The sequence below is a fragment of the Onychomys torridus genome, chromosome 4 (genome assembly GCF_903995425.1).
Source record: "Onychomys torridus chromosome 4, mOncTor1.1, whole genome shotgun sequence".
Classification (NCBI taxonomy): domain Eukaryota; kingdom Metazoa; phylum Chordata; class Mammalia; order Rodentia; family Cricetidae; genus Onychomys; species Onychomys torridus.
Genome location: NC_050446.1, coordinates 53,388,844 through 53,460,932, shown reverse-complemented (window position 1 = coordinate 53,460,932; position 72,089 = coordinate 53,388,844). Strand labels below are relative to the sequence as shown.

Below are 72,089 nucleotides of genomic sequence, written 5' to 3'. Positions count from 1 at the left end.
ATACGCATATAATAACAATTATTAAAAAAAGGCCATAAATTTAAGGAAGAGTGGAAACAGGTGTTTTGTTTTTTGTTTGTTTGTTTGTTTGTTTTTGAAAGGGTATTGATGGAAAAAGGGAAAGGAGAAATGTAATTACTATAATCTCAAACAAACAGAAAGTCCCAGAGCTAGTGGTGTAGTGCAGTGATGGAGTGTATGCCTAGCTTGTGTTAGAGCCACGGGCTTGAGCCCTAGCTTTATTTTTGTTTATATTTTTATAGAATAAGGTTAAGGCAGGGTCTTATGCTTCAGCCCATGTTGTCCTGGAATTCACTTTGTAGTCCAGGCTGGCCTTGAATTCTTGGGGATCCTCCTGCCTCAAGCCCCTGAGCAATGGAATTACACCTAGGTTTAATTTTTATTCTAGAATCAGGTAACACTTCCTTTTATAAAATAGAATAAATGTCCAATTTTAAAATAGAAATATAAATGCAATATTTAAAAGAACTAAGGCTAACCCGTGTTTGAAACCCTAACTTTAGAGCAGCTTGAGGGGTCTGTGATTGGATGAAATTTGTCCTGGTGACAGAAATCACAGCACACTATAGTACCTAACACGGGGGAGCCATTCCCCTGCACAGCACACTGTGACACTTAGGCTGGTGGAACATTTCCCCATCACCTTGACATGGTGTCAAAATGACATGTAATGGACCAACTTATAGTTTATCTCAATAGGAAAATTAAGAGGAGTATTTATATGGTAAGACTGCCCACATATTTATGTAACCAAAATAGCATACCAGTAAGTAATATCATACATTACATAACTTGAAAGAGGTTGTTAAAATCTTTAATCATCTCCAGAACTACTTAGTTAGGCAGAACTTTAAATCTCACATTGCTACTGCTACAATTTCCTTAACCCAAAACAGTGAATTTTCATTGCCCATGATCTGCTAAAAATAGATGCCAGCAAGTACGACAGAGCTAACATATGTCATTAAGAATTAGACCTCATTGTTTCTGCAAAAAAATGATTGAATCTGCTAGTGCAGGATTTACAGCCATTTTTTCAAATAGGAATGGATCCAAAGACTAGCTTTTCTCAAGATATTTCCCCAAGGACATATAATAAAAGAACTCCCAGCGATGTATAAACAAAGAAGAGGATTGCTTACATGGATAATTCAGTGGGGTAGCAAAAGCTACCCCATCTTACTGATGCCAACAAATTCATTATTTTCCTTCCATCATTCTTTGGGAGTGTTGTGAGCAGAGGAAGCCTTGAAAAATAGTTTCTTCCTGTTTTAAGCTTTTTAAAGGACAGTGATGTATTAAGTCCTATTAAAATGCATTAAATTGAAATATTCTTATTGTCCTTCAAGAAGCCAATTTTTGTAATACATTAAATTTAGGCACATTTTAGTACCATGAGATATAAAACATTTTATTTAAAAAATGACAGGAAATAAGACATCTTCCACAAATGATTTGACTTTGAGTCACACTGTTAAGTTCTTAGCTCAAAGGTATGCCCATCCCAAAAGAATGGCTATGATATATATTATATTAAAGTAAAACATACCAAATAAAAACATAAGGGGTATGGCTGTATTCAATAAGACAAACTTTTCTGAGAGCCAGGAACAGAAAATGCATCGAATAATAGTTCTTGTCCTTGCTTTCTATTGCTGTGATAAACACTCTGACCACAGGTAGTTCAGGGAAGAGAGGGTTGACTAGGACCACATCATTTAAGGCCATCAGGGCAGGAACTATAGCAGGAGCAGAGGCAGGAACCATGGAAGATGGCTGCTCACTGGATTGTTCTTCATGGCTCACTCATCCTGCTTTCTTATACAACCCATGACCACCTGCCCAAAGGTGGCACCATCCACAGTGAACTGGACCCTCTCCACATCAATCATTAAATCAAGACAATGCCCCCATAGACTTGCCTACAGGCCAATCTGAGGGTGGCATTTTCTCAGTTGAGGTTCTTCTCTTTTCCCAGATGACTCCAGCTTGTATCATGCTGACAATAAACCACCAGGACAGGCCTGCTGGACTCTTTGGAGAGCATGGAAGCCCCGGATTGTTGCTGCTGCTGATCACTTGGCACTACAGCATCATGGGAAGTTGCAAGCCTCAGAAGAGAGGACAGAATCACCTGGCAACCAATATACCACACATTCCTGGAGAGCATGTAATAAATGGCTGGCCAACATTCTTCTCACATCCCTGTACTCATATCATTTACCATTGTAATTTTAACATTCTTCCCACAAAAGGTAGTAAACTTTTTCGGCCAGTCTTTGGGTCCAGCTGTGGGGCATGCTTTTACCAATGGGATGGATATGCATAGACACGTTTAAAGATGTGCTCGTATAAGGGGAATGCCCTCTAGTGTTTGCCATCACAGTGAGACTTGCCCTCTGACGGTTCTCTTCCTGTTCTGGGCCCTGCAGTGAACAGGTTGAGAATCACTCTCTATATTAGCCATTTTTCCTATTAGCGTGATAAAAGCAATTGAAGGGAAGGCTTATTTTAGCTTACAATTTGAGGTTAGAACGTCATGGTGGAGAAGTTGCCAAGAGCTTGAGGCAACTGGTCACATTATAGCCACAGTTCGAAGAGAGTGACGAATGCTTTGCCCAGCTCACTTTTTTCCTTTTTACGAAAACCAGGAGTTGGTTTGTACACATACACAAACCAGGGAGTGGCGCCACCCACCATGGGTGGGTCTTCCTACAACAGTGAACCTGATTAAGATACTCTCCTCCAGGCAAGCCCAAAGTCCTCCATCTCTCAGATGATTTTAAATCTCTTCATTGACAATTGGGATTAACCATCACTTCTTCCCGGACCTCATCCTTCCTCGTGGCTGGTGGCACCCCATGTGGTGTGGTCTAGGGGTGCCCTGGCGCTGTCTGTTCACTTACCTTTCCTCTCAGGCATATGGGTTCCCTGTCTTTAAACCCTCTCACTCTGTGGACTGTGGACGGGTACACTTTCCTCCACTTCTCTGCCAAGCTGGGTACTTCTCCTCACTGGCATGACTGCCCCCTCCTGAGAGCTGCAGGTCACCCTGAGCCTCAGAACGAACCCGTGGAACAGACCTGCTTTGCCAATAGGCTTGTGATGCAAAGCAGTGTGGCTTCAGGGACTGTGGCTGGCTGCTGCCTTCGATGCCCTTCAGATCCCAGAGAATGAAAAGCTCACTAAGGAAAGCGAAAACTTGCCAACCACAGAGATTTTGTGATTGTTGCCGGGAATCTGAAATCAGGTTCTGACATTTGTATGTCAGCCACTTTATTAACTGAGCCACTTTCCCAGACCCGAGAAAAGTGAATACCCCTTATTGTCACCCTAGTTTGTCCTCACCAATTCTCTTCTCACAGTTGTAAGGACTTGTGTGATCTGCCACCACAGACTATTTGATGCGTCTCCGCTTGCGTCACAAGCAAAGCATAGTTCTTTTCAAACATGTGATATAGTGAACAGTCTCAAAGACAGCGGCCCCCTCTGGAGCAAAAGTCTGATTGGTTGTCTGACATAGGAAAGATAATTTATCCTTTCAGGGAAGAAAGGACAAGGCAAGTCACTGCCTTTATAAAGATTTTGGGCCCCTCAACCCATTCCCCTCAGTTTTGACACAAGTTTGCAATGCGCATGGTCTGTACCTGGCCTTCTTTTTGTCACCCTAGGAGTGAGAGGACAAGAGAACCCTGTGCAGAAACATGAAGCTATGCTAAGGGCACTGTGGATGATTACAACACTCTGACACAGGAGTCTCCGGTCTTCAGCTGCTTAAGCAGCAGACTAACTTGTCACTTACCAGGGGATAAACTCTTGAGATTTTTTTTTATAGTTCTTTTAAAATTAAAAACATTGAAGTGTGCGTGTGTGTGTGTGTGTGTGTATGTGTGTGTGTGTGTATGTGTGTGTGTGAGATGTGCCCTGACGTGTGTGAGGAGAGCACAGCACTGTCTGGAACTAGCTCTCTCACACACTGGAAAATCGAACTCAGCTGCTTTTATGTGTGGCGCCCTCCTGCCTGCCCTTTCGGTTCTTGTTGACTACACTCTGATTTTCGGTCTTTCTAATGGGGCTGTAAGTTCTCCCTCGACACGTTTCCTTTTCTAGAATAGCACGTGTGTGGAGTGTGTGTGTGCATGTGGTCTTGCTATACGGTCCTGGCTGGCTCAGAACTCACTTTGCAGGCCACAGAATGGTCTGTGATTAGCACCACTAGGCCCAGCTTGGGTCATACCTGGATCATCAGCACCTTTCTTTCCCTAAAACTAATAGTGGGCGTGGTGGCGGCGGCGCCTAATCACTCAGACATCGGGTAGGCTGGGGCTAAGGGCAGTCTGGTCTGTTCTAGTGAGACTATATAGGTAGACCTCAGACATCTGGTAATTTAGTATCTTCGGTGGGAGTATCTACTAATCAGAGAATAGATCTGTAATAGCGTTCCCAGCCGTACCTTTCCTCTTACCGCTGAGGGTGTTTTTTGTTGTTTTTTTTTCTACCATAGCCCAGACTGACCTCAAACTTGCTAGCCTCTGGTGCTGGGATGACATGCTTGCTGTCCTCCCTAGTGGCTGGATACACGGAAGCACCATGGACCTGGGGTGCTTTATTTTATTTTTCCCAGTGACTTTGGAAGGTTATTACGCACCATCTACTGATAAAGGTGGCTCTGATGGGTGACGCCCGCCTCCATCCTCTCTTGGGACTTACCAGAACTCCACAGGATTCCGAAAGGCAATTTGCTATTATTATTTCTAACTTCTTTTTGAAATCCTCGAGGTTGATTTATGGTCCCACATATCAGACAAGTGCTCTAGAACCCCAGCCCCTGAAAAGGACTTCATGGTCTCCATTCTTGATGGACTTGGTTCTCCGGTTATGGCTTCACTCTTCTGGTCCTATATTTTAAACATCTCCCTTTCTCCTCCTCCTCGTATGTTGTCCACTTTCTCATCATAGGGCCTTCCTGCCCACAGTGGGGGCCAAAGCAGACCATTTCTACTTTTTACTACACATGAATTGTAGAAGGAAAGAAAGTGGGTGATGAAGAAATAGCTCAGGGCCTTAAGACTGCTTGTTGCCCTTGCCGAGGACCAGAGCTCACTTCCCAGCACTGACATCTGGAAGCTCACAACTGCCTGCAACCCCAGTTCCAGTGGATCTGACGTCCTTTTCAGGCCCCTGTGCACACATGGCATACATAAGTGGCATGTGCACACACTCCACATGGGGAGAGCCCCGTCTTCCAAGTTTTGGGGTGTCGTCCTCACACTGCAGGGCTGTTTGATCCGGTAGTACTCTGCTGAGTTCACTTTACTCAGTAAGAAAAAGAAACTTGCCGGGTGGTGGTAGCACACGCCTTTAATCCCAGCACTGGGGAGGCAGAGACAGGCAGATCTTTGAGTTCAAGGCCAGCCAGGTCTACAAAGCAAGTTCCAGGACAGCCAGGGATACACAGGGAAACCCTGTTTTGAAAACAAAACAAAAACAGACAAACAAACCAAGTAACTTCAGACTGGTGAGGTGGTACACAGGCAGAGGCAGGGAGATCTCTGTGACTGGAGGCCAGCCCCTGGTTGACTTTACCGGGGATACATAGTGAAACCCTGGCTCAAAACAAACAAACAAATCAGCAACTTCAATGGAAGTATATGATTAATATAAATATAAATATTATTTAATATATTTATATAAATATAATATAAATAATAGACTGTGGATAATAATAAAAAAAATTATTACAAAGTCATCACCACCACGGTCCAAAAGACAAGAGCACTACCGCATCCCAAGTTTCCTTTGTATCCTTTCCCATTCCATTGTGTTAGTCTTCGAACCCTCCCAGTGAGAATTACTTAGTACATTCTCTTTCGTTGGTTTGTGAGATTTACTAAAATTGTCACATGGAACATGTCTGCTCATTCCCTTGTTATTACACATTCTATTCATTTTACACTTCTGTTGATAGACACTGGAATCATTTCCAACTTGAAACTAGTGTTACCAATGCTAAGGACATTTTTGCGTGTCTTTTGATAACACACACATGTATGAGTTGGGTATATAGTGGGCAATGGAACTGCTTTATTCGGGGTGCTGCGTAGTTATCTTAAACAGATACTGGCAAATATTTTATAAAGTGGTTGAGCCAGTTTGCAATCTCACCAGCAGTTCTTACGGCTCTCCCTCTCATGAACACTTAGTACAGTCGGTATGAAATACTAGTTCCAAATCTCGCCTTTCACTCACCTCTCACTGGTGACTTAGATTTACCTAGGCCTCCTTCAGGGGAACGGCCAGACTCGGGATTGCTTTTAGTTGTTTCCCAGCTGACTCAAGTGCTGAAGTAACTCCCAGAGAGTGGCAAGAAATATGAGACCCGTTTCATGAAGGAAACCTGAAGAGGTCTATTATGTAGAAAAGGGACTTCCTTGTAATAAGATCAAATTCCTAGGGAAGGGAAACAGAATCCACCTCCTTTACACTAACGCTGTGTTAGAAGGCAGCAGGTGTCCAAAAGCGAAGGTCTTTCTGTGGCAATGCTTGCTTTCTCCGCTCAGCGTTACTCTTGGATCAGGGATGGGATCGTCTACGACTGTCCCCACTCCACAATCAAGGTGAATGCCAGCTCTGGTTCTTTCTCTTAATTAAGGCAAGTCTCCAAGACGGCACAGCTTCTGGGTGACTAGTTCTGGAATCCAGAAAGGACACTACTTTGACGGAACTCTCAACAGGTATCCCGATGGACTAGCATGGCCTTCTTATACACAGTGTGTAACACAGCGCTGACATGCTGCTTCCATGTTTATTCTGACTGGGTCACTTTCCCATCTCACCCTTCTCTGCCCTGTGGAAGAGATTTCTTCTGGCTTCCTCTACCACTCAACTGTCTCTCTGCTTGACAGGAATTTGTTTGGGTTTGTTTTTACTGAGTGTTTTGTGGCCCACTGAGAGTGTAGGATTGCAGGTGCTTGAGTCTACATCGCTAATTATTATCTATTTTTAAAAGATGAGAAAACAGGACCCAGAAGATGCCGTGGTACTGTCTGTGAAACCTGCTCTTGGGAGAGCTGGAAGCCTCTTCCACCAGCCAGCTCTAAGAGACTGAAGCTGTTGGACTGAGGCCGGGCACTGAGGGGACACCGCACATCTCAGGATGGCAGGGCAGCAGCAGCTCTTACCCTTTGTTGTGAGGGACTTCTTTTGAGCTACTACAGGGAAGCTCATGTTGGGTGAAAAAAATCCAAACATCTCATACAGAACCCTTATTGCCTATAATTCCTGAGTTATTGCTAGAAGTCGTGAGGCAAGGACCATTAAGGACTTCCAATGGAGACTTAGACCAAGATGGTGGATGAGCCCTCAGTAGGCGTTTGTAACGACAGAACAGGGGGTGCTCCTAGTGCTCCGAGCACTGTTTGTTCCACGCTGGTTGAAGCTTGTTGCTTGCCAAAGCAGGTCACCTTCCCAGTGCGCTCACCCACTACCTTAGACTCTTCCTGAAGTCAATCCTATAAGCCAGAAATTGTGGTTTATTTTTCTTCTACCTTCCTCCAAATGCCACACTGGCACCTCTATTCTTTAGTGCAGTTTACTTTGTGGTAGAGAAGAAGTTTTTTTCTGATCAATAGTAAGAATGTAAACACTATTTCCTGGGGCCACAACTGAACACAATAGAATTTATTTTTTTAAAAAATATATTTTGATATATCACATCTTTTGAATAATTGTAAATGACACTGAAGTAGACAACTTTATTTTTACAGCATTAAAAAAATAAATAAAAACAATAGAACAAATACTCCTAACAGTCTGACCTAGCTGCTATGCCCTATGCACCACAGGTTGGAACATAACATTACTAGGCTATGCTCTATGCACCACAGGTTGGAACATAACGTTACTAGGCTATGCCCTATGCACTACAGGTTGGAACATAACATTACTAGGCTATGCCCTATGCACCACAGGTTGGAACATAACATTACTAGGCTATGCCCTAGGCACCATGGGTTGGAACATAACATTACTAGGCTATGCCCTAGGCACCACGGGTTTGAACATAACATTACTAGGTTATGCCCTATGCACTACAGGTTGGAACATAACATTACTAGGCTATGCCCTATACACCACAGGTTGGAACATAACATTACTCTCTGCATAAGAAAATCAGTTGGTTGCGCACTGCTTACAAATGGCAGAGAATTCACGAAACAGACTCTGAAGAGCAGCTGTGGCTCTTCCACTGTCTGACTGCGCTCAGTATTTTCTCAGCTTTTGTGGGAAACAGTACTTACCTTGCACAGAGTTTCGTATCTCAAATACAACCATTTTCTTAAAATAGCCCCCTGAGGTCTTCCTTCTCCCGCATCTGCAATGGTCTGGTCAGGTAGGCGGTTTTTACAGATGCTGCCGTGATTGTGGCCTCGGTCAACCTGTATCTTTGCTAGGTCACATAGACCTTGACATGCAGGCCTCAATTCCCAATGCATAACCTCAGACTTCCCTCTTCTGGGGCAGTCACTCAGGTGGACTGGCAGGGACAGGTGCATTTTCTCCAAGCATGCTCTTTTCTCATCCTCAGGAGCAAATGCAGCCATCAATCACATTTGCTCAGCTCAAAGTACGAGCCCTGCAGTGAGGGTACTACAGCTTCCCATCTAACCCCACATTTCTGTCACTCTATCCATACCATACCTTTAGTTCCCAGGGTCCACGTGCTCTTGAGTACTGTCTCTAGAAAAGGAAATGATACAATCCACTCATTAGACTTCCGGATACTACAATGGAACTTGTTATTAGATGATGAACATTATCTTTCACCTCTTTACTAAAATCCTGTAAAATAATTCTAAGTTTCTTTTTCTGATGCTGAAATGGGGTGAACCTGCTAAGATTTCTAATAGAGCTGAATATCCACATATATAAGGAATCATGCCTGAGTGAGGCTATACCACTATGTAAAACTTCTTATATTTATCATCTATCATTTTCTTATTGCAATTCATATTTACTGACACTAAGCTGAGGAAAAGGAGATACTTAATTTTCAGTGTAGGAAAACATATATACAACTTCCTAGTGTTCTTCAGCAAGCTAAGCCAAAGTCTAACATATGGAAACTGTTTAGAACAGAATATTGCAAACTGAAAAACCAAAGGGAAGTTGTTGAAAAATCTCTGTCCACCACACTGCAAACTGGTGCAGCCACTCTGGCAATCAGTGTGGAGAATTCTCAAAAAGCTAAAAATAAATATCCTTTATGACCAAGCTATAGCTTTCCTTGGCATGTGCCCAAAGAACTCAGTATTCTATTCCAGATAACACTTAGCCAAGTTCATCGCTGTTCTGTCCACAATAGCTTGGAAATGGAAACAACCTAAATGTACTCCAGCTGACAAATGGACAGTAAAAATGTGGTGCACCTGCACTGTGGAATATTAGTCAGCTGTAAAGAAAGAGGAAATCGAGAAACTTGCAGGTAAATGGATGGAACCAGAAAGCACTATACTAAATGAGGTAACCCAGACCCAGAAAGACAAATGCCCATGTTCTTGCTCATCTGAGGTTCCTAGCTCCAAATATTCACATATGAGTTATCTGGAGTAACCATCATCACTTCCAACCCCGCATACACAATGCCTAGTCTCAGTGGCTGAAGTACAGAGGAGGAATCCATGACCCACTGTCTTGCTTCTTTCTTGTCTCCAAAACTCATACCTTGTCAAGTTTGACTGAGAACCTGGGGTGGGCCCTGACCTCTTCTGGCCACAGCTGCAGCAGCTTTTGTGAGAGGGTGAAAACTTCTCTACTTTCTTGCCTTCTATGAGCAGCAAAACTTTGAATGGCACCACTCCCAAACACAATCGGCGCATTAGCTGGTGGAGTCTTGCCCTCAGCGCATCTTTCCTGTTATTTTACAGAGTCATGGGCGTCTCTTTAATGGTGTCAACTCTTTTAACAGTTACAGCCTTTTTTTAGCGCAAGACCTGGCTGCAATCTTAAGCCTTTTAGTGCTCTTTCCCATTCCAAACTAAGATTTTTCCCCTGCCCCACTTGTTGCTCGTCATTACAGATTTTCAGAAGAGTCATTGCTAATAATTATTACACAGAGTTTGATGTTACGATGTCTTGAAATTTCCGCCACCAAAATTAGCCCATTACTTTTAAATTCAGCTTCATGCAAAGTCTCAAATGCAGGTGGAATGTAGTCAGTTTCTTTTCCAAATTACCATAGGAATCGTCTCTAGCCCAGCGGCTACCTGGAGTCCTTGTTCTCCCCAGGAGCTAGGCTGCTGCTGTCTGCATTTATTTTGTCATTCTTGGAGTTTATTCCAGTCTTTGGGACAGGGTCTCACTATGTAGCCTTGGCTGGCCTGGAACTCACTAGACCAGAATGACCTCGAACTCCATAGAGATCCACCTGCCTCTGCTTCCCCAAGTGCCAGGATTAAAGTTATGCAACTTCTCTCCTCTTATCTTCCAAGCTCCTACTAGAACAACCTGTTAGGCTCTGCTTCTAACATTGATGACTTTTCAAGAAAGTTCCAAAATCTTCCAAACAATGCCATCATGTGTTCAACTCCATGAGCCTATGGGAGACATTTCTGTTCAAACGACCACATCGCTTACACAGAACTGAGTGCTGGCTCGGAGAGAGCACTGGAAAACTGGAGGGCAGGAAGGCATATGACAGCCATGGAGAAGAATCAGCTTCTATGTGGGCTGATGAGAAGCATGAAGAACAGCAGATGAAAACTGTAAGATGGTGGGATTTGTCTCTAACTATGAGGATTAGCCAAAAGTATTAGGCATTCTGGGAAGACACAGGAAGCTTCCTTTGTTTAAAAATGTGCTATTTTTACACAGTATAAACAACTGGACAGGAATATTTTTGAAGGAATTCAAACATAATTGGAGTGTTAAAGCCAAATAGTTTGTAAATAATTTAATTGCAACCCATGAAAAGTGAACTGCGTATAGGAAATAAGTTTTGGAGGAATGAATCTGCTGGTAACGAATCTTCAGTTTTCTTTACCTTAGGTCTTCATTTCCTCTGGAGCATGGCCTCTTATCAAAGCATGGCTCCTGGCTCAGAAAAATACTGGCTCAGTTTTTGCCTGGAAAGATCAGTTGAGATTTTATTTTCTAAATTTCTAAAAAACTGATTCAAAGAAAGGATTTTCATTTTCACTAGAGAAATGTCCAGGTTTGAAATACTCCATTATGCTCCCTGTGTTTGAGCGTTCCCTAGCTGTGGTTTAACTCAGGATATGACAGGCACAATGAGGAGGTGATTAAGCAATGTTTCAACAACTATAAATCATTATACCTTCTATTAAGTTGCTAAGTTCTTGATTTATTCTTTTTAAGAGCTGATAAAATTTTAGTTCTTGAATTTTCAAAATACAAAAGATTTTTTAATAATTTTTTTCTCGTTTTGTTTGACAGGATCTCAACCCTAGGCTGGTTTCAAATGCACAGCAATGCTCCTGCCTTAGCCTCCTAAGTGTTGGGATTGCAGATATGATACACCATGCCTGATAGGTTCAATCTTCTATCATAGTCTGTTGTGATAATTGCTTGCATATCATATTTGGGGGCTGGCCATTATGTTTCTGTATTTACAATGAAGAAAATGTCCATTCTCTCAAAGCCACTGTTACTTAAGTTAGGTGTGACGGCCCAGACCTACAGTCTTGAAAGGGAGAGCAGGGGGTTCCAAGTCAGTCCATTACTACATGACAAATGACAAACAACCCCTCTAAATTTCTAAATCATTGACACTTTTCATCCTAAGAAATGCACACAAAATTGTCAACAAATTTTGGTCTAGCAGTAAGTGCACAGCTCTCCACTCTTCCTGGTGAAATGTCTTGTGCCTGTGCCACAGCACAGTCGACAGTGAGTGTGGACTGAGTGTGGAACTTGTTCCACTGCTCACTCTGAGATGCAAGTGGCTAAAAGAAACACCTTTATTTCATGTCTCACTGGGAAGAGACTGCCAATCCCACTGTTTCATATACCTGACATGTTTCCACTTTCACAGATATTAAAGTGTGAAAATACACATCTCAAAATCAATGAAAAATGCCACTTACTTACATTCTAAACACCTCCTATTACTATTTTTTCATTCTTGTCTTTCACATAAATAAGTCATGACTTAGTTATCCAAAGCAAACTTTATTTCTGCTATACATGACAACATATTTCTCTATGGAAGCTTTATTTCTGCTATTTACAACATTTTCTTCTAGGAAACAACTACTATATTAGTTTAACCATTAAAGTCAGACAAAAAGACAAGTCGGAAATCCCAGGCAAGCAATATTGTGTAGACTATCAGATATGTGAAAAAAGAAAAAAAAAGCTGTCAACTGTCCACAGGGAGTTTGTCCAGTCCCGTTTTTCAGTCAGTCAGCTGAGGATTATGTCATTAGTTAGTCTTTGTTCTGTAGAAAGAACACAATACAAGGATGAAAATCATCACCTGAAAGGGAATAGCTGCTGTGTTTAGTATTCCCAAACTGTCAGGAATTCTTTAACTTCTACGTAGCCAGTCTGATCTGCTCAATCATAAATGCCACCAAGGAAACAAAACCAAACTTACTCAGAAGGTCGATGCCAGCAGGTACTGGATTTCTAGAAGGAAATTCTGTGAATTACCTTAAAACCAGATGCTCTGAAATATTAAAATTTCTATTTTCCTCAAATAGAAAAAGAAATACATTATAAACACAAGACTCATCTGGAAACAGGGCTCAACTACTTTCAACATTGACTCTCACCCAGTTTGTACTTTTTAGGTGTGGCTCATCTGTTCCCAGGCTTACTCCTCAGAAACAAAAGCAACCAGCTTTCAGGAGCCACTGTACCAACCACACCAAAGAAATGACTGCTATACGCATGTAAGATGTGGGAGTCTATCATACTCTTTGTTGAACCTTAAAAAAAGACCATTCAGTTACTAAAACAGGGTCTCACTATGTCTTCCAGGCTGGCCTTAAGCTCTTGAATTTATATGATTCTTCTGCCTCAGTCTTCCAAGAACTGTGACTATAGGTTCAGGCTACCAAACTTGGCCAATATAATTACTTAATGCACCTCAAAAGGTAGAAAATCCCACTATGACATCCCAGGTAAACAGAGGATGTGCAGAAAAAATAAATGCCATGGTGCAATTAGAAGACATCCAAGTTCTAGCTATTTCTATCCTAACCAAGTCACTATCTTCCAAGTTATAAGACTCCTTTTGATCTCTGCCCTGAATATGTATCCAAATTCAATAACGGGAAAGGGACAGACTCCTACTTTGATGGCTAGCCATGCTGGAAACTGCAGTTCCTTTCATTAGGAAGCAGATGGATGCACATCACTATGAGGGCGAAGTTGCTGTATTTGAAAACTTGGTTCTCACGGCAGCAGCTGACAGGTAGTTGTATGCCACCCAGCCTTTACTTTCTGATCACTGGATGAGATAACATGGGAAAGGCTCCAGTAAAGCCATAAATGTAAGAGTTTTAGCTCACATTTACAAAGCTTTTCTTTCATTTATCATTTTTATTTTCTATCGTTTTATCAGAATTCTGCTGTCTCCATTACTCACAACAAACCTCACAAAAAAACCAGGCCTCCAAAAAAAAAAGTGAATGGATCTATATAGATGTAAGCATTAGAGGTGGGTCTACTCCAAATCTTCAGCTGCATGTTTTCACACTCTCTCTAAAGCTCTCTCTACATATCCACATTAATCTCAGTCAGTATTCCTGCTCTAGTCTGCTGAGGGCTGAGATTACAAGCCAATAATTCCCTGAACAATGTAAATTATCATTAGGAAAGGCTCAACCATGAGAGTACTTTGTACATTTTCCTGTACTAGGATATTATTGCCCCTTTAAAGGGCAAAGATTCCCTGAATAAAGCAGTAATTGTCAGTTATATGCTAAAATATTTAGACAAAGGGTTAAGTGTAATTTTTGCAGAATATTTTAAAGGACTGTTCACTTAAACAGAATTAAATTAATAACATTTTATTAGTAAGCAAGAAAATTTGCTTGCTAATTTTCTTTCATTGGTAACTAAACACTTTTAGAGCTAACTGCCATATTTAGTATAATGAATGTAGATTCTGTCATTAAATTAAGACATTAAAAGCATTTTTAAAGTAGGATTATTCTATGGGCCCCAGTGGGCATTTTTCACCGCAAATGAAGGAGGACCTACCAACTTGCTTTGCTTTACAAAAGAACAGTCTTCAGTGATGAGGCCTATGATGACTAATTCTGACAGTCCCTAGCTCAGAGCAATGGTCAGAACTGGATGCACCTGACATGTAGCAGGGCTGGAAGGATGATGAGTGTAGGAAGCAGATTGTCCCTGAAACTTAGAATTCTTCAGAGTAAAACAATCTAAAGATGATGTCTCCCTTAAGTCATAGATAAAACCCACCACTGAAAAAGAAGATTGAGTTTTGAAAACTAATCAACAGAAAAATGAATTCATATGTTGTGTCAATATTCATAAGAAAAGAGGAGTTAGCAAATGGTCAGAGTCCTTTAAAAACACATAGGTGCACATGGAAATATTTTCTGAATGTATACTTTTAAAGAGCAAACTTGTAAGTTTAAGTTCAGAAAGACACCAAGACTTAGGTTTAAAAGATCCAAAAATATGTACTATTTCATACTGTTTTTCAATAGTAAGAAGTCAAAAGATTACTTTTTTTTTTTTTTTTTTTTTGGTTTTTTGAAACAGAGTTTCTCTGTGTAGCTTTGAGTCTGTCCTGGAACTCACTCTGTAGCCCAGGCTGGCCTCGAACTCACAGAGATCTGACTGGCTCTGCCTCTCAAGTGCTGGGATTACAGGTGTGCGCCACCACCGCCCGGCAAAAGATTACTTTTTAAAAAGACCGATTTTATTATTTATGTGTATGTATTTATGTGTCTGTCTGCGGGTATGTGTTCAGACGAGGGCACTGGATTGTCCTAGAGCTTTCGGTACACACAGGTGTTATAAGCAGCCTGATGTGGGTCTTCTGGAAGAGCAGCAAGCACCCTTGGCTGCTAGTCCATCTTTCCAGCCCTGAGTTTAAACAACTTTTTACATTTAAAAAGCATATTGCAAAAAGAACTTGGCTTTATTAATAGGGTTTAAGCCAACATGGTTTCAACTAGCTTCTAAGATCCCGAAGGAAAAGCTCACAAGTAAAGGACTTACAGACACTCCTGTTACACACCTTCGTTCGTGGGCAAGGAACACTTACCAAGGCTCAGTAAGTTCTCTGCCTCTTTTTGGATTCTTCTCTTGGGGAGTCCGCCAGCATGACCTTCAGTCTGACCCCGTTCAGAATCTTTCCATGCAGAGTCGTGATTGCGTCGGTGGCGCTTACCCTATCTGCGTACTTGACGTAGCCCACGTTCTTTCCTGACACAAGGTAAACTTCGATCAGGTTACCAAAACGACTGAAACAAAGTGGAAGACCAAAGTATCAGGAAGAGATGGACGCTCTCAGTAAGTTCTAACGCGGGTCTTGCCTGTTTCCCAACGTCTACCTACGGCCAGCATCCGACGGCTGCCAGACACTCGCCCGCAGCTCCTTCCTCAGCAATTCTTAGTGCGGAAGCCTCCTTCCTCACCAACAGCATCTTTATTTTTCCTCACTCTAACGTTCTCTTCACGCCGCTCCTTGCCCCATGGCTGCCCCTCTCCAATTTATTCTCTCCTCTGTCTTCTGACTTTTTCCCTAGAAATGTCAACAGTTCCACCACGCCTTCCAGGTGAGGATGAACTTAGCTTTCAGGGTACTCATTGGCTTCTCCAGCTTTGAATCCCCCACAATCTCTCAAAGTCTGTGTTCAAATGACTTCTTTTTATTCTTTTTGGCAGGAAACCAAACAAAACCCAGACAACACCCCCAACCTCCTCCTCCAGCAAAACTAGGTTTATCCTGCAGGTCACACACCTTGCTTAAAAGAGAAACCTCAGCATTTCTGTGCTCCCTACCTCTGCAGTTCTGTATAATTAATGTCTTGTTAATATAATAAAATGTTTTGTTTACACCACATTTAGCACCCCAGCCCAGTGGCTGCCTGGCACAGGACGTGGCTCCAAACAAAACAAAACAAAAACTAAATTAATCAGTTACATAAATGCCAACATATCATCACCACATGGCTGGTAGTTTGTGTGGATCTTTAACATGCTTCCTATTTGCTTAACTCACTAATATTCTTAGAAGACAAAAGGAAAATGTCTTTTAAAAAAAAGAAGGGAAAAAAGCTATGGTAGATATAAAGTTATAGTAAAATACAAAAATAGGTATTTTTCTCCCCTTTCCTTTACATTTATTATATACTATCCCCTATATTCAAGTGATTTGCTCTACATGACATAATACTCAGGATTCAACCAACTGTTGGCCAAATGTAAGTTATTTAGTCAACTGTTGGACTGAATTACAGGAAGGAAATGGAATAGGAAGACAGGTCTATGCAAATGCATCCTCTCCCAAGAGACAAGAGATTGTCCAGTCTACACCTGCAGCTTTAAAAACCATCCTCATGTCTTACATCTTAAAAACAACTCCACCAACAAAAATCCCAGGGAATTCTGTGTAGAGGTTAGGATATGTGCCTGGCAAAGGAAATGATCCTAAATTGAAAAGACCAATAAGGAGTCTTTGAATCCTCTGAACAGGCCGTCTCTCAGTTGTAGGATCATGAGAATGGTGGGTACTTGCTTATACGCACTGAACATACTTGTTTATAACTACCAATGTGTAGCTTTCTAGAAGTGATTCTTACCAAAATATATCCTCCAACACGTCTAACGGTAAAGGATGAGGATTAAACACGATAAAAAGTCTTTCTTTAACAGGCGTTTCGGGAGGGGCTTTCTTTTTGCATGATGGAAGAACAACATCTGTCTGGATTTGAGGCACCTGTGACCCGGAACTTCCTCCAAATTGCTGTGGAAGAGTCAGGCACAAAGGGAGAGAAGTAAGACTGCTCTTCGGGATTTGGGGCCAAGAGCGAAAGATGCACCATGCGGTCTTTTACAACAGCGCTGAAGATGCTCTTGCTTCAGTAATAAACAAATGTCATACTATCTGCTGACTGCATTACAGAGTCACACCTACTTACCAGAAATTGCTGCTGACCTGGGTCACTCCACACCATTGATGCCAGCTGTGACGTCACCATCTGTGTGGCCATTTTTCTGATGAGACTGGAAACAACAACCGACATTTGACAGAAAACTACAACTATTCAAGCATGTTACCAGTGACGTGGTGCGACGTCCTCACCTGAGGTCCACTGTGTATTTACATTCTTCAAGCCACAGTCACGTCTACCCACAGCTTGGCTAGGATGTTCCTGGAATGGTACTTACTCTGCCGGGTTACTTCCGTCATCCAGGAAGGAAACACCTATCCGATTCCCGGGGGGGGTACTGGAACCCATGCAGTTTGTATTTTGCGTAAATAGCAGACGCTGCGTTAAAATACTGAACCACACCATGACCTAAAATAGAGAATATACAGAAACAGAAAAGGCAGCTGATGGTGGGCAGCCTTAAGGCCCCAGTTACAATGAACTTGAAGACAAAAAATACAGAACTTTGATTATTATCACACTAATAGTAAACACAAAATCAGAGAAAACAGAGAACAAAGCTCCGTTAAACACATCTGCAAGATTATTTGTAGGCAGTGAAGTTAGAGTCAGTTTGGCAAAACAGAAACAGAGTATTTTAAGAAAGTATCAGCATATATTCCATCTAATGAGTTGAATTTTAAGACCCTCCCCCACTCTGTTTTTTTCTCAGCCAGTTCTCAGGAACTGGCGATGTAGACCATGCCATTGGCCTTTAACTTGCAATCCCCCTGCCTGTGTCCCAGTGAGGACTGGCACTACAGGCACTCTCCACCAGGCCCAGCTTAAATTTTCTTACAGACTATCAATATACATAAAAACCAAACTTCAATTCTTTGAAATGAGTTTTTCTTGTTATCCTGTGTACTCAGCTAGTGGAAACAGAGGAGGAAGGCAGTACGTATGAAAAACAGCAGGGGGATGACAGAGTCTTGAGGCTACAAGTTGCCTAGTTCACATTCCTTTGATGGGATTTCAGCTCTGGGGATAGGATTTAATTAAGAGGGCATCACTGAAGGGAGGGAAAGATTTATCCTCGAGCCCAGGAGCCTGTGACACAACCAAAAGGTTTTCATGACCTATCTGTAAGATAACCCATTTTGGGGAAAAACACAGTATCATATTCCTTTGTAGATCAAATGTACTGATTAGATTTTAAGGTCAACTTGACACAACCTAGAGCCACTTGGAGAGGGACCTCAGCTAAAGTACTTTGTGGATCAGAACATCTGTTGATATGCCTGTGGGGAATGCCTTGGTTGTAACTAACACACCTTGTTTCTACTGCAAATCTAGGAATGTACAGAGAGATGCACTGCACTTAGGATGCAGGAGAGCTTAAGAAAAAGAGACTTGGAGATTGTTGTGAAATATTATTTTAAGATGTGTTACATTTGTTTATACTGTGGAACATTTGTTTAATAATGTGAAGATGTGTTGCATTCTTTTATGCTGCATTTGTTTAACTCTGTGAAGCTGGGTTACTGTGCCTGTCTAAAATACCTGATGGTCTAATAAAGAGCTGAATGCCAATAGCGAGGCAGGAGAAAGGATAGGTGGGACTGGGAGGAAGAGAGCATAGGCAGAAGGAGAAATCTGGGAGAGGAGAAAAGAAAGAGAACAAGGAGAGGAGGATGCTGGGGGCCAGCCAGCCCAGCCAGCCAGCCATGGAGCCAAAGTAAGACATATAGAAGAAAGAAAAGGAAAAAGTCCAGTGGCAATATGTAGATGTGACAATTTAAAATTAAGAAAAGCTGGCAGAAACAAGACAAGCTAAGGCCGGACATTTATAAGTAAGAATATTTATAAATGTGTGATTTATTTGGTAGTTGTCTCCCAGAAGAACAAAGAGTAAAAAAAACCAAAAACCCAACAACAGAGATTCATGAGGAGGAAACTAAGCATTTTATAACTCTGCTAGCATCAATCCAAAGGGTAAAAACAGACCCTAGCCTGAGGCACTATTGTTGTACAATGGGATATAGATAATCCTTTATTCTGAGTTAAAATATTTTTACGGTGAATGACTTTTATAAAGAAGATACAGTCTCGGATATTTACTTATTAAGATATCCTTGGATTTTAACTATCAAGTAGGAAAAAGAACAGGGGAGGGTAATGGGTAGTAATGAGATTCAAGTATGTGATCTACCTGAGCGAAAATGTCATTGTGAAAATAACCATTGTACAATAGACGTATGTATGTTAACCAAAGAATTAAAAAACAAACTAGAAAAATACAAACTTTCTGTAACATAAACAGTATAAAGATGTGTTGTGGATAAAAACCACTTTAACAAACCAGTCATTTTACCATAATTTGAATAAGGATCTCGCTGAACCTCACAATACTCCAGTCCTGGGACTATGTCAAAAATGCTGAAGAGCTGTTCTTCTGTGAAGGGGATTCTTGACACAACTGATAGGCGTTTAGAGATTGCTTCCTGGCCTCTGCTCTCATTCTTGTCAAAGCTCGGAAATTCAGATTGCTGTTCTCCAACTATAAACACACATGTAAAAGTAAATCATTACATTTCTATACGTAAAAAATCCATGCAACCATTTTGTACGAGGATATTTGAACAAAGACACTGTATTTTAGAGTATTGTTTTTAAAAGTACATGTTGAATTCATTCTTTGAGAATTTCATACATGCATACAATGCATTTTGATTACATCTCTCCCCTTACTTTGTAGTATTGTAGTAGTCTACAACCATAAAGAACCCATCACAAGAAAACAGGCAACTTCACCCACTTCCTTACCAACTTCAACCACAGAACAACTACAGGAATGTCTAGTTAAACACCACAGGAAGGAATTGAGTATATAAAACTGTAAGATATGGCAAGAATTCTACCTGAAAAGTTATGCCCGCAGCACCCAGGGACCTTGATTTCCTCATTCCCCCTCACCCTTTTCTAGCCTCTACTTTGGCTATTCTCCTTTCTGGAAACCAAACTTTAAGGTAGCATACTTAGGGCTATTTGTAAAATTTTCATACTTTTGGTTGGCTGTACAAAAGCAGAATTCACACACACACACACACACACACACACACACACACACGTAGTAGTGACACAGGTTAGTATGTATATAGTGTGTAGCTAGCCAGAGAAATCTATATTGGAAATAAGTTAAACAAAATAAGGGTTAAGTATTAAGGCCATTAGGAGGACTGACCAACTTCTCAGGAAAAACAATACAAAACTCCATATAAGATTTTCATTCACTAGGTAGTGAATTTTCAGGTTACTGACAAAAGAATGGCTTGAAAATAAAATTTGATCACATGTCCTGACTATGCTACTAACGTAAAGATGGAGGCAGTCCACTCACCGAAGGGAAACAGATTGACTCTAGGTTCATGCCCCAAAGTCTCCTGCCGCATGCTGCTGTAATAATCTTGTTCTGGGGACTCGGACACTTTATTTTTAGGTTCAGCCAAGAGTGCTCTGAAACCTGAAAATGAGAATCCATGAATTTTCAAGCCTCATAGCAAATTTAACACATTTAGTTTTGAGGGTCTGACCTAGTTTTAGAAATATAACTATAAAAAACAATCTACATGGTGGCCATTTCCATCAGACCTACTTCTTTGTTTTATGGAAAAGGACAAAAAGTAAATGAGAAAATAAAAAACAAAAACAACAAAAACAAACCAAGAACCTCCAAGTAAAGGTCAATCAATACAGATAAAAAAGGTCAGCAATGCTATGCCACCCTCCTAGAAGATGGTATCATCCACTTGCCCAGTTCCCTTAGCATCAAAACCCTGCTGGACACCTTTACATTTAAGCTTTTACCAACCTGCTTCCTTTACATGTACTTTGCACTCTAACTTCTCTGCCTGTTTTTAAGTTACAACTTCAGTTCAGGACAGCTCCGTAACTGGTCCCCTTCTTCTAGACCAAGAGCTCTTACTTGGGGTCTAAGGATTAACTCCAAAAAGTAAAAGAGGACGAGGGAGAGACAGTTCAGTGAGTCAAGTGCTCATCATGCAAGCATGGGTATCTGAATATAGCTTGCCAACACCCACATAGCAAGCCGTGAGCCAGACATGCCTGTAATTCCAGCACTGGGGAGGTGGAGACAGGACACCAAGCTAGCCAACTGGTGAGCTCCAGGTTTAGAGAGAACCCTCTCAAAACAAAACAAAACAAAACAAACAAAACAAAACAAAACACAAGGTGGATAAGCCAGTACCTGACCCCCACACGCACCTTTCCCAAACCCCTACACCAAATGGGGCAGTTCCACAAACCCTCTACACAAAATGCTTATTTATATTATGTATATGTAGGTATATTTCAAGGGTTCATAGCATTCATATTATTCAATGACTGCAAACATGATAAATTAGCTGCCTTGAGCTCATTCAATATTTATAGAGGAGCTGTGACTATGAGGGATTTGGAGGTGATGGAAAACAAGATATACTTCTGGTTTTCAGCCTTTAAAAATATTCATCTATTCTTTATTTTCTAGGACTTAGAAAGTTGATATAGATATAAAACTTTTAAATGCCAGGGTTCCCAGGTATTTCATTTATATCTTCCTCTTAGCATGCTGAGGAACATACCATAGGGAGTCAATTAAGACTGACTAAGAAATCTAGAAGGACCTAAGAAGAAAATTGTGGTGTGGACTTTAGAAGCACCTAAGAATTCTACTAATCAACAGCAACTCTTCCTGTATATACGGATTTTTATAATAGTCTAAGCCCAATAATTTATTACACTTATTTCTCAAAGTCAACTTTATGTATAACATCAAAGTGTCCAATAATTTGTCATTATAGCTTCAAATTAATTACCTGTGATAGCAAATCTCACCAACCTTACCCTTAATTTGTATGTTTATAAGTATATTAAATCCTGATTAGGGCTTTGGCCAAACAGGAACAAATACAAAGAATAAGATTTGCTGGGCAAGGGCTGGAGAGATGGCTCAGAGGTTAAGAACACTGGCTGCTCTTCCAGAGGTCCTAAGTTCAATTCCCAGCAACCACATGGTGGCTCACAACCATCTGTAATGAGATCTGGTGCCCTCTTCTGGCCTGTAGGGACACATGCAGGCAGAATACTATATACATAATTAATAAAAATTAAAAAAAAAGGATTTGCTGGGCATGGTGGCATATGCCTATAAAGGGAGCACTTAGGAGGCTGATGCAGAAGGATTACAAGTTCAAGGCCAAGCTGGCTATACAGCAAGACTTTTTTTTTTTTTTTAAAAAAAAGAAAAATATTTTTAAAACTCTAAAAGGGTAAATCAATTTTTAGTATTTTAAATTACCAAATGCTTTTTGAAGCCCCAAACCTATCCAAATAACAAGGCAGGTGCGCTCTGTGCTTACATCTTGACAACACAGTCACCAAGACAGCTTCAGCACATGATTGATTCAAAGTCCAAATTGTGTTCATCCTTGAGTCGGATGCTTATGATTCAAATACCATATATTAACTACTTATTTAACTTTAGCAAGAATCGAGGAGTAGACGTTGTTATTTATAGTAGTGGGATTCTTTTTTAAAAGGCCTTTTAGCAAGGTTAAGAAACAAACATATCTGGAGCTGGAAGGATGGCACAGTGGTTAGGAGCACGTGTTGCTCTTCCCTAGGACCTGGATGCTGTTCCCAACACCTACCTACACAGAGGCTCACAACCACCAGGAACTCCAGTTCTGAGAGATCTGATGCCCTCTTCTGGCCTCTGTGGGCACTGCATCCGTGTGGCACACAGATGTACATTCAGCACAACCACCACACACGTAAAACAAAACTGTAAAGAAAGCCATGCTTACTTTTATCACAGTTTTCTATGGCTTGGGCGGCTTGTGATGGTTTCAGGTATCGCACGTAACCCAGGCCTTTACTCTCTCCAGTGACTTTATTCTTGATGATGCTGCAATACTCGATATCGCCATACACCTATGAAAGTGAAAAGAAATGGCCCCAGGAGACTCAAAACTAGTAACCGAAAAGATAAACTTCGAAATTTAAATGTATACTTAGTTGTGTCTCACGCATGCAAACAGAGATCCTTCAAGACTACACAGACATTCTACACTGCCGATTCTGCAGACGATGAAAATCACGTGCCTTGCCTACACCACGGAGAAACGAAGCCAGAAGAGAAAGACCTTGTCCACATGGCCTTGCTCAGCAGAGGGGTGCGAGGGCTGTGTAACTGGGACTCTGCGATGTAAATCTTAACTCAGCCGCTTAGTGACTAGGCAGGTATCTCACCTTCTCTGCGCCAGGGTCTTCAGCTGACCACACTGGACTGCCAAAGGTTAAATGGACTAATCTACGTTAAATGCTTACATGCCTGGGAAACACCCAACACGCAGCAAGGCTAGCTGAAATCGTGTAGGTGTCTCTAACAGTATCACAAGTGGCTGGATGCTCTTTTGAGGAACAGTTCAAAGCGAAACACAACGGTTTAGTCAGAAAATTAGTACTTTGTGAGAAACACACAGTAATGTTTAGTGTTGACACGGGATTCTAAACTCACTGTATGTCATTTAGTTTGTTTTTACTAAATTCTCTTGTAAACAACTTTATTATTATTATTATTATTATTATTATTATTATTATATTATTATTATTAATCTTTTAGGGCTTTATTGGGAGGGAGGGAAAGAGGGAGGGAGGGAGGGAGAGAGAGAGAGACAGAGAGAGAGAGAGAGAGAGAGAGAGAGAGAGAGAGAGAGACAGAGAGACGACGTGGAGGGAAGAGAGCGGAAAGAGAAAAGGGTAAATGATGATTTTTTCAACTTTATTGTATGCTTAGAGTACAATGTTTACTTTTTCTCTTAGAAAAAGACAGGTAAACATTTTCTTACTACTGGACGAAGTATGGAACATACATTTTTGGAATCTGTTATTCTTAAAAATCAACTTTCAACAGTAGGGCAAAAGACATATGGAAATTAATTTTTCCTGCTAGCTTTTTCTTCTTACTTATTACCCACTCCCAACTCAGTGTTAAAAGGTTAAACAGAAGAAAACACCACACACACATGCACAACACAAAAACCACCTTAAAACATTGTTGAGTACCTTCTGTGAAAGCCTACATACAGTCATTGCAACAGGCACTAAGTTAAAAATTATCTTCAAAAATCATTTCCTCTGATCAGTACTCAGAGCCATATTGTCTTCCCTTAAATATGACCCACATAGAAGTGAAATTTCAGGACAAAACCACTTGAAGGAATACCTTTTCTGTAAATGAGTACAATGTCAACAAAGCACAGGCTGTGAGAAGAATTACCCAACAGCTCACATGCCTGGGCCTGACTCAGGCCTGCGACTCACTCTACAGAGAGGCAAGAGAGGTGAGAACCAAGAGGTGCTTTGAAACGTTAAAGTCTAAGAGCAGTCTCTGGGAGCAGAGTGGGTTTAAACCCTGGCGCCCCCAACCTAGTAGCTGTGTAGTTTAATGAAAACGCTAGCTTTTCACTTCATTTTCTCAGCCTATACTTCATGATGACGTCTGGGCTCTCACCATTACTGTCCAGTTGTTGGGAACTGTACAATGCTGAAAATGGAGTTATGTATGATAAGAACACATAAAGACCTTGAATTTCTCCCGAAGGTCTTCTTCTGTATAGGACTTTGGTATCATAACGAAGATTCTTGTGAGTTCTTCATCTTCCACATCTCTGTGACTTCCTGATGATCGGGACTGAGCAATGAAAACCTAAGGGACATACAAAGCCCTCAGAATAATGTTAACTGTATTCCTATTCCTTAAGCCTACTTACTTTATAATACAGGTATACAACTCAGATTAAAATACAATGTGGTAGGGTCTTATAATTTTCCTTTATTGCAGTGATTAAACAATTATAATACCAATCTTCACACTGTTCTTTCTAAACACATTTTGACTTTTGTACTTTTTTTAAAATCTTGTTTTGAGACAGTGTCTCACCATGTAACCCTGGCTATGGGAAAACCCTGTATATAGGCCAGGCTGGCGTTGAATTCAAAGAGATCCATAGGCCTCTGCCTCCCCGAGCACCTATTTTTGCATTTTTGACTATCAAGAACAGATCATTTGTTTGAAAAAAAAAAAAAGAGCAAACTTTGTAGTTCGACACAGTGTTGACTAAAGGTCCATTATATTCTTGATATAAAAATGTGACATGTCTTTCCTTGCCAACTTGTTTGGTCAGATGCTGGACATAAATCAGATTACCATTCATCTTTCTCCTAGTCCTAGCAATGACACTCCAGACTGAGGATGCAGCTCAGTGGTAGAGTGCTTGCCTAGTGTTTATGAAGCTAGGGGTCTGATTCCCAGAGCCCCCACTTCCCACCCCAAAATGTTGCATCTATTTCAAAGCTCTGTTACAGTTGTGTAAGCACATGGGATTGCTATATGTTCATCTTTATGAAATTATCTATTAATATTCTACAGACTGAAATCTATCTTCACTGATAGGAGCTTTTAAAAAAATTTCTACCTCACAGTATCTTTATCTTTAAAGCATTTTTCTTGTAAACATCACTTAGTTATGTTATGGTTTGTTCTTGTTTTTGTTTTACAGAATCTTCTTTTGGGAGGAATGGGGTCTTCCCATGTAGCCTAGGTTGGCTTTGAACTCAGGATCTGCTTGCCTGAGCTTCCTGAGTGCAGGGAGAACAGTCATGTGCCAACATGCCTGGCGATGAGCTCCTCCTTGAGGTGTTTAGGTCATTTATATTTAAGGCAATCATTCACACAGTTGGGGTTAAGGCTAGACATTCTAACTGCTTTCTAACACTAATTTGTTAGAAAAGGGTAGCATAATCAAACTGATCTGTCTCCATGAATATCCAAATGCTTTCTTTCACACACAGCTGGAAAATTCACAGGAGGCTCTATTGTTCTAATATTGGTAGTTTAATTTTTATTAGAGCATTATCAGGGAGGAGAATCTGAATCTAATTGCTTTGTAGTACAATATTTGTTTCTCAATTTGTCTTCGTTATTTTTCCGTAAGTATGTTCAAATCTGTGACTAAGGCTGTAGACTTGTTTGTACAGTTATAACCATAATACTCTTAATAGATAATGTCACTGTTTATAATTTGAAATGACATAGATAACCTTATACACAAGGACCCATGAGGTTTTATGCATGTATATATGTGTGTGTTTCCTTTAAGGAGGGCAGCACATCACTGAAGTATGAAAACCATGGACAATGAATTCTTCAGGAGGCAGAAACTTAACTGAGTAAGAAAAAAAAAAAAGTGGCATTGCACACTTTTGTTGAAGAAAGAGAACACTGGGTCCAGAGACACAAAAGTTGTTACTTTTGCTCAGAAGACAGCTTGTTATAGAGGCAAAGCCCTACTTATAAGATAGAGCTAGGTAATCTGTTTTCAGTCATTTCTTCAATAATTCCCACCTTATGCCAAGAACTACTGAGGTATTAGTAGAAATGGCTATTCTGAGTTAATCTAATCAACATATCAGTAATGAAGAATCCAAAGAAAGATACAAGAGAACCTCCAAGAAAATGTAAATAGAGAAAAAAGGGACCTCAGGCAAAATGAGATCAGAGGTGCAATCAGATCACAAATTTCTAAATTTTAGAGCCTAAAGTGTTTACAATCTCTGACAAAGGACTGTATCTGCACAGGACAAGAATCACCTAGTGCACACCTTGTCCTCCCAGTTTAACCCCTTCCCTCTCTGATACACAGCACCCCGGTGCAGCAGTGGCAGCAGAGACTCCATCCCACAGTGCATGAACACTCATAAATGGTATTCTTATAAAACCAGAGCCAGAACTCCCCCAACCCCTGCAACGTCTTCTAGGTTGGCCCCTCTCTAGTATGTAGCACAGCTTGTCACAAAATAATTTTATTTTGATAATCTTGTGGCTATAGGCTGGCACTGTAACATCCCTTGAACTTTGTAAAAATTAAATATTTGAGAAAAAAAAAACTAAAACGAAATTATCTACTTAGCAAAAGGTTAGTCAAAGTGTCCGAGAGCGGTGGGTCAGAAAAGTCCTCGCAATGGACAGGGAGAGGGGAAGCAGCAGGTCGAGTGAGTTATGGTAAGTGACAACCACGGCTGCGCAGTCCTTGGCTGCGGCTACCCAATCGGTTCCCAGGGGAGGATGCTCCTTTGGCCAGCGGGCGGGGTTCCTCTCCTCCAAACCATCCCTGACCCAAGTTAAGTCGGTTCCTGGGAGCAGAGCAGCCGCTTTCCTACCTGATGATACACATCACGCCCGGTGCAGCAGAGGGGCGCGAGAGAGACCCCAACCCACACCGCCGCTGCCGCTGGCAACCCCCGTCCCAACCCCGGGCGGGCATCCCTACCCCAGACACCCTGACCCGGCCACCTCAACCTGAGACACCCCAACTAGGCACCCTTCTCCCAGACACCCCAAACCGGGCATCTCTACCCCGCACACCCTACCCGAGGCACCCGGGTGCCGCACCTTGATGGGCTTGGTGTCGTTGGGGCCAAGGCACTGTCCGTGCATCTCCTCCATAGCCCGGCAGGCCTGTGAGCTGCGGGCGAACTTGACGAAGGCGACGCCCTTGGACTCCTTGGTGTGTTTGTCGCGCACCACCCAGATGTCCTGGATGTCTCCGAAGGGCGAGAAGCGCTCCCTCAGCACCGATTCGGACGTGTACTTGCTGATCACTAGGAAGATGCGGCTGTTGGGCGGCTCGTCCAGGCTGTCCACACCCGGGCGGAAGCCTCCGTTGCCCGCGGAGCTGCTGGCGTCGTCCATGGTGCCCTACTTCGGGGAGGGAGCCCAGCGCGGCGCCCAGCCGGCTCAGTCCGACCCGCCAGTCTGCAGCTCCGCTTCCGGAAGAGCCCGGAGCGCGGAGGCAGGTGCCGTCCCACAGTGAGCGAGTCCGGCTTCCGAGAGCATTCTGCAGCGCCCCCTGGCGCCACGGTGGACTCTAAACGGCCCCAAATCAGTCCCGCGGAAACCAAGAATCAGCTTGTGCAAAACCGAGTTGCCCTGTGGCCAAAAAGACCCACCTGCCCCGTGCTGAAGCCTTCCCAAACTGGCTTCTGGCTTCATCTCAGCCAAACATGTGTTGTTACAAAAAGATTACTTTTTGCCCTCTTAAGAGATAGACTGGATGTGGCGACACATGCCTGTAATCCTAGTCTTTTAGGCAGAATCCAGATTGCTATGTTTGAGGCCTCATGGGCTACATTGAGGCCAGTATCTGGGCAACACTCTGTCTCAAAAAAGAAAACAAACAACAACAAAACCATCAAGCCCCCAAAATAGGCATCTATGAAGTCAAACATGTCCATATTTATTGTGCGTCAACTGTGTGCCTGGAGCCAGACACTCAATGGCAGAACAAGAACCATCTTGTCACTGGATCCCGTAAACTTCTTGTATAGCTCCAGCTCCAGACTTTTCAGCTGTAGAGTAGAAATATTGCTCTATGGAGTAGTTGTCAGACATAATTAGTGAAGTTACTCATTCATTCAATTAGCTTTTTTTCTAAAGATGCTTATTTATCTTTTTAAGTATATGAGTGTTTTTCCTGAATGTATGTCTGTGTGCCACATATACAATACCCATGGAGGTCAGAAAAGGGCATTGGATTCCCAGGAACTGAATTTACAGACGTTTGTGAGCTGCCATGTGTGTGTGTGTGTGTGTGTGTGTGTGTGATGAATCGAACCTCAGTCCTCTGGAAGAGCAACCAGTGCTCTTGACGGCTGAGCCATCTTTCTAGCCCCTTGCCATTATTTTGACACAGGGTGTCACCATCTAGCACAAGCTGGCCTTGAACTTTGAGTCTCTGCCTCAGCTTCCCAAATGCTTGGATTGTAGATGTATACTACAACACTTGGAAATTAATGTTTTTGACTTTTAAGTATGTGTTGAATACTGTGCTAGACCCAAGAGACAAAGTAGCAAACAAAAGGGCCATCCTTTCCTCTCCAGGAAGTTAACAGTTTAGACTTGTGTAATGATTAGATAAAGCTAATAATTCGGGGGGCCAAATGAACTGACATGTGAACAAAGACACAGGAGATGTGAATTTTCTAGTTCCCTTTGACTACAGTGCTCACACCAACTTCTCTATGGCATAACTGATGGTCCCTAAGAGTCAGGAGTTATGGGCTAACTGTTACAATGAATTTGACACAGGGTTACAATCATTTCTCCTTACATTATACCCTGTATCTGCAAAGGGAGTGCTCTGTTTACCAGCAGCTTAGAAAGAACAGGAAGTAACTTGTCATATCTTTCCACTTTGCCTTGTCCTAGGCGAGCGAAAAGAATGGAATCACTTTATTTGAGGAAGTGCAAAGATTATCAATAAGACAATTTGCACACCAGTGCCATCTAGTGGGAAAGTTTTCTTAAACTGCTATGGCTGTAAAAGAAGAATATTGGTTCTTACCCTGACATTTTAAAGCTTGTATTATTCCCTTAAAGAAAAGCACTGGAAAATTATAGGAAAGACATTTTTCCTTATCACCCAAACATGAAATATCATAAGTTTGGGGAAAGTTAGAAGCATATATTTACATTACTAAAATAGAAGCATGTTTCTTTCCTGTGATTTATTTATTTTAAACAAATTTATTGAGCTGTGATCCTAAACTCACTCATTTGAAAGGTTCTGTTAGATCTGTTTTAGTATATTCATCACATTTTTTCCTTTTTTTTCTCCTAAAGAGGATTGTTTTTCCTTCTTTGAATTGTGGAGCCAATAACAAGACTGAGCACCAGTTGAGCAAGGAAGGAAAAACTTTTCTTACCTGACATTTAAGAAGTAGAGAGCAGGCGTGTGTATGAACCTTTGAACCCCTGGGGATCAGGGGATGGTAGAGATGGAGGAAAAGATGTGGGGGAGGAATAGGCTTTTGTTTTTGTTTTTATTTTCTTCCTCAGTACTGGGGATTGAATGTAGGGCCTGTTCATTCTAGGCTTCACCACAGAGATGTATCTTCATTTTATACTTTTTTTTTTTTTTTTTTGAGACACAGTCTCAACTAGGTATCCCAGGCAAGCCTTACACTCACTTTGAAGTCTGAACATCATGAGTAATTATGATAACAGGCCTGCAATCCCCAGGCCTAGATGAAGGTTAAGCTCATAAATGGGAGGAATAGCCATGTCTTCTCTGGGAATAAATGGAGGTTTTCTTTCTTTTACCATCTTGTGTCAGATGCCAACTGCCACAGCACTGGGGTGGTTCACTGAGCATGGAGGTGGCTTTAAGATGAAGTTAGAAATTGTCTGATACTCCTTCACCCATCTCAGAGCTGAACAGTTTCTTCTAGCTCCCTGAAGAGGGAATTCTAGCCCTATCTTGTCCTTGAAGACAAGGTTCAAGTGAGGTAGAAAATTCAGGTAGTTCATCTGGGGAGACTCGGATGACGTAAGTGTCATCAATGACATCAATTCAGAGCACGTCACCTATCAGTAATGGCATAATAACAGATTTATCTTATATTTGCAGGGAGAAAAGATTCATTCTAACACACTTTAGAGGTTTCAACCCCTAGTACTCAGTTTTGCTGATTTGGGGATCGTGTAAGGCACAACAACACACAAGACAGGAGGAACCCTTGTCAGAGGCTTCTCCCGTCTTTGAAGCAGGGAAAAGGGACCCGGGCACCAGGCATACTCTTGAAAGGCATGTCCTTAATGATCTACTCCCCAGCCAGGCTCTGCTTCCCAAAGTGTCCTCCCAGATAGTGACAAGCCTGATGACATCACACATTCAAAACACGGCATCCCCCTCCTTGTCCCCAAAGGCTCATGGGCATCATAATGCAAAACACATGAGTTCATGTTCAGTTGTCTCTGACGTTCCTGTCTAAGAGTCACTTCACAGTTCTAACACTGTCCAAATTCAAAGCTGCCTCTACAGTATGCACCTGTAATCCCAGCACCTGCGAGACGGAGGCAGGAAGATCGAAAGTTCAAGGCCAGCAAGGATACACAGTGAGACTTAGGCGCAGAAGAAATATAGAATACTTTTTAAAAAATCAAGGAAAAATGAACTCTTAGTTGCAAACACCTATAAAATAAAATAAAAATAGATACTTTAAATATATAATGGCATGGAATAAACATTTACATCATAGAAAGGAGTGGGATATAGGAAGGGGGGATGGGGCTAAAACATGACCTAAAGCAGAGGGACAGATGTTAAAGACTGTGTAAGACGAGCCCCTGAGGTCTTAGTCACCCCTGTTATTTGTAACCTACACGGCTTCTCTTGGGCTGGCTCTGTTCACAACATGCAGCTTGTCTTGGCAAATGCCTGGTTTTCCTGGCATCTGTCTTGGGATTTTCATTGTCTTTTCAGCCTCTCCCTCTCAGATCTTCCTGGTTGGAAGCCTCCGACATCACACAAACTTTAATATGTTGCATCTTGAGAAAAAAAGCACTATGTGGCTGGTGCTGAGGTTGGCCCTCAGCTGACGTGGTAGTTAGCTCTTCATATACTGCAGCTGGAGTGGCCCTCAGTGCCTGGAAGAGCAGCCAGGGCTCTTAACCACTGAGCTATTGCTCCACACTCCTAGGCCATTGCTTTGAAATTCAGCCTCTCCCAGAGTCTAGGGAAGTGGACAATAAGTAGACAAACCATTTGTCAGAAGGTGATGTGAATGGCTTATATTACATTCGCAACAGAAACCTCATTCCCACCTGAAATCTTTAGAACATAGTTTTTACCGTCCACATTTCTACCGTCACATTGGCCTTCTGGTCTTCCGAACTTCCACAAGACTCCCCTTTAAGTTCTGCTTACAGAATTCTAGGGTTTCTCTAGCCTTTTTCATAGTTCTTCCACAAACCAATTCCAAAAGTTTAAGAATCATCTCATTGGACTTAATTACAGCATTAACCCCTTTTCCCCTGGTGCTCATTTTCTGTATTAGTCAGACATTTCATTGCTGTGACAAAATGTTGCCAGTCACTAATGGAGGAAAGATTTTCATTTTTTAACTTATGGTCCCCAGATTCCTCACATTTTCTAGGCCTGCAGTGAGGCAGAATATTAGGTAATGGAAATATGTGGCAACTCACCTCATGCCAGACAGGAAGGAACTATCAAATTTCAAAGTTTTGTTCCAAACATTTTGTTCAAATGTTCAAAGCATTTGTTCAAAACATCTTTGAACATGAACTACGTGCAGCCAAAACATCTTAAGTATTTGGGGGTCAGAAGTATTAGCTTTTTACAATAAACAGTGTGCTGGAATCTGCAGATTAAATTTTTTCAAGACTTTAAAACATGTAGCCTATACTTATGCTTTCTAGCTGTCCTTTGACACTTTATCTCCAAATCTTGGAAATTTCTTTTTCAAAAATGAGAGATCAAGTGCTGAGAATGTAGCTCCATTGCACATCTGATTAGCATGTGAGAAGGCCTTAGATTTAATCACCAGTACTGAAGAAGGAAAGAGAGACCACAGCACACAGAGAGGTAATACTGTGTAATATTTTTGAAATACAAAAAGAAAATAATAAATTTTATCAGTTTCCCAAAATATCTCACACTGCAAGGGCAATAAAGCTTACTTGGTTGATATATTAATCTTCAAACTTTATGTTAATAAAAAATTTACACTATATGAACATTTTCTAGGTTTTTATCACCGATATTTATTCATGCCCAAGTGACAATTTTTAGATTTTTATATGAATATTATCCAAAGCCTCCATTGGCTCCATGGGTAAGCTATTGGCTAAGGGTAGTGAATATAAACCCTTAGCTTGGTCTGTAGTATGTGTGTGTGCGCGCACGCGCACACACACACACACACACACACACACACACACACACGAAATGGTAGTCTCCTTCAGTTTGCATGCCTTTCAGTTTGAGGATATTTACCCTGGTTCTTCTCTTTTTCACAGCCCTTTAGATTCAATTAGATGGCATCTTTAAAGTGTGTGGACGGTAGGACAAAACTCACAGGTAACATTTAGAGTGGTTCCTTTGGTGACTGTGGCTATTTAAATTAAAATACAATTGCTTATGCTTAAGAATGATTGACATGGTTACAGATTGAGTTCCTCAGTCTCATTAGACATATTTCTAGTGATCAGAAGCAGTCTGTGGCTTCTAACAATGTCCACACAGAATATTGCTAAAACAGCAGAAAGGTCCATTGGACAGCACTGCTCTAGGAAACAAAATTCTGCAGTACTCATACTTGGTATTCAGTCTAATGCACATTCTTTTCACCATTGCATTTCCAAGAATTTTGATTATCAACAATTTTAGAAAAATGATTTTGATATTCTTTTTTTTTTTTTTTTTTTTTTTTTGGTGGAGCTGAGGATCGAACCCAGGGCCTTGCACTTGCTAGGCAAGCACTCTACCACTGAGCTAATCCCCAACCCCTGATTTTGATATTCTTATTTCTCTTTCCCAGACTCATCACTCACTGCTCACTGATATGATTGTGTGACCACAGATAAGGCAGCTTCCCTACTATTTTTTTCTCAACACAACATTGACTTTTTGGCCTTTCTTTCTCTAATTCCAATCCTTCTCTGTCACCTTCCTTTGCTTTTCCAGGACCTTTTTGTCTATTTCAATTTCTTCTCTAGACTACTCTTGGCAATTACCATTTTGTAATCTGTCAGTTACTATATTATTGAATTTTCATTTATTGACAATGCTTTTCTTAATGCTTTTTAAGACAAGGTCTCACTTTGTAGTACAAGCTGACCTAGAACTCATGGTTATCCTCCTGCCTCAGTCTCCTGAGGGTAGGTATACAGGATTGTGTCACCACATTGAATTTATAGTGCAATAATTCAAGTTTGTTGTATTTTAATCTCTTGCCACAGCCAGATTGTAATTCATGAACAGTTGGGAATGCAGGGTTCAATATTTGCACTCTAATTTAGTTGATACAATATTTTGCTTACAGCAAGCATTTCGTTAATGTAAACTTATATTAATGTAACCACCAAATGATCTTGGAACATTCGTAAAACAGAGTTGCTGCTCCACATTTGTACACACTCTAAGTATACAAAGACAGTGTGAGTTTTTGTAGGTAAAGGCTGAACAAACAAAATCAGGACATGGACAGTTAGATTTGAAGGACATCCATCCTCTGCGAGAGTTGGGATATTCCCGTGGGATCTTATAGCCAATCAGGATCGAGGATGGGGCCGGCCATCAGCTGGTGCTGGATCCGGCCTGTAGGAGGGGTCCTCGGGCACAGCGGTGGCACCTTAGATCTTGGCCTCACTGCATCAGGGGACCAAGGGTGGCCCAGGGCACTGCTGCTGTGATTGTGGTAGGTGCTGGCCGGTTGGAAGAGAGTGGGTTGAGCAAGTTTGCCTTGTGAGCTCTGATAGTGGGCAGCTGCAAAGGGGGCCTAGATGTACCCAGAGAGGAGCGTTCAACGGTCCCCAGCCCGGCGAGGCCAATGCAGTGTATTGTTGATCGGACCATCTGTCCTACTGTCTTTATTGCCTCTGATATCCGGGTGATAGTAAGGATGGCTCGGTAAAGCTTTCCACTGCTGTTTGCCAGAGATGGGCGTTGATGTGGAGGGCTGGGCGTTTAGGAAGCTGGATTCATGGAGTCATAGCCACTGTCAAGAGAGGAAAGGACTGCAGATACTCGTGAAAGCCTGATAGAGGGAGGAGATGTCCTCAGCCACCTTACCTCGCCCACCTTATACAACTGCATTTGCCCTTCTGTTCATGAAAAGTTAGACACGGTCCATTATACATAGCAGTATTGAAAATTATTTCGGGGCTGAAAAGTGACTGGGGGCTTAGCTAATGTGTGTGAGGCCCTAGGTTTGATCCCTAGAACCACTAAAATACAAAACAAAAAGAAAACAAACAACAAAACCCAAATAAACAACAAAATGCTATTTCATCCAATCTTCCTTTTATTATATTTTTTATTATTTAAAACAATTTTAAAAGCCAGGTGATGGTGGTAAATGTCTTTGATCTCAGCACTTGGGAGACAGAGGCAGGCAGATCTCTGAATTCAAGGCCAGCCTGGTCTACAGAGTGAGTTCCAGGACAGCCGGGACTACACAGAGAAACCCTGTCTTTGAAAACCAAATAAAATAAAATTTAAATATATTTTGATCATATTCTTTCCCTTCCCCAAGTCCTTCCAGATCCTCTCCCCTTCCCTACTCACCCAACTTTATTCTTTCTCAAAAAACAAAAACCCAACATAACAACTCCTGAACCAAGAAAATAAAACACCTCCCCAAAAAGAGAAACAAAACAAAACAAACAACAACAAAAACAAAAACCCACACCAAACTGTAACCAAATAAAAGCACACACAAAAACCTAGAGTCCAATATATGTTGGTCAACTGCTGAACATGAGGCTTGCCTGGAGTGGTTGATACCACTCAGTCTTTAAGTACACATTTGGTGGGGGATGAAATAAGCATATATAGTGTTTTAGTTACTGTATTCAATGAAGTACTCAGAGGGAGTCAAACTTGTAGGATTGGAGATTTAATGCTACTCCATCCCTTAATTTCTCTCCACTACTCATCACTTGTGACCTGAAACAGGTCATTCCCATGTGCCTTGTTTTGTTCGTATGTAGGAACACATGAGTAGTAACTGTCTCACAGAGCTGTTGTGAAGATCCAGTAAGTTATTGGCACACAAATGGCTTAGAAATTCAGGGCATACAAATGTTTTTTACCCTTGATGTTTATTAGTATTGAGATTATTGCAGACTCCAATGAATAGTCACTCTCATAGTACACATCACACCTTTGCCTATTTTTACATACAAAGTACTGGTAAAAACCAATTGTAGTTTTGCGGGCCTGTAACCTCCACACTTGGGTGGCTGAGGGAGGAGGACTTGAGTTGGAAGCCAGCCAGCTCAAGCTACATAGCGACTCTGAGGCCACATAAAAAGGACTACATAAAAAGAATGTCTTGAACAAATAAAAGACAGCAATAAATAAGTAAATATTGATAGAGTATCAAATAGTTTCATGACGAATCAATTTTCTTCCTGTATTGCTAACTCTTGGTTTTATTTAGCCTGAAACAGGGCTCAGTGTCTGCCGCAATAATAATCTTCTATGATTAAAGACACTGACAGTGAAAGTTATGCTATGGCTAACTGGTGGTTTGAACACTGAACAGAGGTATTTTTGACAAATGACTTTGATGAGAAATCTATAGCTAAAGTTTCCTGAATTACTAGATTGATTGGCACAAATCAATCTGCCTTGTATAGAAGGTCAGGAATAGACTCAGGTTAGTACTTTGATGGTTTCTGTTCTTCACAATACAGATTTTATAATTACAATGTATGTTTTACAAATGGTCGTAATCTTTCTTTTGTGGAGGGATTTATCTCTTTTATGGCTTTAATCAAAGACTCACTGTGTTTTGAAAAATATTTGCAGTGTTTTGAATATTGTTTCCATAAAGTAAGTTTTTTTATCCTAATTTCTCTCAGACCTAATGACTGAGTACCAAATTATTTGTTTTTGAATGCTGCTCACTAAATTGCCTTCTATTTTGATGTGGATTACTGATAGTTATTGGCTCCTGATCAGATTTTAAAATGAGGAGAATGCTGCTTTCACCTTTATGTAACGACTTCCATTATTCCATACTGTGTTTTTCAAGTTTGTCAGGTTAGTAGATGCAGATACTTTGTTTCTTAGGATTATGTAAATTACTATATTCTTGGGACTGTACTGTCAAAGGCTTTCATGATTTTAGTAATAATAATTTGTAATGTTTAAATCCATCTTAATCATGAATTCTCCTGTTCTCATTCTTCACAGAACACAAAGGGTAGGGGAACAGCCCAGGTAGGCCAACCATTATCGTGTGTGTGTGTGTGTGTGTGTGTGTGTGTGTGTGTGTGTATGTGTGTGTGTGTGTGTGGTATGCGTATATATGGTTGAGCTTGTATGTGCAGGTGTATATGGAGGCTAGAGGGTGACGTTGGGCTGTCTTCCTCCATCGTTTTCAATCTTGCCCTGGGAGGCAGGATCTCTCACGAAAGCCCAGATCCCTGCTTGCTAGGCTGGAAGTATTTAGTTGTCCAACTAAATTTGTGGCAGTCAGTGAAGCACTTTGTTCAGAGTCTTGTTTGTATCTCACTACACAACAGGAGCTTCCCCACTTAACACCATATATTTTATGCCACATTATTATTATGTTCCAGTGAGGCCTGAGCTCAGTGATGTTATTTTTTATTACTTTCAGGTAACATTTGGTCTAATCTGGTGGACTGTTTACAAATAAGTATAAAGTAAGTACAAAAATCATTTTACATGTATCTTATAGGGGCCTCACTTTTTTCTGTGTGATTTTAATCTCCTATGCATGTCTGCTATGATGAGTGTGCAAGTAACATGATGTTCGCTTATCACCTTTGTTCTGTTCTTTTAAGTAAAGGGACGTCCATGTTTCATAGCATTTTTGCATATGTATTTAAATTAGTATAATTATAATAATTATTAATATAATTATATCAGTGGGAGTTTATGAAGAAGCTATGACTGAAAATTTAAAATAAGCCTGATTGGGTGGGTGTGATGACACACACCTTTAATCCAGGGAACAGATGCAGGTGGATCACTGTGAGTTTGAGCCAGCCTGGTCTACATAGAGTTCCAGGACAGCCAGGGCTACATGGTGTGACCAAAACAACAACAAAGTCTGATGAATGAGACGATTAAGTGTCTATAAAACTGGATGCTGTGATTACATCTGTGTTTTTGAGCACTCAGACAGTAAAGCACACCTATGTTAAAGGTTACATTTTTGCTTAATATTTTTAACATTCACTGCAATCAAAGTAATGGGATCCTTCCCCTCCCAGTTTTGTGTTTTTTTCCAGGTTTGCAAATCTGGTGTTTTCTTTGGTCTAAGGTCTCATTGTGGGACAAAATGGGAGATGCTGAAGCAGGCAAGAAGATCTTCGTTCAGAAATGTGCTCAGTGCCACACAGTGGAAAAAGGAGGAAAACACAAGACAGGTCCCAATCTCTGGGGACTTTTTGGCCGAAAGACAGGCCAAGCCCCAGGATTTTCCTACACTGACGCAAACAAGAACAAAGGTAACGGCCAGAAACTGGGAGACGGTCAGAGAGTCTGCTGCAGGAAAGACTGTGCATGATTTGGTGTTGAAGTGTTTGCCTCACTTATTTCCCTGGCAATAGACTACTGTGTTTCTGTGTGTTAAAGTGCTGGGTTTGGCCATAAGATCTGGATTTAGATAACTTGTTAGCCTTTCATGGCACAGATTTTTGCCCAGGTAGACTGTTTTATATGTTAGTTTTATGTGTTATATTTATCTTGAGAAAGTATGGGTTAAGTCTAAAAAGAAAATATTTTAATGACACAATAGCAGGAATGACTGTATCTGTAATAGTGATTCTTAGCAGGGTTGGGAATTTAAATATATTGAACGATTTATTTGTTATTTGTTGGTAGAGGGGAGTTAGATCGTAAAGTGAGAAAGCTTTTTAGAATTGAGATTTAAAACAGCTAGAAAAGTCTATAGTAGCTTTGCAAAACAATTTGTTTTATGCATGTGTGTTGCACAAACATATAAATATATTTAGATTAGCACATCAAATATTTTTAGAGTACAACTATATTTTGAATTTTTTTTTTTCGAGACAGGATTTCCCTGTGTAACTTTGTGCCTTTCCTGGAACTCACTTGGTAGCCCGGGCTGGCCTCAAACTCACAGAGATCCGCCTGCCTCTGCCTCCCGAGTGCTGGGATTAAAGGCATGCGCCACCACCGCCTGGCTATTTTGAACTTTTATTGGTGGCCTAACATCATACAGACCAGAATCTCAGACCACTAGTATTTGAAAACGGTTTTATTTGACAAGGATTTCAGTGTGTATAGTCCAGACTGACTTTGAACTCATTTGTAGCCCATATTGGCCTTATGTTCACTATGATCCTCTTGCAAGTGCTAGGATTATAGGTACATAGGTACATACCACATGCTCAGCTATTTTAAATTTCTTTTTTGGATTTGGGGATTTAGCTCAGTGGTAGAGCACTTGCCTAGCAAGCACAAGTCCCTGGGTTCAATCCTTAGCTCAAAAAAAGAGTTTCTTTTTTTTAAAAATTAGAGTGAAACTCATATAATATTTAGTTATTTTAGAGGATGTAATTTATTAACATTTAGCATTCATGATACTGTACTATAATTACCTCTCACTGGTTTCAAAACATTTTAAAAATTTTTTGGTTTATTTATTAATTTTTTCTGTTTGAGACAGGGTCTCTCTATATAACTGTGGCTGACCTGGAGCTCACTATGTAGACCAGGCTGGCTTTCAACTTACAGAGATCCATTTGCTTCTGCTAGTACTGAGTGCTAGGATACAGGCATGCACCATTATGCCTGGCCTTCAGAACTTTTAAAAAGGAAGCACCCTGAAGCACCTTCATCTATTAGCCAATCCTCGCCCCTCCCCGTCCTGCCCTGTTCCTCAGTGACTGCTCAACAGCTAGCTAGCTCCGTGTCTCTTTGGATTTGCATGTTGACTGCTGATGTATAAGGAGTCATGTAACATGGTACTATTTGTGTCTATCTTCCTTCACCTAGCATAATGCTTCAAGGCCCAGGGCCCATCAGAATTGTAGCAAGTATAGTACTTGACTAAAATTATGATTGTGGCTCCAGCTACATGGTTCCAATCTCCACTTTGTCATGTGTGTGTGTGTGTGTGTGTGTGTGTGTGTGTGTGTGTGTGTGTGATTACACGTGTGCCCAGTGCACACGTGGGAGATCACAGACAGCTTGTAGGAATAGGTTCTCTCCTTCTACTATATAAGTCTTGAGGATGAAACTGGGGACTTTGAGTCAGGCCTGTACTATTTATTACTGTATTCAGGATGTGCAAAAAATGCTGGCAAGCAGGTATTGTATAGTAAAAGATTTTGTCTTCCTCTTGGGTTTTTGTAATGGAATCTGTAAAACCTTGGGGTTTCCTAAGTGAAAGCAGCGTCTTTATCATGGTCAGTCCCTGGGACCAGGGCCTGACTCTTGCTGATGAGATGACCCCACTTGTAGCTGATGGACGGGCTCCTGGCTCATCTCTGGATGGGGCCGGCCATGCTGGAAGGACCAGTGATGTGATTAATGGTATGGCATGCTCAGGGATATCAGGTAGACTTCCAGGGGCAGAATGGGGTTGAGATTCTAGAACTGAGTTCTGTCAGGACATGGTGAGTCTGTCAATCATGCTTTTGTACTGAAACCCCCATGGGAAGCTCCTTAGACATCAAAGTCTGGCAGAGTGAGGAGGTCCTGATTCTTCAGAAATACTGTGGAGCTATGCAGTTGGAACCCTCCAGTCCTCGCCTTGCAGGTCTCTTAGGCCCCGCCCCTGACACATGGCCTTTATAATAAGTGTTGGTGTACTGCTTTCCTGAGTCCTCTGAACTGTTCTGATGAATCACTGGACATCAGAAGGTTGTGGGAATTTCAGAAGTTTGGGTGGCCAGCCCCTCTAACCCCCCCCTCCCCAAATCCTTATAGTTTTTTTAAATAAAGGCCTTCTTACAGAGGACTGTGGAGTGTGTGCTGACTGTGGACAATTAGCTTTAGAACTTCATTATCGTTAGTGCAATTAGATTTTTCAGAGGAAATCAATTTTACATGTATATGTTTCTTCAATTCTGGAGAATGAAGTTTCTTTGAGTGGTACTTGGGAATTGAACCCAGGGCTTCATACATGCTTGGAATATACTCTACCACTGAGCTGTGTACTCATCTTGACAAAATTTTTTTGTTTTGTTTTGTTTTTGTTTTTCAAGACAGGGTTTCTCTGTGTAGCTTTGGTGCCTTTCCTGAAACTCACTCTGTAACCTAGGCTGGTCTTGAACTCACAGAGATCTGCCTGCCCTGCCTCCTGAGTGCTGGGATTAAAGGCGTGCGCCACCACCGCCCTGCTATTAATAATTTTATTTTATTTTATTATTTTATATTTTATATTATATTATATTTTATTTTATTTTATATTTTATTTTATTATTATTTTGGAGCTGAGGACCAAACCCAGGGCCTTGCACTTGCTAGGCAAGAGCTCTACCACTGAGTTAAATCCCCAACCCCTATCTTGACAAATTTTTAAAGCAGTGTTTCCGTCTTATGTCCTTTTGTTATTATTGCTTTGACAGTAAAGTTGGAAGGTCCTCATTTTTAGTCTAGTCATAAACCACACTTAAATTGAAATGAAATTAAAATTACTACAGAGCTGTGTGCTGCCCCATCAGTCAGCCGTTTCCTTGCCTGTCCATAAAAAAAGCCTCTTCAGTTCACGAGGTCCCATCCCACTTGTCAGTTGTGGGCTTTATTTCTTGAGTAACTAGAGACCTATTTAGAATGTCTGCAAAAACATCTCTATCGAAAGGCCGACCTGTGATGAAAGTATGGTAATAATTAAAATACTACCTCTTAAGCATCAGTGATTTGGGGAAGTTAAAAAGCCATGATTGCACTGAGTGCATTGATATATTAGACACTTCCAGTAAAGGGAAAAGAAAAGACAAACAGATTAACTAACTCAGGGTAATTAGCACTGGGTTGATAGATGAAAAGTGGAGGTGGGAAACCTGTGTTGATGAAGGACCATTAGGAGCAAAGGAAGGGGAGCAGGAAGCGGTTAGGCTCAGTTGACCGCAAGGAAAGGAAATCAGATGATGTCGGCCAACAGTGGGCGGACATGGCCTGCGGCCTGCCTGTGTTGTTTGAGAAAGGAAAATGGAAAAGGAGACAGTATGGGAAGACTCGAGGAATACGGGACAAGAGCAAAGCATGGGAGAGAGGTGGCTTGCGGGGTCTACATTAGTTAATAAATAAAAGAGGGACGCCTGCGGCAAGCAGAGCCAGATGGAGCGCAGAGGAGGAACTCAATGTTGGCTGCCTGTTGGCTGGCTGGTGTCAGTCTTGGGTGTACCGATGTCCCTGGGCAGTCCTGTCCTAGCTTAGGGCCTTCCTTTGGGAGATGAAATTGCAGATTTGGTCCAGTGAGTGAGCAGTACGTCACAGGTGGAGTATCAGATGCTGGTCACACTTCTGGGCACACCCTCACCCAGAAGTTGGGTTGCTTGTGTCCTTTTGGCTGGTTTTATGAAGGGGAAGAGGACAACTTTTTCTGTCATCTTGAAATTGGATTACCGAAATCACAGCTTTCCATGACAGATAGGGGTGTGTGTGTGTGTGTGTGTGTGTGTGTGTGTGTGTGTGTGTGTGTGCAGGCACATACATGCCACACTTTACATGTGGAGATCAGAGGACAACTTTGGGGAACTGGTTTTCTCCTTGTACTGTGGGCTCAGGTTGTCAGGCCTTCAAGGTGCTTTTCCCAATGAGCCATCTCTGTGCTCAGTAGTCAACAATTCTTGATTTCAGGTGACTTTGTCATGTCAGCGAAAGATACTTTCTTCTTTGGAACAGCATTTTTTTGCCCATTTTCAAAATGGAAGATTGGGTTAGATTACATGATATCTGAGATCTTCTCTAGAAGGGACACTGTGATTTCGGGAGCACTGTAGACACAACATGTCTGGAATAGTTTTTCATTGACATTTCTCTGGTGGTCCCAAACAGCATGTGACTTTTGGATTTCCACAGAGAAACAAATAGACTGTACTTCAGCAATTTTCTTATAGTTCAGGCTTTACATTAGAAACTAAACAGTCTTCCATTGAGTGAGAAGGTAACATTGTTCACATATGTGGATCCTATCAGACAGTAAGCCCTAAAAAGTGACTACAAAGACTTAATACTAATTTTCAACTTTATAGGTATTATCTGGACAGAAGCAAGTTTGATGGAATATTTGGAGAACCCAAAGAAATTCATCCCTGGTACAAAGATGATCTTTGCTGGCATAAAAAAGAAGAGCGAGAGAGAAGACCTTATTCAGTATTTGAAACGGGCCACATCCTCATGAGATAGTATTGCATCTTCAAAATATTAGTTAATTTCAAATATGTGTTTAGTAAGAAGCAATTTCTGCTTTTTTTGATCAGCCTGTAGTAATTTTAACATGTTAAAATAAAGGTTGATATTTTTGATTGGGTAAAGTCCACTCCTGAGATACCCGTACGACTCTGAACTTGCTTTGATCTGGGCACTAAGGCAGTGTTAATCAGAAGGAAGGAAGAAAGTTATTGACCATAAGTGAATAAAACAAAATTGAGATAGAAAGAAAATCACAGCCTACTTTGATAAGCACATCTTGGGGCTTATAAGTGTTTTTGCACTTGTATCTTTAAGATTTCCTCCTGATCCTTAGCAATACAAAGCTGGACTCAGGCTCCTTTGAGGGAAAAAGCCCCAAACAACCAGCAGGAGGGTGGAAAGAGCCCCATCTTGGAATAGTAAGAGTGTGGCATTGTGGGGCAGGCCCGTGCAAGCAGTGGAGGATGCAGTGCTCTGCAGTGAAGCTTCTGCACGGTGTTCAGGACTGCCGTCCAAATGATGGGGTCCTAGGGAGGAGGGAACAGCTTCCACACCGAAGAGGTGGGTAGAAGACTAGTTAGGGGTCATTATGGGGAAGGATGAAACACCTGCTACTTCATTTACACTTCATATCACTGCCCCAGGACCTTGGGGGTAAACTTTAACTTCTATAGCGGTACCTAGAGTTTAGTTCAGTCCAGGAGCAAAACGTTAACCTTCTACTGATAACTTCTGCCTTTATCATCGGTTGACTTATAGTGCATACCACTACTGTGTGATGAACTTAGTTGAAAGGAACATATTCTAGATGGTTCCATTAAATTTGCTAAGTGCTCAAGTTTACTCTTGGTATTCCTGACACGTTGGAGAGAATGTACTTCTCTGGGATGCCAGTGTCAGTATTGTGTGGAAATGCATGTCTGGGAATCAAAAGTGGCTTCAGGTAAGGCTGAGCTTGTTACTCTCTCCCTAAGGGAATTTTCTGCCAGGGAAGAGAAGTTACAGGGTCTCTGAGAGTGTGTGCAGAGCAGAGCTGGGTTTGCAAAGCTGTATGTCAAATTTGACAACACATTCCATCCTAGTTTGCATGAGGTCCATCAGCTTTGTGAGACAGAACTTGAACTCAATTCTCATTCAGACTCGGTCCCGCTTGACAGAGCCCTGCTGGAAAGATTTGCTGGCATTGCTACAAGCCCACACTGCAGGAGGAGTGAGAAGGCTGGGAGTTTAAATACTTTCGCCTTAGGAGGAGTAGAAGCAGCAATTCTGAGGACAGAGATGATAAAAGACATTTGGGTAGAAATGAAGAATAGTTAACTACTCAAGTAGATTTCTGCTTAAAAAAATGTTGGGATAGTAACATTGAGTATTACATTAAACTTTAGTCTTAGTAAGAGTAAAACAAGTCCCAAATCTCCCCATCCTCCTTTTGTAAAATTAAAAAATTTTTTTTTTTTGCTAGCGGCAATGTTTTATTCATTAGAAAAGTTGGAGATGTTACAAATGAGCATGGTAATTAAAGTTACGCATTGTGGTAGACTTTATTTTTAAAATTGTCTTTGAGGGGCTTACATTTATTTTAGGTTGGCTCTCTATGAAATTGCTTCTGGCCATGCTGACGGCTTCCTTCTGCGCCAGTTTAGTGAGGCTACAACTGAGTCTCAGAATTCTTTGCATGGTTCCCAGTCAGGCTGATGACAAGAGCTATTTGCTCGAGACCGGGAGGAGGCAGGGCTAGGTAGAAGGCTTTATACTTAAAGGGTCAGCTCGCGACCCTAGATACAACCTACACTTGTCACACATCCGTTGGCTCTCGTGTTTGGTGGACAGCAGTCCCTCCGACTCCTGCTGGCCCCTCTCTTCTGCCTCCTGTGAGTTCTAGAGTAGCTGTGTGTGCAGCATTGATGGAGGGCCTGGCTTAGCTAGGTCACCCACGTCAGAGGTGAATGCATGACTTGATAGCAGAGTACCGATTTGTCCTCTCAGGTTCATCCTTATTCCCTTTGTGCTTTTCTTCCTAACTGTCTGGACTGGGGACTGACCCCACGACTTTAAGTCATCTCTAGATGCACAGCCAGTAACCAATACTCTAATCTGACTGAACTCCAGCCAGGCTGCTCTAAGTCCCCTTCTTGACTAGGCCCTCAGTCTTGGCATCTCTCCTTGGCTATTTAAACCTGTTTTTAGCATGCATCCTACTTAATCAGTTTAGCAGATTCACATCCTCAGTCCCTGATCACCCCGATCTGCTTCAGCTAGAATCTTGTCAAGTTTATTCCCCCAGAATCCCCTTTACCTCTGGCATTTTTTCTCTTACTGCTCTTCCGTTCACTCACCTCTCACCCTGCTCCTGGGCTGTAAGTCCTGGATTGTCCTTTGGTGTTCATTCTTGTGCTGAATTTTCCTCCAGCACCAAAACATCCTGTTGCAGTTGTCCCTAAAATCAGCATCATTTTATTTATTTTCACTGTCTTTAACAGTGTCGGCAAACCCTTTTTCCCCTGGTCCCAACAGCCTTCTTTAGTCTTCCTAACCCCCGCTTTGTAGCCCCAGTGACTTGGTGGTGATTCTATAAGCATCCACACTTAGACCTTTTCCTCCCCAGCTTCTCCCTCGACTTTGTGTGGTTTCATCTCTGATGAATCTCTTCTTCACAGCACTCATGTGACTTTGCTCCCTGGGCAAAGACACTGTGGATACAGGCACCATAGCTGTACAACACAATTTGTGAGCAGCAGGAACCTCAGGGTTATACATGGACTGTCCTTCAACCTGAATTAAGTGTGTCTGGATAGTGCAAGAAGAGAAAATGAATTTACCAGTATCTAAAATTGTCACGTTATGTGAATGTCTCCTAAACTTAAGTTAGATATTTGAGGGAAGGACATTTATGGTGACTAAAACATTTTACGATGATGAAATTTGAAAAAATAAGTCCATTGGTTTTGGAACACCATTTCCAAGAACAGGAGACTAGTGATCAGGATAAGTTCTGTTGATGTTGTATCATAGAAGAACTGAGAAGTCAGATGATTGGATTAAAAACTATTACCTTTAGTATCATCTATTTTAATATCCAATCCTAATGGAGCTCTAAAAGAAAAATGTACCTGTTTACATAAAGTCAGACTGTGGAATCTTTTCACTTGACAGTTATGTGTATCAGAGAAGGAGCAGGAAGAACTCTTAGGAGATAGTGAGGCATTGATAGATCTTACATTCCTCAGATTTATTACACCGGGGCAAGTACTTCCCAGACATGAGGCTTGCGTTCATGTGGGAAGCAACATAACATTTGTTTTTCAAGAAGACTAATTGTTTAATTGAACTCTGTGCACCACATCACTGTGCATCATACAGCAATACACTGTGTATAATACAATCTTTATAATAGACTGTATATGCTACAACATCTGTAATCAGAAGTTTTCCTGTATCCCACAGCTGCTCGGACCCAAGTAAACACACAGAGGCTTATATTACTTACAAACTGGATGGCCTATGGCTCAAGATTCTTGCTAGCTAGCTCTTATAACTTAACCCATTTCTATTTATCGATAAGTTGCCATGTGGCTTTGTGGCTTACCTGTACTTTCACATCTTGTTTCTCCTGGCAGTGGCTCACAGAATCTCTTCTGCCTCTCCTCTCCTCTCCTCTCCTCTCCTCTCCTCTCCTCTCCTCTCCTCTCCTCTCCTCTCCTCTCCTCTCCTCTCCTCTCCTCTTCTCTCCTCTCCTCTTCCTCTCTCTCCACTTGGAGTGTACTGCCTAACCTTATTCTGCCTCACCATTGGCCAAACAGCTTTATTTATCAACCAATCAGAGCAACACATATTCACAGCATACAGAAAGACATCCCACAGTAAACATCCTTTGGAAAGTTTGCATTTTTGCTTAATTCTCCCTCTTCATCACCTTCTAAAATAGACAGGTAAGGATTCTCTGGATTTCTCACTTTGATCTTTCTGTCCACGTGTGAATTTGAATCCACAGTGTCACACAGTTCCTCTGCTTGAATTCCTTACTCAGTGGAACATCTCTTAAGCACAGAAACTAAGTAGAATGGTGCCGGAGGGGTTGAGGTGCTACTGTGGAGGTGGGAGCCTATGTGAGAGTCACACAAAAGGCAGAGAAGCAGTATTTTTTCACGTGTAAAACAAGTGTATGCAGTGGGACAGATCTGATATATTTTATTTCCAGATTCACTTATTTAAGTTCAGTTCTCCATTAAGAAAATTCAGTTTGAGAACAAAACCATTCTGATTGAGAATGCATATGTGGGACATCCTCCCTACTACCCCACATCTCTCCTCTCTACCTCTAAAAGGTGAAATTTCTGGGTGTGGTGGCACATGCCTGCAATCCTAACACCTGATAGGCTGAGGCAGGAGAATATGGAGTTCCAGGCCAGCCTGGGCTACACAGTAAGAGGTTGTTTCAGGAAACTAAGAACTAACTGACAACAACAAACCAGAAAACAAAAGGTAAAGACAGGAGAAAAGAAGGATGAAAATAGAAAATGAAAGGGAAAAAGGAAAGGTTAAAAAACAACCCTCTAAATCTCCCCCTCAAAACCGTACAAAATGCAAGGGCACAGAAAAAGACCAGAAAACACTGAGAAATTAAGGAAAGGGAGGTCCTGAGACACTGTCATAATCAAATACCTAGTTGGTGCTAATCCTTAAATGTGGGATTAGGCCCTGGGTCCTTGTCCTCCAGTATCTGACTTCCTACCTTTAGGTTGGATATATTCAAGTATTTTAAACCTGAGATCCATATACTTAAATTACCATCACCCATGTGTAGTGTCTGTCCTATCAAAATCTAAAGCAATCTTATCCCACTAAGAGCCTTAGTTTCAGTTAATCTTTTGTTTGTTTGTTTGTTTGTTTGTTTTTGTTTTTGTTTTTTTGAGACAGGGTTTCTCTGTGTAGCTTTGCGCCTTTTTTTCTGGAACTCACTTGGTAGCCCAGGCCAGTTAATCTTTTTTTTGTGTAAGATATTTGACATGAAAATGCTCACTATATCAATGCAGTTTGATAATTTAAATGATGGCAGAAAAAAACATGTGTCATGTCTGCCAAAGGTAAGAATGTGGTCTGCTACAATGGAAAGCATTCATTAACTAGTTTACTCAGTAAGTATTTGTTATACATTGTGGTATTTGGTCCCCCAAAGATGCCTCCAATAAACACTGTTTCTAGGTATTCATGCCTGAAGGTTCTAAGTTCATTGGATTTAGTCCCTCACAATGAAGATATTGTAAGGATCAGTTTCCCCAATATGTTATTCCTGTATGAGTTGCAGACTTTTGGGCTGGAGAGATGGCTCAGCCGTTAAAGGCTAGGCTCATAACCAAAAATCTAAGAGTTGCAGACTTTCTAACTCTTGGTATCACTTTCCCTGCTATCCTCTAGTGCTGAAGATTAGGTCACATATTTTAGTTGCAGCTACATGCTGTGTGTAGATAGCCACTTCTTTGTACTCAGTTTTGCTCTACTTGCAATATTTCAAGGACCTGGAACAACAATGATAATCTTCCCATTCCCATGGCATGTAGGCTGTGGTCAGCTATGGTTCTGTTTAGATGTCTTCCTATTCTGGAACCCTGATTAAAGGGATAGTACCAGCATCGGACATTCTTATTCTTGTGTCAGAGGGGAAGATCAAGAACCAGGGAAGACATTCCCAATGCATCTTAAACACAGACATGATGCTTATTATTTGTGCTCACACTCCACTGATGAAGACTTGTTAAATAGAGTGCCGAACACAAGAGCCAAGGTAGGGCAGGGGTACTCTCCCCCCAGGAAGGATGGCAAGCACATGGCAACTGTATGTCACCCTTTGGGAAGGAAGAAGGTACCGGATAATTTGCAAGCACAATGACAAATGCCATGAAGCACGTGCATCTGTCCTTTTCTCATGATTTCATTTCTGGCCTCCCCCTGACCAGCCCAGTCCCGTTGCTTTTTGACACTGCAGCTCCTTGACAGATCACATTCTAGGCGTGCTCTGCTCCATTCTCATTTCTGCTTTCTGTACTTGCTCTGGCGTGTCAGGCTGGCTTGTGTCCTAGCTGGTGACGCTGCCGGCACCCTCGTCACGGTGTCTGTTTGGTGACTTCTCTAAGTCTGATACACGCAAGGAGAAATCAAGCCACTGTCAGATCCAATGGCTTGGGTTTTGAGCTCAGGATGAAACTGCTGTGCCATTTTACTTGCAATGTGAAATAATCGGGGACGGGGTCTTTGAAGCTAGGACTAGAAGATTCTGATCTGTTGTTTTATCTGAGCGCCTCAGCCGAGATAATTGCCAAAAGAGCTAAAATTCAGATTTAAAAGAAAAGCTATCTTAACTGAATAAATAATGTCTTATTTTTTTTGAAAAATTTCTTTGTTTATTATTATTATTATTATTATTATTATTATTATTATTATTTTAGTGATAGATCTCTGTTGTAAAGGGCTCTGGGGCTCCAGGAAATACTAATCTGTTGTCAGAATTCATAAGCATTGACAACAACAAATAGGGAGATATGGCTTCAAGGAAGTGAACTAGATATTTTATGGAAACTACTGGGAATAAAAAGCAAGACTCACACTAGCAGAGAAAATGAGTTCTTAGGCTGGGCTGAAATGGCCCCCAAAGCTAGCATGATCTGCATTTCAAATAACCTGGTTTCTTGGAATTTTTCTTCCTCAGTTCAAAGGAGTTTGCATTTGAAAGCTTGGTAAAATGTCACACCTCCTTAAATTTAAAAAAGATTACTAAGTGTTCATGCGTGTTGAGCCACCCACTAGAATGTGGTCAATTTAGCAGGGGCCACACCCTCAAAGAAAATGGACTCTTGTTCCAACAGAAACCATCAACTGTCCATAGCTCCTCAGCTAAGGATGAGGGCACAGAGTCACCTCCCCCTCCATGCTGGGATGTTGACTGGCTTGATCACGTGCAGGTCATATGTGGGTAACTGCAGCTCCTGCAAGTTCATGAGCACAACTGTCCGTGGTGTCCAGAAGACACTGCTTCATACCAGTCCTACTGAGCTTCTGGATCTAACAGTCTTCTGAGATGGCCCTGTGTGATTCACATGTGATTGGGTAAAGAGGAGAGAGAGAGAGAGAGAGAGAGAGAGAGAGAGAGAGAGAGAGAGAGAGAGAGAGGTCCTATCTGTGGCTAAGCATTTCACAGACGTGTTCTGCACGATGATCAACTGTAAGTTTCTGTATTAACAACCATCTACTGCACTGATGGGGTCTGAGAGCTGCATTAATCTATGGGTATAGAGGTAATAATTTGGAGGGCAGTTTGATATTATGCCCATATAGCAAAATAATAGAAATAGATTCATTCCTGGGCCTGTGAACATATCAGCCACAGATTCTTTGTCCAATTTACAGTACCAAGCATGCGTTTCCTCCTGTGGAGTGGGCCTTACATTCAATCAGAAAGTGGTTGGTTACCCCATAACCTTCATGCCACTTTTGTACCTTGGGCATGTCTTGACATGCTGGTTGTTATTATTGCTCTGTGATGGCTAAAGAAACTTCAGTTTGTGCTAGGCATTCATCTTGGTACCCACTAATTGTTTGTCTCTGACTCTAGTTCCTGGAAGGCAAGTTCCTAGTCACCCTGATTCCGTGGTAGAATAGTGCAGAAATGTACAGCCATAACCATCTGCTTTGTTACGATTATTACCCACTGCTGTTTTGGCATCTGTAACCTGCTTATGCAGACATTCAAGGACTAGTTTGAGGTTGCCTTTACTACCTCATCTGGGTAGAGCAGAACAGCCCTTGGCCTGCTTGGGCAGATACTCAAGGTCTTCCTGTGGCGTTTACCTTTCAAATTCCTTCCCTCAGCACCACACTCTACCTTAGAGGAGCAGTCTCTAATTGGCTAAGAGATTGCCGTCTTGTTATCAGCTTTAATAGATTTAACGAATTATAGTCTGGGTTGAGTCTATTGTCTTTTCCCAGGGATCTTGAATTTTATAACAGCTCACAAGGTTCACAGCTGGGTAACACTGTTAATCTCTCTCTCTCTCTCTCTCTCTCTCTCTCTCTCACACACACACACACACACACACACACACACACACACACACACACACACACATCTACAGAGCATCTTCTGGTTCTGTGAAAGCTATCCAACTGTGAAGAAGCTTCCTAGCCAGGAACTTGATTCTACGTGTCTTGTGACCAAAGTGTGTGTGGAGTAGTTTTAATGAAGCAACTAGCACAAACAAACATGCCTGAAGCTCTCATGATGTCAATGTCACATATCCTTGAGGGAGATTTGATGAAGCCTTGGCTCAACACAGGGATGGACAAATACTGGGAAGGGCAGTCACAGAGCACGTGATGTTTCAAACAGGTCAGAATGGAGATGAGGTGTTTGACGGGCAGGCATGGGAGGACACCAAGAGAATGCACAGGAAACAGAGAGGGCTGAAGCTTGGACTGAGGAGGTGATGGGAAGAGAGACGAAATAAGGGCAAGTGTGGAGGGGTCTGGGGCTGGTTTCCTAGGGCTGCTGTAACAATGTGTCACACACTTGATAACTCAGCACAAAGGAAAATTTATCCTGTGATTTTGGAGGCCAGAACTTCAAGATATTAAGAAGGCTGATGGTTTACCCGGAGATTCTGAGAGAAAATCCATTTCCCCACTCTTTGCTAGCTTGTGGTTCCTGCCATAGGTACTTGACATTCTTGGACTTGTGGACACAAGACTTTAATTTCTAGACTTTGGAGGTCTTACTCTTAGTCCAGGATGATAATTGTCTTGAGGTCCTTAACTTTATTAAATCCACTAAGACCTTTTTATTTTCCAAATGAGATCACATGTACAGGTTCTGCATTCCTGTATCTTTTAGGGGGGCAGTTAATCGCCCCATTGTATGTCTTTTTGTTTTGTTTAGTTTAGTTTTTATTTTTCTGAGACAGAGTTCCTCTATGTAGCTTTGGTGCCTGTCCTGGATCTCGCTCTGTAGACCAGGCTGGCCTTGAACTCACAGAGATCTGCCTGGCTCTGCCTCCCCAGTGCTGGGATTAAAGGCATGCGCCACCACCTCCCGGCCATTATATGTCTTTTGGTGAGGACTAAATACAGTAGATAAAAGACTTATGAGTAAGCTTGTGATCACTTCAATCATGTGGAAGACAATACCAGCTGATGAGAATGGACAGGTGGTGGAGGCTTGTCTTATAGTAATTTCTGAGCTAAACTGTGTTGAAACAAGTGATTAAGGTAGCATCAGGGTGACCTTGATACATTTGAGTTATCTATAACATTTAGGAGCCATTGTCTTACAGCAGTTGGAAATAGGGGTCTGGGATTCAGTAGAGAGCTTGTGTGGTCAACTGTTAGATGGGTAGTTCCCAGAAAAGTGAGCCTGTGAGTACACAACACGTACTATTGCCTCTGTCTCAGCTAATTGGTCTGAGCTATATAATCTTTGAGTTATATAGCTCTCCTTTGGAACACAGCTGACATATTGTACCAATATTGAAATTATCCCCCATAGAGGGAAGTCATGTAAAGGTGACCTGATGGATGGGCACTTCATAGAAACAGACCCAGCTGAATGCAGCCACATGAGTGATTCCAACTATTGCTAAGAGGAACAGAAGAACAAAGGGTTAACCAACACATCTGTAAGAAGTAGAGAAATCACTACACTAACCAAATAAGTTCCGAGGTGGTTTGTTAGGCTTCTGCCCCCGTCCATGTTTCATGATCCCAGAAGTCACACAATAAAAGCCAGTGATGTTTGGATTAGAGGATGGAACAGTTACGGACAAGCATAGGAGACAGGAGTTCACTGAGATTCAAGAAATGGGTGCCAGATTATGGGATGTCTGAAACAGCATGCATTTTCAGGTATGACAGTCCCTAGGGGATTCTACTGGCTACACAGAGTCTTTAGAATATCCTATCTGTTTTCACAGAATCATACCTCTTTGGTGTGACTGCTTACATTCACGAGGATAATAGCCTGTTGTAGAGTGTATTATAACAGAGTTGATGGAATTAGCAGATGATCAGAAGAGGGCAGAATTACACAGAAAATTATTTCACTTATTTCCTCAGGGGAAATGCAGTTATGTTTTATTTTTTAATGGGACTTCTCCGAGGTTCCATGTAGGGTTGAACATTTTCCTTTGTCTGCTTCTGACCCGATACAACTCATGTTTAGTCTCCCCTACTTTCTGCCTAGGCAAGATGATCTTTAGGATCCTGTCAACAGGCTCCAACATCTTCCAACTTCTGCTTAGGTCTGGTCACTGACAGGCGGGAGTGGTAAAAATGAACTCAAGGTATTTTTTCCTGATATCCCTCCTTTGAGGTAGGGTTGAGTTCTCAGTGTCTTACCCCAGCTGTCACAGCACACTTCAAGGTAGTGACCACTTTGCAAGTGTATCTCCTGGGTCCTGGTAACCTTTCTTTCTGTCCTATGATCAGGGTGATGACTTGTGTATTGCTGTGTCTCAGACTCCTTTACTGTGCTCGGGATTTATCGATAATCTGCCTTTTAATTTAGTCTCCTAGGGTTATTTTGATCTGAGTAGGTTCTGTCTCCTGTTGGGACTCTAACTTTGTGAAAAGAAGAGAGAGAGATGCTTGAGCCACACCAACACACGGCTTATTATGCAGCCTTCTGTCAGAGTGTTCTCAAGCCTTCCAGCTTCCGATCTCAACGACTAACACTTGGTGTTACCGTGACTTCATGTGCCAAGCAGGGAACACAGACACAGCCAATTCAGAACCAAACCAGAGACGCCAAATTCCCCACCCCATCTCCTCTATTGCTTTTCTTCCTCTGATAACTGTTCCCAGCACCTGCCTCTTGTTTCACAAAATGAGATCCAAGATCCAAATCAGAGGTTTTAGATTCAGTTTGCAAGACCAAAAGAGTGATTGGGATTGGCAGTGGTGGCTGTACAATATTGTGAATATAGTTAGTGCCACCGAATTGGATTTAAAAATAGTTAAGGTGACCATGACACATGAGCCTTACCACAATGGAAAAATGCGTACATATATAACAAAATCAGAGTTTTTGACTCTACAGACACTGGTGAGTGATAAAACTGTATATGTACTGAGTTTGTCAAGGAGGCTATTTATTAAGCTTCTGCCTTAGGCAGCCTGGGGCTGGTCTGTGCTCCCTTCTCTGAGAATGCTTGGGGCCTTTTGTGCCTGCATGCACAGTACAACTACTGTAGTGTGGCCAGGAGTATACTAGTAAGTGGGGCTTTTGTGTGTAAAGATTTTATTGAGGTATAATTCACTCATTTAAAGTGTATAATATGGCCCAGCCTCAGAGAGGGGTGGTACAGGACTCTAATTCCAGATACTTGGGAGGCTGGAGTGGGAGGATTATAATTTTTAGGCTTGCCTGGGATACAGAGTGAGCCCAAGGCCAGCCTGGGTGAATTAGTGAGACCATATCTAAAAAAAAAAAAAAGATTCAAGGGGTATATCTCAGAGGTAGAGTGCTTACATGGTGTGTGTTAGGTTCTGGGTTCAATCCCCAGCATCAAAAAATAGTAGTAATGAATAAACAATAGTAAGGTGTAGTGTTCAAATTATGCAAGCCAATGTTAGAACATTCTCATTATCTCACTCCTCAAAACAAACAAACAAGCCCCACACTTAGTTTAGGCCTTCTTCTTCCTTTCCATTCAGAAATTAGTCCATTTTCTGTCTCCAATGGAGTTTCCTGTTCTGAACTTTTGATATAAATGGCATCGTACAAATGTGACCCTTTATGGGTGACTATTTTGACTTTGCATGATGTTTTTTATGTTGTATATGTATCCGTACCTCATTCCTTTTGTGGCTGAATAATATTTCATTATATGACTATAGCACACTTTATTTACCTATTAATTCATTGATGGACACATGAATTGTTTTCATCCAATACTAGTAACTACTAAACGACCAGTAATCTGAAAAAAATTCCTGAAGGTGGGAAGATGGCTCCATGTGTAAAGCAGTTGCTGCCCAAGCCTAGTGAACTGAGTCTGGATCCCCAGATGCTATGAAAATGTTGGTTCCAATAGCATAAGCATCTAAATCCCAGTGGCCAATGGGAAGTGGGAGGTAGAGGCAGGACTCTCCAAAAGCTCGTGGTCCAACTAGCTTGATTTTCATAGCAGTGAAGAGCCTGTACCAAACAAGATGGAGAAGGAGGACCCCTGCACGCAAGGTTGTCTCTGACCTCCACATGTGCAGTGGCACCCATACCCACATATTACACACACCCAAACACATACGTGCACGCATGCACTCTCTCGCGCTCTCTCTCTCTCTCTCTCTCTCTCTCTCTCTCTCTGATACACACACAGGGACAGAGAGACAGGAATGGGGACAGAGACCGACTGACTGACTCACACTCACAAATCCAGACTTAGACATTTGTGGACTTCCACAGCACACACATTTCCATCATGGCTGACTGTAAGCCACATGATGAAACTGGACATTCACTGGAACATAGGTTAAAATAGGCTCTTGTGAGCCCCTGCTAGCCAGTTCTAGCAGACCATGAACCATCCCTCCTGACAGGTCACTGAAGCGATCAGAACGTGATTGCATGCAGTAAGGTTCCCACACACCAGTGAGAAGACGGGTACAGATAAAAACAGCAGAATAGCTAACGTGTACTAAGCACTTTCTGTGATCTGGGCACTGTGCAGAAAGAACATTTTTTCTTTAATTCTTCACCACCACTTACTTTCTTGGCAGCTGTCAACTCCTAATATCCTGCTTCTGGCTCTCTGCCTCTAGTTGGTCCCCACGCTGTTTCACAAATACCCCAACGTGCTCCTCCTCACAGTGTTGGAGCGTGCTCCTCCTCACAGTGTTGGAGCGTGCTCCTCCGGCCTGGTAGACTGTTACTCAAGCTGTAAGACGTCTCATTTTGTCAGGTTTCTGCCGAGCTGTCCCCTCCTCGGAAAGGCTGCCTAGGCACCTCTTCCCTGTAACCAGTCTTTTCCTAAGCTTGACTCTTCCTGGTGCCTATCACTGATAGCCTGTTTCTCTGTGTATTTACTTTGTTTCCCATCACCCCATGAGCCCCAAACACACAATCTGTGAATATGCTGGACTTCACTAACTTGAGACTTTTTATTTATTTATTCTTCAGGAATGTATTTACTTCTGTTTTATGTGTATGAGTGTTCGGTCAGTGTGTATGTATGTGCACCATGTGTGTGCTTGGAGCCTGTGGAAACCACAAGATAGTATTAGATGCCCAGAAACTGGAATGAAGGATGGTTGTGAGCTGCCAGGGGTTGGGTGCTAGGAACCAGGTCCCCTACAAGAGCAGTGCTGCGCTTGACTGTTATGCCTTCTCTCCAGCCCCTTATTATTATTATTGTTGTTGTTGTTGTATTTAGACAAAGCATCTCATGTAGCCCACACTGATCTTGAACTTTTGATCCCAACTCCCAAGAGCAGTGACTAAAATCCAGGGACTACATACCTACTTTATGTAGGGCTTAGCTTTGTGCATGATAGGCAAGCATTCAACCAACTGAACTATATCATCAGCCCTGGATTATAACTTCAAAAGTGTGAGTTGAAAGCTATGTGACTCCCACATGGATAAAGTTACTACGAAACAGCAACGGCCATTTCCTTCATCCTGCTGGTCACACGCAGTACAGCAGTGTTCTGAAGGAGGCAAGGAAAGCACTGGGACCTTTCTTAAATTCACACTGGTGTTCTGGTCCCAAGGCTACGATGATTAAGCAGGGGCATTTGGAATTAAACATTTTGAATAGCATTTATTTATTTGTTTATTTATCATGTGGGGGGAGGGGGGGGGGGGGCAGCACTGAGGTCAGAGGACAATTTGAGGAAGTCAGTTCTTTTTTGGTCGCATGCATCCCTGGATGGAGCTCTGGTTGTCAGGCTTGGTAGAGAGTGCCTGTACCAGATGTGCTGTCCCACTGGCTGACGTGGAACTCTTGAGCAAGTGTTTGTTACTCCTGGTGTTGTAAGAAGAACACTTAGAGGACATTCTATCTCGCCATTCACCTTCTTTTCTCTGGTCTAATTTCTGGCACAGATGTGACTCTTCTGGCACAGATGTGACTGGCCTGGTGCAGGTGGGAGGCAGTCCGGTGACCTGTCTGAGAGTGTGCCTCCCTCTGGAGCCAAGCTAATGAGCAGATTATGCCACTTGGCTGTGAGCCCTGCCTGGGTTAAGTTACTCAGTTTTCCAGCATTTTCTATCTTTAAAGTAGGATAATAAGCCTCTGTGCCAGGTTGAGAGAATTTAATTCCTGTGTTAATTTAAGGTTTAATGTACCTTGCCTACTCAGCTCTGGTGTCCACTTAAGTAGACATCAACTAAGGCTGCCACGTGGAGCCTCTGAGAATCCCTGCTTGCCTCCTTTGCCTCTCTGGTCTATCACTCTCACCTCTGGAAGAGCCCCCTATTCTGGAAGTGGTCCAGGTTCTGCATCTTCCCTGTTCTCACAAAAGCAGAGGTACCCGTCCTTCAAGAAAGCATCATCCCCCTGTTCCTGTGTCTAGCTTAACCACACACTAGGTTTGGAAGAGGCCAAAGGGGAAACCTTTTGTTAGCATGACTAGTCAGATCCAAAGAACTGCCAGGGCAGGGTTGAGAGGAACCTGTCACAGTGCAGATATCTTGGTGCGTCAGCCCCAAGACCTTGTGACTTTTGAGAGAGAAGGAAGAGAAGGTGAGAACTCTTTAGTGAGAGGAAGAGAGCCAATGAATCTAGTGTGCCGCAGAAAAGGAGCCTCGCGCCCGCGGGTCCACGAGCCCCTGCTCCAAGGGGTCTCCCTAAATCAGGGTAAGTGAGTTTTACCCCCTCCTTCAAAGTACAGCTCCCCTCCATCACCGACAGAAGGGAGATGGTGAGTATCCCCTAGTTTTGTTAGATTCAAGAATCTCTTACACAGGGAACTTCAAGGAAACTAGTTTGATTACTATTTACTGCACGCTCACAGAGTGCTGGGTAGTCCGAGGAAACTAAAAGTACAGTCTCATCCTAGAAAAATAAAACCCAGGCTGACTCTGGGGATCCTCCTTTCTTCAGAGTGCACTTTGGGTTCTGATCCTCACTCATCATCAATATTTCTCAGTACTTGGACTCCCACTGGGCTTCCCCCGGGGGGGGGGGGGGGCTCTGGAAAGCTGAAGGATTAGGGGGCGGAGCGGGGAGGGCTGGGGAGGTGAGGCTGGAAGGGCGGCGCGCAGGGTGGAGGTGGGGGGGCATCTAGGTGCGTTCCCCACTCGGCGCTACGCAGAGACTCTTCCAGGAACCGCCTGGCACCCTGGGTCGTGGACTTTGGCTGCTGTGCGTCCCGTCTGCTCCTCCTCTCCTACCCCCAGCAGGCTCAGAGCCTCACTCCGGGGCGTGTCCTGCCTACCTCCGGCTCACTGTGGTCCACTCTGCCGGCTTCGGCGGCGGCGGAGCGGCGGCTGCGGGAGCTGGAGCAGCGGCGGCGCGAACCGCCCGGGGAAGCAGCGGTGGTGGCCGCGGCGGCCGGCGCTCCGGGCCGGCACCTGTGCGGAGCAAGAGGAGCAGGGGTAGGGTGGGTGGCAGCGGCTCTGAGCCTCGGAAGGAGCCGGCACCTCCCAGCTGGGATCTTGCTGTTCTTATCACCCTCTGACTGGCCCGCAGGGAGGGAGCACCGAGCTGGGGACACTGGTGTGGGCTAACATGTGCAGCAACAGCTAGAGGCCTCGGGACAGCCTACCGTGGGGTCCAAGACTAGAGAGACAAGGCAAGGGGCGGCTGGGATCATGACAGCCTCCAGCATGGACTTCGGGGAGGTGGAAACTTTTCTGGATAGGCATCCAGAGTTATTGGAAGATTATTTGCTGCGGAAAGGGAAGCAGGAGCTGGTGGACAAATGGCTACAGAGGCACAGTCCGGGACAGGGGGCTTCAGGCCTGAAGCCTGCCCTGGCTGGCACTGGTAGCTTGGCTCAGGGTAGTGGCGGAGGCAGCACTGGGATAGGTGGTGGTGCTGGACCCGGGGGCTCTGCCAACAGCCATCCCACGCCCAGTGGTGGGGAAAGTGCTGGGGTTCCCCTGAGTCCCAGCTGGGCTAGTGGCAGCCGGGGCGATGGGAGCCTGCAGCGGAAAGCTTCGCAGAAAGAGCTGCGGAGGAGCTTTGCCCGCTCCAAAGCCATCCATGTGAACAGGACCTATGATGAACAGGTCACCTCCCGGGCCCAGGAGCCCATGAGCAGTGTCCGGCGGAGAGCCCTGCTCAGGAAGGCCAGCTCTCTGCCCCCTACCACAGCCCACATCCTCAGTGCCCTGCTGGAATCGAGAGTGAATCTGCCTCAGTATCCCCCTACGGCCATCGACTACAAATGCCACCTCAAAAAGCATAACGAACGCCAGTTTTTCTTGGAACTGGTCAAGGACATTTCCAATGACCTTGACCTCACCAGCCTAAGCTACAAGATCCTCATCTTTGTCTGTCTCATGGTGGACGCTGACCGTTGCTCTCTCTTCTTAGTGGAGGGAGCAGCTGCTGGCAAGAAGAGTTTGGTCTCCAAATTTTTCGATGTGCATGCGGGGACCCCACTGCTCCCCTGCAGCAGCACAGAGAACTCAAATGAGGTGCAGGTCCCCTGGGGCAAAGGCATCATTGGCTATGTCGGGGAACATGGAGAAACAGTCAACATTCCTGATGCCTATCAGGTAGGGTTTTGCTTGTCCTCTGGTCCCCCAGCCCGCTGGCTCGGGCAGCCATGCCTTTCCTCATCCTTTGACAACCAGGACCATTTTTATTTAGACACTTTGCAATATAGTCTTGCTATTTAAATTCCTTTTTGAGTTTAGTTAGAGTGCTACACCATCTTGGATGGAATGGTCTTTTCCTAACTCAATGGCTTATGGGAAATTTATGTGCCAGTCAATAACACCACATGTATCTCTATCAAGATACTATCCTTAAGAACATGTCTCATGAATTAAATGTATCTGTGAACTTCTAGAAAGAGATGTATCTTCTAGAATCCTAGTATTATCCTGAAGAAAATGGGTATTTTGTGTCTCTGGTGTTTGCCCGGGGTGAGGGTGGGGTGGGGGTGGGTAGGATGCAGTGATTTTTCATACTCTATTTCAAGGTTGGAAGGTGAACAGAATACTACATACTTGATGCCTACCTTTTCTCTAGTAAACTTGCATGTGTCCCAAGGTAGGAAAGATGCAGAAGAGAGGAGGAAAGATGGGAAGACTGAGTCTCTGACCCATTCTTGTCTTCTTCCTATCTGCTTCAGTGGAGTGTAGAGAGGTTGGGCAAGTGAAGGAGCTAGGCATCTTCAAGCTTTGGATGCAGCAGTCAGCTTTAGACAGAGGGGAGCAAGTGGAGTTTTAGTTTGTTAGACACTCCCATTGGACTATTTTTAGCAATTCCTAAGGCAATAGGCACATCGAGCATGGTGGATTTGAGTGGAAAAGCAAGCCCAGCATGCTGTTGTCTGGTTTCTCTGTATTTCACGTTTACAGGGATTTGAATGTGATATGAGATGCTGGATCTGAAAGGCAGTCAGTTTTTATTCCTTCAGTCTCTGAGCTGGGTATCACTTTCTGTGAGATGTCCCCAGGGTTCCTAAGAATGGAAAGTTCTTCCCCTTGGTTCTATGGTCATTTCATAACTATATCTTGTCTCATAGAGGCTTATGTTTCTCTAGAGTTTGAATGCTATTGAGCACAACAGCAAGAGTTGTGGGAAGGACATATTTTTTTGTAATTTTTTTCTCTGTCTCACCTGAAAGTTTATAGTTTTACATAGACCGACTGAGCTGAGCTAAACCCAAGTCTCATATGTTTGTGACATGTCTGTCAACATGACCCTTTAATCTTAAGGAACGTCTAAGAAAATAGTTTTGTTTTGTTAATCTTTTGTTATTAATTAGATACATTTTTCATTATATCTTTCTTAAAGACTTTGATAAGCTGAGGATCAGCAACCTAATTATGATTTTCAACTGGTGTCAGTTTCTCTATAGTCCTAGAAAGTCACAAGAAGGAATGAAAACATTGAATAATTGCTGTGTTAAGAGCCTATAAAATATCTATAAAGATCACAAATCCTTTTCTACTCTTTCCACACCCCTGTTGTGTGTGTGAGCTACAAAAGTCCCTCCTGAATGGGATGATACTTGCAGAACCTTGGACAGTCGTTGTTTTATTGTTTCTACATATCTTACTCATTCACAATTGAATTTCCCCTATTTCCATGGCTTTTTAACAATTGTTCTCTTTCAGCTCATAACTTTCCTTTGATATTGTTCATACACAGCACTTTCTTCAAGACTATAACTTTTGGCACCCTCAGCCTGTCTTCCTGATGCCTAGAATTGTGGTTATGGATGTTGTTACAGGCACAGCAAATCAGGTTTTCAGCAGCCGTTGTTTCCTGTGAGCTCAGCCCTTGCTCTGCAGACAGAGTGTAAAGCGAGTTGCCTTTTTGTATTTGGAAGCTGACATGGGAGAAGGGAGCTTTTTCTTTTCCCTTTTCCCCCAGGGCAGAGACAGTGGCTATAAATAAGACAAGCTTGTTGCAGAGTTGAGGAGGGAAGGTAGGTGGAAGGTGCTAGAGGGAGCTTAAGTCTTGGGTTACTTTTGTTTCACTTGTTTTGGGTGAGAAACTTATTATTACTATTATTATTAATTATTTACTTTACCATTGACTTCTGCTATGCATCTGTGTATTTCTAGTTGTTTGTGTTTTCTTTCATTTTACCTCTGATAAAACTGATTTTTCCTTTGGTTTTAATACATTATAATCACCATTAGTAGGGCCTAAGGAGAATTAATCTCACAGTCTCCATTTCTTCACCCACAAAATGGGAACAATACTCGATCTGGCAAAGGTTACCTGGTGGACATGAAGTTAGAAGCTGTACCAAAGCTCCTGAGACAGGACCTGGCACATGGCAATTATTCTAGAAATGGCGACAGTCTCTGGTGGTGGTGGTGGTGGTGGTGGTGGTGGTATCTGGGTATCTGGCTTGTCTGTATTCTTCTCTTTCCCTCCTTTCAAGCGTTCCTCTTTTCTGAGACTCAGGCATGAACTCAGCACATTTGACCAGTCTAATTTTTCCCTGAGTCGTGTTCCATCTTCAAAGCGACTGTTTTCCAACCAACATTACATTCAAGGAATATATCAATCGCTGTGCTTCTAGTCTTAAGAGTCCCTTGAGTGTCATTGATGACACCTAATCATATCTAGTCTAGCAAAAGCTCGATGCTTTGTTCCTCTAGGTAAGTTTTCCAGAGCTGCATTGCTGCTGCCTCCCTTCTCTGTTCTAGCATTTCCCCATCCTTTCCATTCTCTGTGTTTACAGAGTTTTCATAATGAAGACTGAACCTTCCAAAGTCTATTTTTAATCAAAGTTATTTTATGTGCATGGGTGTTCTGCCTGCATGTGTCTGTGCATTGCATACATGCAGTACCCACAGAGGCCAGAAAATGGCATTGGATACACTGGATCTGGACTTAGAGATGCTTGCAATCTACCATGAGGATGCTGAGAATTGAACCCTGGTCCTCTGCTGAGCCATCTCTCCAGGTTTGCCTTTTTTTTTTTTTTTTGGTTTTTCAAGACAGGGTTTCCCTGTGTAGTTTTGCGCCTTTCCTGGAACTCACTTGGTAGCCCAGGCTGGCCTCGAACTCACAGAGATCTGCCTGGCTCTGCCTCCCGAGTGCTCCCGAGTGCCACCACCACCCGGCGCCTTATAATTATGATGCATTAAATAATTCTAATGTGTGTAAACATCTTGAAGTCTCTATGTAAAACTGTAACAATTCTTCTTGATTCTTTATAAATCCATATAGTTAAAGGTGTGTCTTGCTCAGATTCAGTTAGTACCCTTTTTTTTCTTCAGGAGAATGAAATTTTACCACACAAAGTTTCAAAAATTTAATTATTGGGTAATTAGGTTAATGGTCTTAATCATTTGGGGGCTTCATTTTTCTTCAAGAAAAAGGCATTAAAGACACTTATACAATTATGATAATGCATATGGCATCCTGAAGTCAAGGGTAGAATATTTACTGAGATTCTAAGGTTGAACAGGAGTTTGGCAGCAAAAATAAATCTCCTTTGCTTTCACTATTTTGCTTTGCATATCTTAATTGGTCCTAGAAAACAGGATTGAAATTAGGGAAAAACAAAGAGTTGCAAGTGAAAAAATACATTCCTTGTAGGTATCCAGTTTGATCATAGTGACTGTAATTTACCTTTCTTCTCTGACAGTTATAAGTTATTAAACAACCCACTTTAATACAGTAATGAATAAATTGCCCTCAAGAGGTTGCAAATACGAGCACTTAAGTAACAGGTGTTCTCTTGGAGATTATTCCAAACACCCAGAATATAACACTTTAGACATTAATAAAGTGCGAGATGAGTCTGTGTAAGTGTTGATAATGACGATACAGGTGTTTGATGGGTTTGGAGCTGAAAAGCAGCAGGCTCTTTTGTTAAGTGAGCTGGGAGGAGGAAAGGGGATGACGCAGGAGAGTTCCAGGTGGGCTAGGATTTCAGAAGACCTGATCTGTTTACACAACAGCGTCACTAATTCGTCAGATCCAACACGCAAGTACATTATACCGGGGAGTGTCCAAGGGTAAGAGGGCACACTTCCTGTCCCCCAAATGCTCGAGTGGAGAGCTATGCACTCACTCTCTGCCACATGATGCTCAAACGGTGAAGCAGGATGGCATTCCTTCCAGAGTCACTATGAGCCCAGCTTGTTGTGGAAGGCTCCCTGAAGGAGGCACCATGCTAGCTGATAAAAAGGGTCAGCTTTCCTGGCTGGAGATGAATTTGAGGCTTGGGGAAGTGTTTTAGGTGCTACAAAACGGCTTCAAAAGAGAGTGACATGCAAGCACAAACCGTGTCCAGGCGACAAGGACTGTTTTCACTCGGCTAAAAGATCGAATGTGCTAGATATAGTTCAGGTGTGCGAAAGTGAGTTGAGACCACGTGAAGGACCTTGAGCATCTGATAAAAGGGTTTGCTGACAGTCTTCCACAAGAAGCTCATTAGCATGATCAGAGTGGCACATTGGGTACCTGGGTGGCAGGGACTGAAAGGATTGAACAGATGAAGACTTGAGGCTTCGAGAATAATTAGGAGTACGTTATGACGATCTGGTGGAGTCCTAATGAACAACTGAATGAAAGCAGAGACGGGTTGGGGAGGGGTATTGGCAGCAGGGAACAGATGGGAGGATGTATCCTGTAGGTGAGAATTTGGGTGAGCAGGGAGACTAAATCAATGGTGGGTGATTCGGAGATTCTAAGCTTGAGAGATATGGAGAGGGCTAACGGCTTTATCAGAACCCAGGAGTCATCAGGATGTGGTGGCCCAGGCCTGCAATGGCCACTACCTGTGACCATGTCGATGTCTGAGGGATATGCTGTCACAGGGACCATGTGGCTCTCAGAGGCCTGCACTCCCACCCAGGATCATGGCGCCAGCCTTCTGTGCATACAATCAGGACAATTGCTCTAAGTTTGTGGCTTTGAGTCCAGCTTGAGCTACAGAGCAGGACCCTCTCTTAACACAAAACAAAGCAAGCAAACAAATAAAACCTCAACTAGAGAGGGAAACCAGGTTAACAAAAAAGCTCTGTGTAGGACCAGCTATGTCATTGGTGGAATTTAGTGTAAAATGATGGCACTGAGACATCCTCATTCCCAAGAGTCTGAGCTCCAAACCACAGCCACTTCTGGACAGAATGACTGCAACTTCCAGGCTGAGAAATTCTTGAATCTGGCCCTGGATGAATTGCCCACTGAATGTTCCCTGGTGCCTCCAGCTCAGGGTGGAGATGATCACAAACTTGTTCCACCCTGAGCTGGCATGGGCCCCACGGTTCTCTTACACTTCCACTTTGACCCCACTCAGCAGCAAAGAGCTACAGCAGATGTGGCATACAGGCTTCTTCCGCTATGGATGGCCAGGTTGCAGTGCCTATTTCCAGAGCAAAGGGGAAAGGAGGGAGTCTGAATGGGACCTGGGACCTAGGGAGCAAAGGTCAGGTGGCCAGAACCTAGTTTGGGGCCAGAAAGTGGGATGGGAGCACATATAGAAGCAGATCTCTCAACTCCTGGTTCAAACTCGATCATTCCATTGGACTTCACATGCAAAGCAGATTCTAAGACCCAAGTGTTAAGGATGTCTCACAGGGCAACAGAGCGGCATTCGACCCTCCTCACACAACTGCTCTGCCCACATGCTCACAAAGCTGGTCCTGCCTGACTGTGAGTCATACTGAGTATAAGAGGCTCAATTTTATTCCAGCCCAGTGTGTATTGCAGTCCTTCACGCGGCCTCAGCTCATCCTAATTAAATTATGTACCATTTTTGATGCCTGGATAGGGCCTTTCTATTTCTGTGCTTTGCTTCCTTCCTGCCGGGGATACTATTTTTCCTCCGTCTTTGCCATCCGTACTCTGCCTTCCCATCATGTAAGAAGAGGCAGCTGATTGCTCATGCTAGAGAAGAGACAGAAAACAAAAGTCATATACTACATTGCACTTGAGAATGAATTATACTATAGTGTTATGTTCATTATGAATCAGCTAATACTATACTAATATTTAATAGTTCATTTTTTATGGAATTTCATTTTCCACCTGATTTTAATCTCCATATTTACTTTTAAAATGCCAGTCTCAGGAGGAATTGATTTTAGGTATCTAGAAAGTTTGGTGACAAAGGTGGCCCTGTTCCTAATGAGGGAACACTGGGGTAAGAGTCAGGGGCCCACAAATGGTCCATGACACCATTGTTGAGCAGTGGGGTTGACTTTAAAAGGGTGGTTGACCCTACTCCAACACTGTGTTCTAAAGGAATTCCATAAATTTTATTTTAGCTCTATACACAGTCTTTTAAAAATTCCCTCAAGCCTACAAGCAAGTTCACTAGCCCAGAACTAGAATTGATTTTTGTGCTTGCAGCAGGAAATATTTCCTATTTCAGCCCCTCTTCCTGACAGATACATGATCATGATAAACACAAGGAGAAATCGCACTTGGCTGCTTTGTCTGCAGATGGAGCACAGACAAGTTCTGGTCCCTCAGAAATCATGGAGAGGTGATTTAAGGTGAACTCAACTCTTCCCCTTAACCCATAAACTAAATGTTTACTAATCTGACTGATTTATTTTTCTTCTGGAGGTTTGGTCACCTGTTTATTTACAAGGCAGGCTTAACTTGGAAGCTAATTTTTCCTGACTAATATAGTATGCAGGGGACATGAGCGGTTTTCTTCTCAAATAACTTTGCTCTGTCTTGTAGCAAAATCACAAAGATCCCTGGGGTGCACTGCCCACTTCTTTAGCTCCTTATTTTAAGGGTGGTGCTTTGCAATCTGACCACATTCCTTTGGAAAAGTAGGATGTGAGTCATAAAATGGCAAGCCTAATTGTAAGAAAATTGGATGGGTTTATAATATTTTGGGAGAAACTTAGGTTTTTGGTCCCTTATAGGCATTCAAGGCTAAATTTATTTATTTGTTTTTGGATGAAAATAGCAAAGAAGTTTTCCTGGTATTATAAGATGTGTAATTGCTATAATTACAAGGGTTTCTTATTAACTGGTTAGTCCCAACAGAACTGTGGTTTCACATATTAATGATAAATTGCTTTTGATCAGAAAACATAGGTTTGCAAATATAGGATGAGAAATACGTTTCCATTTGAATGAAAACAATGGGGAATCAGTGAGACAGCCCTGTAGGGTATCAATCAACAATATTGAAAAGAGGCAGTGGGGACTGGACTGTTGTTATCGATCACCCCACTCACCAGTGTGCTAAGGCCAGTTGTTAACCCTTTAGTAAGAATTTGTCCTTTCAGTCCTCTGAATACTGCTTCATTTTATCAGAGGGAAGGCTGAGGCTTGACCACCTCAAGGTTTTGTTCAAGCCAAGTGGTGGCAGCGCACACCTTTAATCCCAGCACTTGGGAGACAGAGCCAGGAGGATCTCTGTGAGTTCGAGGCCAGCCTGGTCTACAGAGCGTGATCCAGGACAGGCACCAAAACTACACAGAGAAACCCTGTCTCAAAAACCAAACAAACAAACAAAAAGGATTTGTTTGAAATGATTCAGCTGACCACGAAGGGAGCTGGGATTCAAGCTGAGATTTGCGGCCTGTAGAACCTTCATGCCCGGCCACTCCTGGAGTGGTCTTTCCTGGCCACGCACTCCCAAATGCACACTTATCTCTGTCCTTCACTTTACCCCTTCCCTTACAGTCTAAGTAGTCATGGTAGCTCCTCATGACATCTCAGCACTGAGGAGTCTAAGACACACATTCTATGACACCTGGGCTACACAGTGAGTTCCAGTCCATTTTTTCTCTCTTGTCCTTAGATGTTCATCTTCCTGAAACTTTTTTTTTTTTTTTTGGTTTTTCAAGACAGGGTTTCTCTGTGTAGTTTTGGTGCCTGTCCTGGATCTCACTCTGTAAACCAGGCTGGCTTTGAACTCACAGAGATCCTCCTGGCTCTGCCTCCCGAGTGCTGGGATTAAAGGTGTGTGCCACTGCCACCTGGCTCATCATCTTGAAACTTGCTGATCTGTGTCTCCTTCCACCTTGACTACACATCTGACTGCCTTCTTCAAATCTCTGTAATGACATGATGTACCTGCTCTACTTCCTTGGTACTCGTGGGTACTTGTCTTAAGTGATCTCTTACATAAGAGATCTTGATCAGGACTTCACTAACCCTGCAGTGGACCCAGCAGAGGTGGTAGTAAATTGAGTGATTGTCCTTCTCCCTGCCTCACACTCGCCAGCGACTATGCCTCCAAATAGTAAGTTCCTCCTGTTCAGACAGCGTGGATGGCTAAGCTAGAAGCTCATCTCCTGAGGATATCTGTGCTGCTTGGTTTTGTGTCAGCTTGACACAAGCTAGAGCCATCACAGAGGAAGGAGCTTCAGCTGAGGAAAGGCCTCCATGAGGTCCAGCTCTAAGGCATTTTCTCAATTAGATCAATGGGGGTGGGAGTGGGGGTCCAGCCCATGGTGGGTGGTGTCATCCCTGGACTGATGGTCCTGGGTTCTATAAGAAAGCAGAATGAGCAAGCCATGGGCTGTAAGCCAATCAGCAACTCCCCTCCATGACCTCTGCATCAGCTCCCGCCTCCAGGAGCTGTTTGAGTTCCCATTCCGGCTTCCTCCAGTGACGGACTGTGATCTGAAAGTATAAGCCAAATCACCCTTTCCTCCCCAACTTGCCTTTTGGTCATGGTGTTTTGTCACAGCAATGGAAACCCTAAGACAGTAGTATCCTTAAACTGTTTAGTCTCTATTTTGAAGATTAAAAAGGTAAAGACTTACAAAGCCTAAATAATGGCGGGAACAGTATCTGAACTGCTTGTCTATATCAATCAAGTATTCACTTCAATGTCTGTTTTTTAATTGTATTTTTCTTTTGCTTTGAAGAATTCATGTAGAAACTCTCTTACACGCAGAACAACCTAGCTGAGTGTGATGTCACACACCTTTGATTCCAGGATGAGGATGTAGAGGCAGGCAGATCCCATGTGATTCTGAGGCCAGCCTGGTCTATCTAGTGACTTTGAGGCCACCCATACTGAGACCTGTCTCAAACAAACACAAAAAAGCAACCACTCTGACCCCAACCAAGTAAACACTGGTAACTAGGAACATTCCCCCGAAACCTTCCCTGGCAGAACATAACTGCTCTGCCTAGCTGAGTTTTCTGGTTTCCTTGTGGTTATCTCATTCAGACAGTGAAGACTTTTAAAGATTAAGCACTGCTTCCAGCTCAAGGCATTGCAAATCACAGGCTTTTATTTTGTTTTGTTTTTTCTTTGCAAATCCCTTACAGATGTGGGAGATGATATTGACCAGCCATGCGATTATTTTTTTTAGAAGTGTTGACCTTTCAAGCTTATTGATTATAAGTATTATGCTTCACATAGTTTCAAAAGGTCTCATAAATATTCGATTTTCAGATGGCTGCATTTACAAGCTACGGATTCTGAGTTTGGTCTTATTAGCGGTCTATCGGCCATATCTTTGTGAAAGCCCTGCTTCTCTTCTGTTACTTAGAGTTATCACCAATACATTGGGTTGGTTGCTAGCTCTGCTCCCCTCACCCTTCCCAAACTGCCACCCTGAGACTGGAAGGCAACTTTCAAAACCCCAAGAGTACAACAATTGTGAGGAGGGGCCGCCTAGCCAGGTCTTAAGATTTTTATCCTTTGGTTTTAATGTTTCAGTGAAAGATTCACAGTGCATCGGAACAGGCTCTGGTCTCACAAGCAGGGAACAGGGAGCAGGGATTGTACTCTTGAGTGTTCCGTAGGCTTTTCAGTAATAACTTAGACGGTATTTCCTGACATGGCCACCTTACATTACTTTATAAGTATCTAATCCTTAAATGGAATCACTACATTCTCATGGGATAATGAAAAAGCATTTTCAAAAAAAAAAAAAATGTAAGGCCCCACTAATGTTTTCAAACATACTGTCCAGAGTTCACAGACTGGCTTTGTCAAGGAATTGCCACATAAAAGGAAACCTGCATCCAAAATATCGGTATTGACTTTATTTCCTGTGTTCCTCCTCCTTCTCCCCTCACCCCTCTCCTCTCCTCCCCAACTCTTTTTAACCAGAGTCTTGCTATGCAGCTCAGGCTGGACTTCAGATTTTCCCTCCTCAGCCTCCTCAGTGCTGGAATTAGAGGTGTGTATCACCATTCCTGCTTATTTTCTATATTCTTCATACTCTGGCATTTGGGGCTTCCTGGGGAGACTGCTTCTCCCAAGGCTAGGCAATTGTAAGAGACTGTAAAAGCACGCCCACCCCTGTCCCCTGAGAGTACTTTTATATATAGACCAAACAATTCAGATCCCATATTCCTACACTTCCAGCTGTTAGTCCAGCTGCCCTAATTACCTGTGATATCAGAGAGAATGACATCAAACAAGGGAAGCTTTCTATTGGCTCACAGGTTCTAAAGTTACAACCCACAGTCACCTGACTCATTGCTTTGGGTGTGAGCTGAGGTGAAATGTGTCAGAGTGTTGGAGGAAGCTGCTTGCCTCATACTCCCAAGAAGTACGGGGTTTGAGAAGACCATGGACAAGATATACAAACAGTGACACGCTTCCTTTAAATAGGCTCTACATCATAATATTGACTTAACACTGAATTCACTATGTGTTACTCTGTTAATAAAGTTAGAGCCCCCATGAACCAATCAGTTTTCATGGTCCTAAATGTGACCAAGTTGCACTGAGGACCAAGCCTTCCAAGCACATTTCTTTGGGAGACATTTCATTTTAAGCCAAAATTTCACACTAGGGCTTGGTACCACACTAGTAAAGATGGTTTCTCTGGCTCAGAGCCTATCAAAACTATTCAAACCAGCTAATCTGAGGCCTACTTCATGTACCTTCCTTCTTACCGATCCCTTCCCTCAAAAGCCCCAGGGAAAGCTCCCCGCCATGTTCTGCCCTCCTCACTTCTGCCAATTGGCTGACCCACTCCTTTCTCATGTGACCCCTCAGCTTGCTTTGTTTTTGGAGTCTGTGAGCCCAAACTCGCTCTCTCACGAAACTCATTTCTACATCTGCATGTCTTTCCATACAAGATGAAACAACATGGGATGTCTGACTCTGATGTCTTTTACATAGGCAATGATTGTTTAAAAATAAAAAGCCATCCAATGGTTTAAGTGAATATTAGACTGAGGGGATTTACTGATCACAATACACTTTGGCGTTTGACAAACATAGCCATGTTGAATTTCTTTCTGTAATTGATCAATAAGTTTATTTTTCTAGTGCAATATATAATTCAAAAACTACATGTTAGGTTTCTGTGCTATATACAATCTCCATATTTAATCTCCAGCCTGACAATCTGCAGTTTTATTGTTGAAATCCTAAAGAGTTTAAAAAATGACAATACTTGGATTAACTCATTGTAAAGTATATAAATGTTGGCAAGTGACATTAAAAGGCATATGAAGACCAAATTGCAATTCATACAATTCTAATAGTTTATTAGGAAATAGTTTATTAGGATAGGAGGATCTATGGCACAGAGGTGTGAGTATATGTGTGCATGTGTGTGCGCACATGTGCATGTGTGCCTATGCCTGTGTCTGTGTGTTGCATACTAGAAAAGTGCTCTACCAATCAACATCACACCCCCAATCCTTTGTTGCTACTGTTTTTGAAACAAGGTCCCACAATTCCTCTGCTTCCACCTCCTGAGGGCGGGGATAACAGGCATGACCTACCATGTCTGGTTTCAAGATTAATTTTATTTTAAATTTGTTGGCCACTAATGAACAGCAAGGCTTCCTTTGTGCTTCTCTTCCATGTGTTCTCTGCACTACTTCAAAGCCTGTTTTGTTTTACGTTTTTCCGTCTGTACCACTTTATCCGGTTACCAGAATGTTTTAACCTTTACTTTTTTTTCAATTAAAATTTTTGATGGTATTCTTTTATCATTTAAATGGCTGTGTACAGTTTAATGAGTGAATGGCTTTTATGGGTATTTTGCAACCTAATGTGCTAATGTGTGTGGTTACATATTTAAAGTTTAATATCGGCTGTAATGGAGTTAACAATTGTAGGCTTGGGGCAGAGTTGCTAGAAAACCTTTCTAGAAGTTTACTCTTTTCTGCACTTGGATTTCTGGGAAAGTGAGGCTATGAATTTCTGTTTCTGTAACCCGCTTTCTGGAGTACACATGCCTCCTCGTCAGCCTCTTCACCCTCCTGTATTTCCAGAGGGCTGTTGACTGAAGGCTGTTCTCTGTTATTAGGACTGTCTTCTGCTTCGTCCTCATCTTCAGGAACGTGACACCAAGACCAGATTCTTCTCCTACTTTTCTTCTTTTTCAGTCTTGGCTTGAAAACCATCTGACAACTCCGGCATC

At 42.4% G+C, this 72,089-nt stretch overlaps 3 protein-coding genes across 3 annotated transcripts in view; 2 read left to right on the top strand and 1 right to left on the bottom strand.

Annotated features, from left to right (window-relative positions):
* Positions 1-15,289: 15,289 nt before the first annotated feature.
* On the bottom strand, positions 15,290-28,021 carry Rbm45 (RNA binding motif protein 45). Its single transcript, XM_036184097.1, is given in 10 exon segments — positions 15,290-15,488; positions 16,830-16,993; positions 17,169-17,253; positions 17,419-17,474; positions 17,476-17,549; positions 19,495-19,680; positions 20,521-20,643; positions 22,988-23,114; positions 24,769-24,891; positions 27,637-28,021. Coding segments are annotated over 10 exon segments (1,431 nt in total). The 5' UTR covers positions 27,937-28,021; the 3' UTR covers positions 15,290-15,295.
* A 10,060-nt stretch (positions 28,022-38,081) lies between these two features.
* Positions 38,082-43,118, top strand: LOC118583067 (cytochrome c, testis-specific). Its single transcript, XM_036186350.1, has 2 exons — positions 38,082-38,250; positions 42,970-43,118. Exons 1-2 carry the CDS (start codon positions 38,082-38,084, stop codon positions 43,116-43,118), a joined length of 318 nt encoding a protein of 105 aa, XP_036042243.1.
* Positions 43,119-58,440: 15,322 nt separating this feature from the next.
* The window catches only part of Pde11a (phosphodiesterase 11A), a 352,151-nt gene continuing 338,502 nt past the window's right edge, over positions 58,441-72,089 (top strand). Inside the window, exon 1 of the mRNA XM_036186349.1 lies at positions 58,441-59,840. Coding sequence (XP_036042242.1) covers positions 58,929-59,840 — 912 coding nt within the window. The 5' untranslated portion in view covers positions 58,441-58,928. The remainder of the gene's footprint in view (positions 59,841-72,089) is intronic.

Coding starts and splice junctions, on each gene's coding strand:
- LOC118583067 (XM_036186350.1), top strand. CDS start 38,082: ATGGGAGATGCTGAAGCAGGCAAGAAGATCTTCGTTCAGAAATGTGCT. Junction 38,251..42,969: donor TGACGCAAACAAGAACAAAG/GTAACGGCCAGA, acceptor TCAACTTTATAG/GTATTATCTGGACAGAAGCA.